The following is a 72,089-nucleotide window of genomic DNA, read 5'->3' as shown; positions in this document are numbered from 1 at the left end:
ATTTATAGAAGATTTCACCGTCTGTTTAGTATGCTAAATGGCAGACAATATTAGAGCTCTACAGAGATTTGGACAAGAGCTGAATTAGTCATAGTCACCTGATAAATACAGGGGGAAATAACTGCTAATCAGTTAATGATATTTCTGCAAAATTGCTACTGGAAACATGTTTATTACATTGGAATTTGGCATAGGTGTGTACGAGAAGCAAGACAGGCTGAACAGGGAAATGATAATTTGCATTTAAAGTAGAGATCTGAGAATAAAGCAAAGTTGCTATAAGTTTTTCACTTCATCACTTCTTCCATTTACATTTTTATAGCATAGTTCACCATAGCTAGGGAAGTAGAAAACTGGAAATATGCAATTATATAATACACAAGCATCCAATATTTCAACTGATAATTAATTTGAGGAGTCAAATTGTCATGTTAAGAATTTTGGTTAAATCCAGCTCCTGGCAAACGTCATTCTAGCCATAACCACTTCATAGTTATAGGCCATTTTCAGATAGTGACTTATGACATTTTCATAGAATCATTCATCCATCACTGGTGATATAATGATGATGGTTGCAGTTGCAGTTATAGTGGTGATGAGGCTTCCATCTTCTATTTACTTTCTTTCCCCAGGTATTAGCTATAGCTTGCCATTTCTATACTAAAAAAAAAAAAAACTTTTAGACTTACGTTTAATTTTTGTTAGTCTTCTATTTACTCTCACACACAGGTGAGGAAAAAGTGATTAAATCCATTCCACCTAATACCAGAGATGATACAACAGAAGAAACTGAAAGACGGAATGCCAAATGGCTTTATTTCCAAGATGGATGTCTTTATACACCAAAGCCATATTATTAGAGAGCCATTTTGCTGTAGTGGTTCAGGTGCTGAACTAGAAACCAGGAGGCTGTGAATTCTAGTCTTGTTTCGGGCATGAAAGGTGGCTGGGTGACTTTGGGCCAGTCACTCTCTCTCAGCCCAACCAGGGTTGTTGTTGTGGGGCAAATAGAGAGGCAGGAGTATTTGGTATGTTTGCTGCCTTGAGTTATAAATAAAAAGTGGGAGATGATGAGGAGGAGGAAGAGGAGGATAGCTGCTGCAAGAAGATTGCACAGACTGATTACAAACAACAGCATGACAAAGTTGCAACAATGGTGCATTCAAATATCTGCAAGAAATACCACTTCCCTGATAGGAAAAACTGGTGGGACCACAAAATAGGCAAAGTAATAGAAAATGAAGAAGCCAAAATGCTCTGGGACATTAAAATTCAAACAGACAAGTACCTGCCACACAACACCCCAGACTTAACAACTGTTGATAAGAAAGACAAAAAAGTCTGGATAGTGGACATTGCAATACCTGGAGACAGCAGAATAGAAGAGAAAGAACTGGAGAAAATCACAAAATACAAAGACCTGTAAGTAGAAGTAGGATGACTGTGGGAAAAGAAAGCAAAGATAGTACCAATGGTAAGAGGCACCTTAGGTGCAATCCCAAAACATCTAGAGCACCACTTGAACACCACTGGCATTGACAAAATCACCATCAGTCAATGGCAAAAGGCAGCTTTACTTGGAATAGTTTCCATCCTGTGACAATACTTTTGATATTATTAAACAACAACATCTGCCTATCCCAAGTCCTTGGGAAGGACTTGATAGTGGGCAAAAATGCCAATTCTAGTCTAAACAACTGGCTTACTGTGTGACCAACCATACTACTACTACTAATAATAATAATAATAATAGTAATAGTAATACACCAATTTATAATATATAACACCAGCACACCAACAGACTTCAGCAAAGGATCGTTACATTGTCATGGTGCTGAAGCTTGAGTACCTCAATGATGCCATGAGTTAAACCGTGAAGGGCCACCCAAGACAGGAAGGTCATGACAGAGAGATCAGACTAAATGCGATCCCTGGGGAAGGTAATGGCAACCCACCCCAGTATTCTTGCCATGAAAACTAAATGGATCAGTACAACCAGAGATATGTCAGTATACCATCGAAAGAAGAGACTCCCATGTCACAAGATGGTCAAAATGCTACTGGGGAGGAACAGAGGATGAGTTCAACTAGCCCCAGACGTGATGACGCAGCTAGCTCAAAGCCAAAAGGATGGCTAGAGGCCGACGCTACTGGTGGTGAACGGCGAATCCGATGATGTAAGGAACAACACGCCATTGGAACCTGGAATATAAGATCTATGAGTCAGGGCAAATTGGATGTGGTTATTGGTGAGATGTCAAGATGAAAGATAGACATTTTGGGTGTCAGTGAACTGAAATGGACTGGAATGGGCCACTTCACATCAAATGACCACCAGATCTACTACTGTGGACAAGAGGACCACAGAAGAAATGGAGTAGCCTTCATAATTAATAGTAAAGTGGCTAAAGCAGCACTTGGATACAATCCAAAAAATGATAGAATGATTTCAATTCAAATTCAGGGCAAGCCATCTAACATCACAGTGATTCAAATATACGCCCCAACCACAGATGCTGAAGAAGCTGAAGTAGAGCAGTTCTATGAGGATCTGCAGCACCTGCTGGACAACACGCCTAAAGGAGACATTATTTTCATCACAGGAGACTGGAATGCTAAGGTGGGCAGTCAGTTGACACCTGGAATTACAGGTAAGCATGGCCTGGGAGAACAAAATGAAGCAGGACATAGGCTGATAGAATTTTGCCAAGACAACTCACTCTGCATAACGAACACTCTCTTCCAACAACCTAAGAGACGGCTTTATACATGGACTTCAGCAGATGGACACCACCAAAATCAGATTGACTACATCCTTTGCAGCCAAAGGTGGCAGACATCTATACAGTCGGTAAAAGCAAGACCTGGAGCTGACTGTAGTTCAGATCATGAACTTCTTCTTGCACAATTTAGGATCAGACCTAAAGAGATTAGGGAAGACCCACAGATCAGGTAGATATGGGCTCTCTAATATTCCTAAGGAATATGCAGTGGAGGTGAAGAATAGATTTAAGGGACTGGACTTAGTAGATAGGGTCCCGGAAGAACTATGGACAGAAGTTTGCAACATTGTTCAGGAGGCGGCAACAAAATACATCCCAAAGAAAGAGAAAACCAAGAAGGCAAAATGGCTGTCTGCTGAGACACTAGAAGTAGCCCAAGAAAGAAGGAAAGCAAAAGGCAACAGTGATAGGGGGAGATATGCCCAATTAAATGCAAAATTCCAGAGATTAGCCAAAAGAGATGAGGAATTATTTTTAAACAAGAACTGCACGGAAGTCAAAGAAGACAATAGAATAGGAAAGACAAGAGACCTCTTCCAGAAAATTAGAAACATCGGAGGTAAATTCCAGGCCAAAATGGGTATGATCAAAAACAAAGATGGCAAGGACATAACAGAAGAAGAGGAGATCAAGAAAAGGTGGCAAGAATATATGGAAGACCTGTATAGGAGGGATAACAATATCAGGGATAGCTTTGACAATGTGGTCAGTGCACTAGAGCCAGACACCCTGAAGGGTGAGGTTGAATGAGCCTTAAGAAGCATTGCTAATAACAAGGCAGCAGGAGACGACGGCATCCCAGCTGAACTGTTCAAAATCTTGCAAGATGATGCTGTCAAGGTAATGCATGCTATATGCCAGCAAATTTGGAAAACACAAGAATGGCCATCAGATTGGAAAAAATAAACTTATATCCCCATACCCAAAAAGGGAAACACTAAAGAATGTTCAAACTATCGAACAGTGGCACTCATTTCACATGTCAGTAAGGTAATGCTCAAGATCCTGCAAGGTAGACTTTAGCAATTCATGGATTGAGAATTGCCAGATGTACAAGCTGGGTTTAGAAAGGCAGAGGAACTAGGGACCAAATTGCCAATATCCACTGGATAATGGAAAAAGCCAGGGAGTTTCAGAAAAACATCTATTTCTGTTTTATTGACTATTCTAAAGCCTTTGACTGTGTGGACCATAACAAATTGTGGCAAGTTCTTAGTGGTATGGGGATACCAAGTCATCCTGTCTGCCTCCTGAAGAATTTGTATAACGACCAAGTAGCAACAGTAAGAACAGATCACGGAACAATGGACTGGTTTCAGATTGGGAAAGGAGTATGGCAGGGCTGTATACTCTCACCCTACCTATTCAACTTGTACACAGAACACATCATGAAACATGCTGGGCTTGAGGAATCCAAGGCTGGAGTTAAAATCGCTGGAAGAAACATTAACAATCTCAGATACCCAGATGATACCACTTTGATGACTGAAAGCAAAGAGGAACTGAGGAGCCTTATGATGAAGGTGAAAGAAGAAAGTGCAAAAGCTGGCTTGCAGCTAAACCTCAAAAAAACCAAGATTATGGCAACCAGCTTGATCGATAACTGGCAAATAGAGGGAGAAAATGTAGAAGCAGTGAAAGACTTTGTATTTCTAGGTGAAAGATGACTGCAGATGCTGACTGCAGTCAGGAAATCAGAAGACATATAATCCTTGGGAAAAGATCAATGACAAATCTCAATAAAATAGTTAAGAGCAGAGACATCACACTGACAACAAAGGTCCGTATAGTTAAAGCAATGGTATTCCCAGTAGTAACATATGGCTGTGAGAGCTGGACCATAAGGAAGGCTGAGAGAAGGAAGATTGATGCTTTGGAACTGTGGTGTTGGAGGAAAATTCTGAGAGTGCCTTGGACTGCAAGAAGATCAAACCAGTCCATACTCCAGGATATAAAGCCCGACTGCTCACTTGAGGGAATATTAAAGGCAAAACTGAAATACTTTGGCCACATAATGAGAAGACAGGACACCCTGGAGAAGATGCTGATGCTAGGGAGAGTGGAAGGCAAAAGGAAGAGGGGCTGACCAAGGGCAAAGTGGATGGATGATATTCTAGAGGTGACGGACTCATTCCTGATGGAGCTGGGGGTGTTGATGACCAACAGGAAGCTCTGGCGTGGGCTGTTCCATGAAGTCATGAAGAGTCAGAAGCAACTAAATGAATAAACAACAACAAATGATTTCTACTCTACAGTAGAAGAGTGGTCAATCAAGTAGACCACAGCCTACTTCTTTGTACTATAGAACAATGTGGGATAGACAGTACCACTACCACATGGATTGGTCCACATGGGCTGGTCCATGAAATCACAAAGAGTCAGAAGAGACTGAATGAATAACAACAACAATACCAACAGAGCCAGTTTGGTGTCATGGTCAAGGCACCAGGCTAGAAACCAAGAGACTGTGAGTTCTAGCCCTGCCTTAGAAATGAAAGCCACCTGGGTGACTCTAGGCGAGTCACTCAGCCTTGCTAGTGTTCCTCTAAGTCTGTTCTTCCCAATCCAGCCTCCCCAGCTCCCAGATGCTGTTACAGAGCCTCCACAGCATCACTTGGTCAACTTAGGACACAGACATAAATTGGGCATCATCAGCATACTGATGTTACTTTACCCTAGGCCATCAAATAACTTCACTCAGCAGCTTCTTATAGATGTAAAACAGGAATGGGGAAATGTTGAACCCTGAGAGACCCTACAAAGATGGAACCATGGGCTAGATCTCCCTGTCCCCCAACAACATTGATTGGAACCAACCCATTTGTTGGAGGATCCATCAGGATCCTCCATACACTGTTTCCCATTAACCATACACTGTTTCCCATTAACCTTTAGTTTCCCTAGCATGCAAGTAGCCAAGCTTACAGTTCCAAGATCCTTCATTAGAACTACTAGGATCAAACTCATCTCAGACTGAGCCTTGTTCACCTCCCTGAGACTTGTTTCAAGCCAGAATCCAACTTGGAGTAAATCTGAGTAACTTTCTCCAACAGATGCCTAGTGTTTTCCTTGTACTACTCTGCAAGTGGACCTCTGGCTCCACCTTCATCAGGAGGGACTGGGTTACTCTAAACAGGACCACCAGACAGCTGTCTGTAAATGCAATAACAATTGAGAAATGCTGGTGTTTCACTTCTCTTACCATCTTAAGGCCTTAATAGTGTTTCTAGCTTGTGCTTGATCAGATAGACCCCTCACTGTCCTCCAGTGGTGATGTAGGTGTCTCCTCTCCTGTTTCATCTCTCTTAGCTTGTCTATAAACAACAGAGACCCCTAGAAACCCCAAGAAGGCAGAGTCCACAAATGAACAATCCAATCCAATCCTCCATCCTCTCATTCTAAGTGATAACTAAGTCTTTGGTCAGACCATGTACCAGACCTCCAAGATTTCTCTGGAACTAAATAGGTTCCATCAGGTGCCTGGGATAGACTGACTGAATCAATCTTGCCTCCTTGTGGAAGGGAGCAACACCAGGCAATTAGAAAGTGATCTGACCATGACAGAGGCATGATAAGAATCTGTCCCAATTCCAGGTCATATTGTCACTGCCATAACCAAACCAGATCCAGTGTATGTCCACCTTGATGACTTGTGTCAGATCAATGGCTATCATGGTGGACATGAGCTCCTGAGCTACCTTAGCCTCTGCTCCCAGGTTGAAGGCAGGTTGAAATTTCTGAAGACCATACCAACTCCACTGACAATCTGGCGACAGAGTCATTGATCTCAGGTGGGGAGATTGCTGTGCAGCAGGGAGACTGGTACTGTAGCAGCAATCCCAATTGATCCCTAAAGCCCAACTTAACAGGGTCTCACATCCAGGTATCTGTAGGGCAGCATCTCTGAATGCTACCAAAGTATCCTAGATGGCCATATCTAATCCACTGATCCTGCTCTGGGATCTATATTATATGGTCTTAAATAATTTGTCCAGGTCTTTACCTTTGCAGTTTTGTCACTAATTCATTTAGAAATGGGATAGACTAAGTTCATTTATTTATTTATCAAATTTATATGGCTACCCATCTTACAAAAAGTTACTCTGGGCAGCTTACAACAAGATATAAAACAATAAATAAATTGCTATAATTTTAGGGTAAGAGCCACTGGGAGATGGGGGCGCCATCATTTCCAAGCTGCACTGTAGCTTTAAAGGGACATTAAAACCAGCCACCCCATTTCTAAATCACCCAATTTTTATCTTTTTAAGTGTATGTACCCTAAGAGAGGTTTTTTTATGGCAAGAAGAAGTGGGCTCTCTTGGTGCTTATCATTATTTCTGCGATTAAATTTTCTTTAAAAAAATATTTTTAAGTTTTGGCTTGTTTCCCTCCAAATATTGAGGAGGATTAGAAGTGAACATTTGTCTCCCTGTTATTATTTCTGTGCTGAATTTGAAGACTTTTATACTCTCCTACATGTTGAATCTGCTGTTTTGAATCTTCAGTTTTCTGCTGCTGTTTTTCTCTGGGGAACTGTCTCTTATCAGCCTTTTACTTATGTAAACAGTTCAGGAAATTTTCCATTACAGCTTCGCTGGTTAAGTACTTAGGGGGCACCATGATCTACTGCATGAGACATGGAAGGTTACAGGCAGAATTTCTCAGAGCTCCATCAAGACCTCGAACAGATTCTTTCTGATTCTTGTCAAGCTATTATGCAAGATGCTTGTGACATTATAGAAAATATCAGCTTTGAAATGTGGCATCTGGCACATGATGTTGTGGAAGGAGTTGAAGATCTTAACAATGATACAAATGTTTCCATTTATTTATTTATTTATTTATTTATAAATTTATTCACCGTCCATCTCCCCCTCATGGGGGACTCTGGGCAGTTTACAATAAAATGCAGTTAACATTTAAAACCATTTCAATACAACAATACAATAAAATAAGAATATAGTAAAATCTAAGTGGCAAGAGATTTTAATCAGTCCACAAGTGTAGGACGCCCCTCAAATTCACTTAGGGTGCTAGTCATCCACAGGTATAACTATTCCCCCTCCCATTCCAAGCCTGCTGACAAAACCAGGTCTTTAGTCTTTTTTGGAAGTCCAGGAGCAAAGGGGCCTGTCAGACCTCTGGGGGAAGGATGTTCCAAGGGGCAGGAGCTACAGCAGTGAAGGCACGCTTCCGAGCCCCCGTTAGATGAAATTCTTTTATAGATGGGGTCCGTAACATGCCCTCCCTGCATGACCAGGTGGGGCAGGTCGATGTAATAGGGATGAGATGGTCCCTCAGATATCCTGGTCCCATGCCATGTAGGGCTTTAAAGGTAATAACCAACACCTTGAATTGGACCCAGAAGCAAACTGGGACCCAGTGCAGCTCACGCAGCAAAGGTGTTACGTGTGCAAATCTTGGAACATTAATAGTGAGACCAATGCTTTTGTTGGAATGCCAGACGTCAGCTGGATGGTTGACCTGAAGAATTTAAAGGGACAGATCAAATTGCAAACTCTCATTGAAGTTGCTGTTCTGATAGAATGTTATGGAAAGGAAGGGGCTGTTATCTATGGGAGGCTTTTTGCTGAGAAGTTGGAGTATTTAAGGGGGGCAGTTGGGCTGTTTGATCTTTTTGTGAAAAATGCCCTGTATTATGGAAATATGTGAATGCTTTGGTTTATTTTGAAGTGGGATAAAGGTTTGAACATGTTTATTTGGATTGCTTTTAAGACTTGTTTAATGTTATTTTTCTTTAATGATTTGGATTAAGATTAATAAGGTAAATAATAAATGTTTGGTTTTAGGTTTAAGCTGATTAAGATTGTAACAACTGTAGTATTATTAATCATAAGAGCTGAAAAATTATATATTTCTGTAGTTTGATTTTTATTATAGTAGAAAGAAATGTATAGAATAGTGGTAGGAAGGAAGGAATTAATTAAGTGTTGTTTTTAGGTGGGGAGGTTGTTTAGGTTCTGTGTGTGTGTGTGTGTGTATATTAGTATAAGGGAAAGGAACACTTATATTTAGTGATCTTTATAATCTGCTAATGGAATGATTTATAGAAATAATGTGATTTTTAATATAGAGTAAGAGATTATGGGAAATTGTTCTATATTCTTGCTGTCAAAAATCAGAAATCACATTTTTATGTAATCTTTTTTTTTTTTCATTTTGTGTTTTTCCACCTTTTTAGTTCTTTTTTTCTTTTTGTTTTTTGCTTTTTGTGGTTTTTATCTTTGCTCTAAAGTTAATAAGATTCTTATAAAATAAATAAATATATGTATATATATAAATAAATAATGTATTCATTAATAAATAAATAAACAAACCTCCAATCATTATTAAAAAGTTTTTAAAAATCATAAGGCATACAGGAGATGAGATGTTAACAGCAAGACTGGAGCCAGCTCATGATCTAACCTTTTCCCTGGGACTGTCCGGCCTGATGACAGCCAGTTCTTGAGGGACTTCTGGAAAATAAGTAGGAATGGTGCTAATCTCACTTGACGGGGGGGGGGGGGGGGGGATGTACCATAAGGTGGACACCATGGCAGAGAAGTATTACCCACCAAGTATAATATCCTAACAGATATCCTTACTCTTCTGTGGGATCTGATGTGATGGGCAGATGTAATCAGGAAGATACAGTCCCTCAAATAACCTGGTTTGATGCCATGAAGGGCTTTAAAGGTCAAAACCAACACCTTGAATTGGATCCAGAAGCAAAGTAGCAATCAATACAGCTCGCAGACCAAAGGTGTAACATGTGCTGTATCATGTGCTGTTCTAGAAGCACACATGCAGCCTGCACTGCTGCATTCTGCACCAGCTGAAGCTTCTAGATACTCTTCAAGGGCAGCCCCATGTAGAGCACATTACAGTAATCCAATCAGGAGGTGATTAGGGCATGAATGACTATGAGCATAGCCCCCCAATCTAGGAATGGTTGCAACTGAGGACCCCCAGATTGCACATATGGTCTGTCTGGGGCAGTGTAACTCCATCCAGCACCAAAGATGGTATAGTGCTAGAAGTGGCAATGCCCCCAAACCCAAAGCCACTCAGTCTTGCCAGGATTCCACTGAAGCCTGTTGTTCCCCATCCGGACCCTCACAGCCTCCAGGCACCAGGATAAGACATTCACGGCATTGCTTGATTTGCCAGGGGCAGAGAGATATAGTTGAGTATCATCAGCATATTGATGATTCCTCACCCTACAGTGACAGATGAGCTCATCCAGTGGCCTCATGTAGATGTTGAATAGGAGTGGAGAGAACACTGAACCCTCCAGCACCCCACATAGCTGGCATTGATCCCAGAAAAAGGAGGCAAACCAGCACAATACAACGTCACCCACTCCCAATCCTTTGAGCCAATCTAGAACGATGCCATGGATGATGGTATCGAAAGCCACAGAGAGGTCAAGTAGGGCAAGGATGGATGCATAACTCCCATCCTGCCCTTGCTAGAGAGTATCCAAAAGCATGACCAATGCCATTTCCATCCCATACTTGAATCTGAATCCCAGCTGAAAGGTATCCAGATAATCCTCTTCATCCAAGGTCCTCTGAAGCTGCTGCATAACCACATTCTCAACCACCTTCCCCAGAAAGGGGAGGTTAGATACTGGACAAAAATTGTCCAGTATAGTGGGATCCAGAGATGGCTTCTTGAGGAGGGGGGAAACTAAGGGATCTTTAAGAGGTAAAGAAACAACCCCCTCACTCAAGGAAGAATTCACCACCACTAGAACCCAATCACACAACATCCCCCAGGCAGCTTTAACAGGCCAGGAGGGGCATAAATCTAAAGAGCAGCTGGCTGAGTTCACAGTCTGAAGGACCCTGTCCACCTCCTCAACAGGTTCAAACCATTCCCAGATAACCAGCCAAGACTCCTTGCCAGGCATCTCCTCTGGACCTGCAACAAGGCCAGTGTCCAACTCTGAGCAAATTCAAGCAACTTTGTCCAAGAAATGCTGAACAAATTCTTCTGCATGCTGCTGCAGGAGGTTCTCCAAGCCCCTACTACCCAAAAGCACATGTGTCACCCAAAACAGGGCCTCAGGATGTGGATGCAATAAGGGCAGAGAAGTACTCGCACTTTGCCGCCCTTATCACCACAAGGCAGGCCTAAATAGTGGCTGTAGCCCATGTTCAATCGAATTTGTCCTTTGCTGAGTGTCAGCTTGTTTTAGTTACTCTTCCCTCAATACATATTTTATATTGAAGTCCTTCCAATAGAAGGTCCTAACTGTTGGAGCCCCAGGCAGGTTTGAATAATAATGCATGTGGAGGAACCTTAGGCAGGTACCCATTCTGCAACCTATACCATTCATAAAATTTAAACAGTGTAGCCATATGTCCCAAATATCTCTTTAAAACTATATCACAGCTTGCTCTTGAAACATCTTTCCAACATTCTTAGGAACACAAATAACTTCTGTCAAGATGATTTTGCTCAACAAAATTCCACTTGTTTTGGAAATAGCAAAATAATGTCATGAAGGGCAAAGTCTCTTGAGATACGCTAATAGTATTTCTTGTCATTCTCAGTTTTGCAGATTACAGTTCTTACCATGTCCTTGTGGATATCCTGAATGATATACCTCAGTAAAATTTTAATTCCCATTTTGGGCCAAGCAGTTCTGAAAAATTCTAAGAACTACAACGTAACACTAGACTTAGCAAACTGGAAGGATCCTTAAAATAAACTTGTTACTCATTCAGAAGTGGAGGGATGGAGAGAAATGCTCAACCACTCCCATTTTCTTTATATTTTGACATGGAAGGGAGAGGAAAATAGCATCTTCATTTTCTGTATCAGAAGAATTAACTGCCTTTCAATTCTGTTCATATAGCTATACATGGAAAATCTACATTCTGTTCCCAGATGGGGTCAGCAGAAACATGTTGCTCAAAATACTGCCGCTGTTGCTGTCGATACCTCACACTACATTCCGAGAGCATGATGGAAAATGCATAATTCAAGATGATGTTTATACTCCTCATATGTACTATAAGACTGGTGATCTCATGATTGGTGGAACTGTCTCTCATATGATTTCAGTTTTGGATCTACTTTCCTTTGAGCAATATCCTACTTGGGATTCTGCCAATCTCTTGTAAGGATTTTCTACCTATGGGCTATGGCACCTCACCCATGGAATATTTTCTACATGGTCTTGCAATTGACACTAATACTGCATTGTTTTAGAACAGTAGGAAACATTTTGTTGGAATTTTAATTTATTTGTCTGACATTTCTTTTTTGTTTCCTGTTCTTACCAAAAAAGTGCAGGATTTCATTGTACTGACTTTTAGTTTGATTAAATGTATGTACTTCTGGCTTGGTATCTGCACAGATGATGCACGATCTTAAAATATTTTGAAAATTAATGCTACTGAACATTAGTTTTGAATGATGTATAGACTGATTTAGAAACACTTGAGAGAACATCATGGCTTTTAAAGCACTTCATTGTTTCTAAAAGTTCTTCCTGACATCTTCCCAATTATTTTTTTATAGAATAGTGACAAAGAATTACCAGCAAGTCTTGGCTTTGGTGTTTGCTGTCAATGAGATCAATGAAAATCCCCAGATCCTACCCAATGTATCCTTGGGAGTCCACATCTCTGAGAGCTATTTCAGTCCAAGGAGAATCTACAATATTGTAATAGAATTTTTTTCTCCACAGTATAAATTTGTCCCCAACTATAAGTGTGGCATTCAGAACAACCTCATTGCAGTCATTGGAGGACTGGGCACTGATAACTCTCGCAATTTGGCAACCATTTTGGATATCTACAAGCTGCCACAGGTAAAATGTGCCTGGAAATCACAGAGGATCATTTTTCAAACTGTCCCATAGTTTTCTGCCCTCTATCCCCTTTTATGAGAATGTTTTATGGGCATTGTAAGAGTGTGGATTTAGAGAAAATGCTTATCATTCTAGTGAGTAACATTAACAAAATATAATCCCAAAACTTATTTTAGTATTTTCATTTCTCCCAGACTTGATGTTTACTGTTTTATTGTCTTCAATGGACAGGAGGGAAAAAGGAATGTTGTGGAAGGAAAGTCTGGGGCTCAAATTATCCTTCTGCTCATTGGAAGTTGAATAATAAGAATGTAGCAACAGAAAATCAAAGTGAGATGAATGAACACTTCATTTTGGCTATCTGAAATGTCAGAACAACTCCAGCAGTTTGAATTGACTGGGAAAGATAGCTTACTAAAAGCCACAAGAAGCTAATCAATACTCAAGATAATTGTTCCTTGATAAGGAAAATTATCAAAGCACATTTACTTGGTTAAAGTCAGGAACTGCAATCAAAGCATGTTCTCACTGTTAACCAACTTTTATGTAGCACTCTAGAATAATACAGGATTACTAATTTGGAAGCAGTCTGGTCATGTTTGTATGTGTGTGCATATTTTTAATAGGCCAGTGTAATGATTGCCACTCAATTGGCCATTAAATCCAATTCATACATGGTAAGTAGTAATCTCTTCAATGATAATGAAATGTGCAGTACAGAGAAAAAGTTGCAAACAGGAGTTTCTGTGCTTTCCAATGACTTCCATCCCCCTTCCTCCCCCTTCTTTGGTATGCAGCCCCCCTTTTCATGCCAGTCCATTCAGTTCTGTGCAGATGTCTCTGCTGGTTGACCTTGGCTGCTAGAGATAGTCCAAGCAAGATGCTTTCACACTCCTGGCTTGTCCCCTTTCCCATTTCTACTGACTTGCAAGTTTCAACCCGGGTTGACTCCATTCATGCATGCGAGTTGGATCAGATGTTCTGGGAACATTTGATCTGTGAGCATGACAGCCAGCTAGTTGGTAGCATCTAGACAATCTTGACTGATTTTAAAAAGCTAAGTTGTACCGGACCTTGTTACAACTTGGAAGACTACCAGAAAGGATAAAAGCTATAGGATAGACAGAAAAGTCAAAAAACATCCCAGAAGAAGACAGTGGCAAGCTACTTTCTCACTGCTGCCAGCAAAACCATATGGATGTGATTGTAAGGTCATCAAGATTTCAATTTAAATGAGACTTCATCTTACCATTTTTGTTCAACAAGACATTTAGTTCCCATTTAAAAGTTTGTGAAAATATCACTCTTGCATGGAAATGGGTATAGCTAGAAAGGTATCTATAGACCTCTTCAAATGATAGTTATAATTTTGAAGACATGAGTTCACTATGAATAATGTCATAAAATATCATAAAATGTAGATTTTTGGAACATTGACTTTATTAATGAAAAATGGAATTGGCTGAGTACTCTACCTCTGAACTACTTTACTTGTTACACATCTTAGAGTTTTAATAGTGCCACAAAAAGCAAAGAGAAAAGAAAAGAAATCAGATAGAATGGTGTTCTGTTTTAGTTATTAAGGGATAATTGACTGCTATTTCTCAAGAAGAGTGTTAAAAATAGGCATTATATCCTATCACACAAGGAGAAGGGGGAAAAGGACATGGACAAGAAAATTCAGATAATGGTAGCTAATGAATTGGAAGAAAATAGCCTGTATAATCAGTACATTTTTTTTTTTTTATTGGAAGATACAAGTTAGCACAGAGCAATGTTTCTAAGTTCAGCCTAAGGCAAAAATACAATGTGTTGAAGAAAACAATGTAGAGTTTATAAAAGGAGAAATCAGTGTTCATTGTTCCAGACAGTATGTCAAGAAAAGGAAGCTAGACTCCAGTAGAACAATCAGTTTGTTTGGAATGCAGAATATTTTAAACAAAATCTTCAGTAACCGTAAAATAATTATCCAAAATCTATAGAGACCATTATTTTTCTAGGCCAATTAAAGTTTGTAAAGAAAGTTACAAGAATTCTTCTTCTAAGAATTTTCTTAGGGAAAAAAAATGGAAGAGATTAAAAAACAACAACAACCCCAATTTACCCAATTAGATGGATCAATGGACAGACCAAATTTTGCAGATCGGCTTTTTTGTCATGCACATAGTTGCATTAGACAGTAATAAGGACTCTCCCAAAGCTTGTGGGAAAAAGAAGGCAATAAATGTTAGCAATTCCTAAAATCTGAAAATATTATAGACATCTGTGATTCTTTTTTCTTTCTCCTTTTAGTTCAGCTATGGTGATTTTGCCCCTATTCTGAGGGATGGATCCCATTTCTTTTCCTTCTATGAGTTAGTTCCAAATGAAATCCATCAATATAAGGGGATTGTCCAGCTACTTTTGCATTTCCGATGGATATGGGTGGGTCTAATGACCATGAATGACGATAGTGGAGAAATTTTTGTGAAGAACTTGCTGCCTATATTTTCTCAGAATGGCATCTGTCCTGCCTTCACTGTCAAAATTTTGACAGTAATCTTTTTTAGTGACATTCCCCGTGTGCTAGAAAGCTGGGGCAAAATATATTTAGATATTATGAACAATACAGCTAATGCAATTGTAGTCCACGGAGAAACAAAGGCCATGCTAACTTTGAGAGGGTTTCTTCAGGAAGGAGAATCTAAGAATGGGAAACTATTTGGTAAAGTGTGGATCATGGCAGCTCAGTTGGATTTTGCTGCATTTATCACACAGAAGGATTTGAAAATAGATCCCTTCCATGGAGCCTTAGCTTTCACTGTCCATTCAAATGACCTTCCAGGATTCCAACATTTTCTTTTGAATTTAAGGCCTCATCTGGCTAAGGACGATGGTTTCATCCAGGCATTTTGGGAGCAGGCATTTGGCTGTTCATTTCCAAACCCCAATACTAAAGAGGACCTTAATAAACCCTGCACTGGAGAAGAAAGGTTGGAGAGCCTTCCTGGGCCTTTATTTGAAATGGGTATGACTGGCCATAGCTACAGTATCTACAATGCAGCATATGCTTTAGCAAATTCTGTCAGTTCTTTATATTCGACCAGATCCAAATCCAGAGGGATGAGAGCCACAATGTATCAAGCGAATAAGCAAATACAGCCATGGCAGGTAATTGTTACTGAAGCACTCTTCTCATTTGTGGTAACCAACAGAATGTCTTAATGCATCTATTGGGGAAAGAGAAATTTATTTGTATTGGTTTTTGTCCCATTTAACTTTTAAATATGAAGTTGAAATTTCTGAAAGCATTTATAGACTATGAAAAATTCTTATAAAATGTGAACAATGACATTGTCACTAATCTGTCCCTGTGAAATTTTATTATATCTACTTCTAACAGAAACAACAGTATTGTTTTACCTGCCTTACAGGTAAAGTCAGGTACAGAGGCTGAGCATAAAGTATTGTTATTAGAACAACATTTAAAATACAGGGATTCAAATATATTCAATATTTAAGATGTATATTAAGAGTGAAAGGTGTCTAGATCAGTGAATCTATCATTTTTGCATTTTCCCAGATCTGATTTTTTTGTAAAAAAAATCACTAATTATTTCTATATCATTTGTGATAAAAAAAATTGTGGATTTTGAAATGTTTTAATCTAAAAATGAAGTAAATAAAATCTCCCAATAAAGGACCCTTGGTTAAAAATCTGAGTAAGGCTATCGGCCGGTGTTTGCAACTGTTTAGAGAGACTCCATGTCTAGAAGCATATAGAAGCTCTCCATCAAAGTTGGCCATCTTTTCATGAGAAGGGTGATGAGACAGTATGTTCCTCCTTCCTCCCTCTGAACACAAATATGTTCTAGCTGATTGTCATAATGACTGAAAATCTTTATTCTCATGTTTAAATCATAAGTTAGAATATTATTTTGAGGGTTGTATTTAAGGTAAGAATATTGTAAACCAGCAATATTTATCTGACATTAATGTAAGCAATTTAGAAGTAATTCAATTTTGGCTAATATCTCTTCTGCATTTCCCCCTCTTTCTATTATATGTAAAACCCAATGGGATATTAGCAATATTGTTTGGGGTGGGGGGATGGAGGTGGGGGATATTGGACATTAGACTGGTCTTGGTCAAAGCCAATTCATTATTTTATTTTATTTTTGTGGGCAGCTTTCTAAAGCTGCAATCATTTAATCCTTCCTTTCTTTTATCCTTGCAACCAGCTCCATTCTATTCTGAGGAACTTCTCTTTCAACAACAGCATAGGAGAAACTGTGCTGTTGAATGAGAATGGGGAATTTACAATGGGTTTTGATGTTACAAATGTGATTACTTTCCCCAATAATTCATTCATTAGAGTGAAAGTTGGAAGGATGAATCCTTGGGGTCTTCCAGGAAAAGAGTTCAACATTGATGAAGACATTATTATGTGGCCCAGGATCTATAACCAGGTAAGATGTTGACTCAGTCTTTTGCTTCCATAAAGATATTTGAGAAGAAGGAATTAATTAATGTAAGTTACATTTTACAATATTCTATAGCCTATAAGGCAACATATTTGTGTTTGCATGGTTATAATTGAATTGTAGGGTCTGTTGTTATACATCTTGACTTTACTGCAAGGTATATAGAAATCTGTTAAAAATACTGAATGATGAAACAACATGGCAGATGCCATCACAAGTTTGCAGCAACTGGAGATGGAGATCTCAGCAATAGAATATATTAGAATCTATTCATATTTCAGGATCTCAGATCCATCTAACCATGACTTCCTATATTTTTCTCTCAACCCAATCACTTTTCCTTCATGTATATCTTCTGTGATTTCATTTTCATTCATTCTTGCTATATGACCAAACAACTTCAATGTGTGTCTTTCTTAGTAGCCACTCACAGCACCGATGTAGTCATGACCTAATCTCTTCTTGCTTAACAGTCTAGATGATGCAAATTCTTGCTTTCTAACAAATCTCTTAGCCTTTCATTTCTAATAAAATTTTCCCTACATACTGTATACTCATCAACACCAGTTCCCTAGGTCAGGCACTTTCAGCCAAAACTATTACATCCTTTGCCTTCCTCTTGGTTTTATTATCACACGGCATTATCTATTTTTCTTTCATTCATGTCATTTGGTAATTCAATTTTTATTCTGCTGACATTCTAAATCACAATCTTATATATGGTTATCACAAAATACATCCATAAATATTTATTTTTACTGCCTGCTGTTGTTTCGAGTAATCATGATCTTAAATAACACTATACTTTTTAGTTGGGTAGATCACATAGCATTCTGCTATGCCATACAAAATAAATAAAGTTGGATAGATAAGGTATACAGAAGAGATTTTAACCTTACTTATACCTGTGCTACATTGCAGTCAATGGCTATGGGAACAACAATACAGGTGCATGCAGGCAAAGTAAATTTTACCCCAAGCATGCTCATACGATTCTATGTAAACCATAATATTTAATCTAGAAACTATCTTGCAAGTCATCATACTGTTTTCTATTTCATACCACCCAGGAGTATATTGACACACATGAGCTTCTGGGGGAGGGACAGGGAGTGAGAAATTATGACACTTGTAAGTGATATAATCAAGCAAATGCTATGATTTATCTACTTGTGTCAGATGTTCTGATGGAAGTGTGTAATCACAGTATTTTTGTAATTCCATCATTGCATATAATTTTGGCATGGTTTGCTGAAGACGTTGTTGCTTATACACATTAAAAACGATTTTTTTGAAAGTAAAATTGTTTCAACAAGTGCAAAAGGAATATCAAAATTCATGTTTCAGAGTAATCTTTATAAAGTTATGCAATTTTCCCATTTGAAAAGAGAGTTCATGTGATTTTATGCATAATCATACATATACCAAGCAGTTGGAGCTGTGGTATCATTACATTAGATGGTATTGATCACTTCTGGCATGTTCTTAAGGGAGGCTGGGTAACCATATATGAAATATGGCTCAGAATCACTTGTTGAGATGGCAGCCATATAAATTAAATAAATAAACAAATAAATAAACAAATAATACCATGTTTCTCATATGTATTTTCATGTGGTAGCTGACATGGGAAAAATATGTTCTCTTCTTAGTTGATTGAAATTGTTCTGTGAATATCATTTTTATGTAATGTAGAAGACACATGTAATTTCACTGTAACCAAATAATTTAAAATTGTATTTAGCACTTATTCTAAGTTTTCTTAACTATTGAATAGGTGATGCCCATTTCTCTCTGCAATGACATTTGCCATCCTGGTTATCAGAAAAAAAAGAAAGACGGGATTCCATTTTGCTGCTATGATTGTACTTCATGTCCAGATGGGAAGGTCTCTGAACAGAGAGGTAGAATATAGATTATGTAAAATAATTAAGTATACTGGGTAGATAGAGAATAACTAGTCAAGAGTAGGTACAGATGGTGAAAATATTTTTTTTGCTGAATTGATTCATCAGATGGTATTTCCTGTTTTCATGATAATCTCCGTGAAATATTCATATTACCAGCATATAAGAGAATGTACATCTGGGATCGCCAAAAGAAAACATAGGGTGAATTAGTTCCTTATTCCTGATTTGAGAAATAAATATATTAGCAAATTCTAAAGGAAATATTGATTTCAAATTGCTCTTTTAAGTTTATTTTTAATACAGGTTTATTTGCTCTTGAACACAATTTGTATTTAGTTGGTAGATCACCATGTCCTTCTGAGAGTCAGCAATAGAAAAACATGTGGCCCATCAGTGAGAGCTTACTTTATGGAATTTGCCAATAAATAAATAAATAAATAAATAAATAAATAAATAAATAAATAAATAAATAAATAAATAAATAAATAACTAACTAACTAACTAACTAACTACAGAGTTGAATAGATGGGCGAAATGAAATTGAACAAGTCCATCATTTCAAATACCTGGGAGTAGTTTTTCACCGTATGGATATCACCATCCACATTGTCCACACCCAGGCCCATGCTGATTATGTCAAGCAAAGATGGCTAAGATTCTCAATGGCTATTAAAAGATATTCCTTCTCCAAAGCTGAGACTTGATCCCAGCATGTTAAAAACTCTTCAAGCAAAACTCTTAGCCCAAAGTCTTTGTGGAGTGCATATGGACACTTACATAAACACAGATGAAATTCTGATGGTGCACACCAAGTTTTTGAAGGGTATTCTTTCTCTTCCTAGATGTGTACTCAATGCTGCATTTAGACTAGAGACTGGATGCCTAAAATAAAAGTGAAGGCTTGGAAACAGACTATTAGTTCCTGCTTTTTCCTTCAAGTTTAGTCCCCTTGGTTTTGGTAGATAAACTTTTACCAAGGTAGAAAGTCAATACCGATAAGAAGTAACAGAGTTTGGCAGCGTTCCTCACCTCTCTGGGATATGACCAGTTTAAACAGATTTTCCTGAAAGAATCAAAGATGTAGAACACCAAAATGAAGACTAAAAATTTTACTTGAGAACCAGAAAACCATTTAACCTTTCTACTCACCTTTACAAAGCTGCAAAGAGAGTGCTTTAAGAGTAGATATAATGTTTGTCCACCCACATTTTAAAAAGGTAAATACTTTACAGTTCTCCTAGACAAGAGAACCTGCCCAGATGAATCCAGGAAATTGAAACAATAAATCACAATTGATTATATTGCTCTTTCTCTAAGGATTTGCATTTGACATACAGTAACCTTTCACTGCTGGATTACCTGGGTAAATTTTATCTCATTCTGTTGCTTTTGGATGTGAACTATAACAACTGGAGTAACAACAGAGTACATCTTCTGTGTAGTTTCTCTGGAAATGCAACAACAGATTATTCATCATGATGCCTTGGATGGGACAGGCTCTTGTTAGAAATGAACAGCGTTTCACAAATTTGTCTTTGAACTTTGACCATAAATAAATTGTTGATTGATTTTTGTTACCACGAGGAATAGACAAGATGGCTGCAAGTGCCAATTAAAACACTTGAATTAGCTCTGAAAATGTATTTCTTTCTCTCCCTCTCTCTGTTTTTCCCCCTCAGATATGGATTCCTGCAATAGCTGCCAAGAAGATCATTATCCAAACAAGAATCAAAATCAGTGCATCCCAAAGATTATAACTTTTCTATCTTATGGAGAACCACTAGGGTTCATCTTCACCATTGTTGCTCTTTCCTTTTCTTTACTAACAGCTTTGGTGCTGCAAATGTTTGTGAAGCATCAAGACACCCCCATTGTCAAAGCCAACAACTGGATGCTCACCTACATTCTCCTAATCAACCTCCTGCTCTGCTTTCTTAGCACCCTACTATTCATTGGCCGTCCTCAGAAGGTGGTATGTCTTCTCCGTCAACCTGCATTCGGCATCATCTTCTCAGTGGCTTTATCTTGTGTGCTAACAAAAACCATCACTGTAGTTCTCGCCTTTATAGCCACCAAGCCAGGAACCTGGATGAGGAAATGGGTGGGGAAAGGCCTGACCAATTCCATTATTTTTGTCTGTTCTTCTGTTCAAATAGGTATTTGTATTGGCTGGCTGGCTACTTCTCCTCCTTTTCCAGATGTGGACATGAAGTCAATGGCTGATGAGATTATACTGGAATGTAATGAGGGATCTGTGGCAATGTTTTATAGTGTCCTAGGCTATATGGGTTTCCTGGCTTTTGTGAGCTTCATTGTGGCTTTCAAGGCTAGAAAATTACCTGACACGTTCAATGAAGCCAAGTTCATCACTTTCAGCATGCTGGTCTTCTGCAGTGTTTGGCTCTCCTTTGTTCCAACCTACTTGAGCACTAAGGGGAAATATCCCGCTGCTGTGGAGATCTTCTCCATCTTAACTTCCAGTGCTGGGCTTCTGGGTTGCATCTTCTTCCCAAAATGCTACATCATTGTGTTGAGGCCAGAACTGAACAAAAAAGATCAGCTAATAAAATGGAAAAATTAAAGGTCTCCCCTCCCCCCCTTGTTTTCCCCTTGTGGACCCTTTGACTTCTATTCACAATTTTTTTATAAATGTTTAAGGATGTGCTATAGGCAAGATGTTTGAATGAGGATTTTCAATATAAAAATAGAATGGAAATGAAATTCATCACATGGACTATTAGATGTCAGAATAATACACAGTGTTCAGAATGTGGGTGGGTAAGAAGGAAAAGCATCCATCCATTTTTCTGCACTGAAAATTGCAGGTTCAGGTTTTGAGGTTCTGGCATTAAGTTCTGGAAGATGAGCTTTGACCAGGGTAGAATATATCTCCATCGCCGCCTTTTTTGGGGTTTGTGTGCATGACATGACCCTTCCTTCCTTCCTTCCTTCCTTCCTTCCTTCCTTCCTTCCTTCCTTCCTTCCTTCCTTCCTTCCTTCCTTCTGTGGTGATACATATTTTTGCATAAGTATGTGTCTTCCATTTTTTTCCCCTAATGTCAAAAAATATTTGGTGTCCCTATAAGTTTTAGAGACCATTAAGTTTATGAAGTAATTAATGGCTCAAAATATTTTCTCCTCCTAAGTTCTTCTCTTTGCAACTTTTTTTAAAGCATCTTTTCCAGATAAATACATTGCCCTGTTCCAGACTTCTGGAATAATATGTTGGCTCCAGACTTCTGTGCTCTCATGCTATATTGTATCTTTGGCAGCTGAGCTGATTTATTTCTCTCATCCCATCTCAGTAGTGAAGCTCTGCCTGCTTCTTGAGGAATTGAGGAATTCTTGCCTCACTCTACCTTTCATTTCCTAGACATTCCTTAAAGTGGAACATTGGTTTGGTGAATTTATACCCCAGTTGCTCAAGGGATGTATGTTGGTATGTAGCAGCATACAGCAACACTTTAGGATTTTGATTTTTGTTGTTTTACAAAGAACCAGTAGGGGGCATCACCTAGCTGACCTTAACTGATCTCAGAAAGGTTATATAAAATTAGAGCTTGGATGGGAGACCATCAGGAATCCCCAAGGCTGAAGCTAAATTTGAAGTGCAAAAGGGATCTTGAAATAAGGTAAATGAGTCGTTAAGAGATTTAAAAAACTGGGAGAGGCTAATTACATATTTTGCATTTCTCATTTATACTGTATATTCTATGGTTCTCAACAAACTCTCTTTGGATCACCTAAATGATACTCTTTGTCCTCCTTTTCTTGACCCCACTGTCTTGTAAAAAAGAGATTTTAAAAACCTCACTGTTGGCATTCAGAACTACAGCTAAAAGTCTGAGCATGTGTGTGCCAAATCTTAATAATCTTTTTTTTTCCCTGTAGAAATGGAATATGGTAAGAAGTTCAAATGTTGCACCACTGGGGATGGCTGTTTTTTAGAGTTTAAGGTTCAGTTTAGGTGTCATCATTAAAACAATTCTATTGATACAACCCTAAGTAGAAAATCTGGATCTAGATGGGACCTATTAGAATCAGGATGCTGCTATGGAAATGCTGCTGTTGATGCTGCCAATATGTGACCTCATGAGTGGTGGGACTTCTTCTCAGATGATAGCATTTCTGAATCAGTACTCTTTCAAAGAATACCCTACTTGGGGTAGTGACATTCCCATATAAGTCTTTTTTTTTTCCTTTTCCCTAATTCTAAAGACTTAATCCTAGCACTATCATATAATTTAAAACTTTTGAACCCCAAACCTTTCCAAGTCAATCTGGAAGGAACTCCTTTTTATATAATGGGACTTATTTAGTAGATTGAGTAATTTAAATTCTGAGATGCATTTTCAGGTTTGTTTGTGCTTCATTATGCCCAGTTTGTTTATGGTGCTTCTTTTCTTGAGCTCATTAAATTTTTATTCCTATTGATTTCATCTTTCAACTCTCATGCATTCCTTCTCCTCTTTTTCATATCTGATGTTTTAAAAAGGACTGTATTACAGTTTCAAAATACAGATTAAATACAAAGCATAGAAAAACGTGAAGAAACAGCTAAAAGAAAAAAGAAAAACTAAAAAAAATGCAGAAATAGCTAGAAAGAAATACAAAGAAAGTGACTTCTGACCTTTTCCGACACAGATATGAATACAATTATTAATACTTTGATCTCTTACTCTTAATTAATCCTTAATAATAATTATTTCTATCAAAAATAACAATTTAATCATCAAAACCCAAAATCAAAACTTCATTTTTTTTCAGTTACAAGCAAATGGTCCAGAAGCTGTTTCCAGATAGAAATAAATCTAGTCACAGTATTTTCTCTTATCAGTGCTGTCAATGCCAACTCCAATAATTTAACCTGAGGTTGTCTTTTTTTTTCTGTTTCCTTTATTATTATCACCTGCTTCATTATGCAAGGTGTCTTCTTTCCTCAGATTTATTTTATGCTATTTTTTTTCTTTCTCTTAGCTTCAGACACCCTCACAATTATTTCATGAAATATATCTTTGATATAAACACTGTTTATATCACATATACACTGTTGGCAGAGTATATGTACTTATGTATTTACATATTTATTAAACATTTAGCCCAATGCAATCTAACAACTCTCAGAGGCTTACATAGCAAATATTGCATCAAAAGTTAATACATCCATGGTACAATTAAAATGACAACAAAAAGCATAATAATCCCTCCCGACCCACCCCGCAACAAAAAGGACTACATAGTGTAAATGAAAAGCGAAATGCAAGGATAAAGAAGTTTTAAAAAAAATGGTGGAGTGCTTCAGTTTAAGAGAATGCCCTTCATTTTTTACATTTCCTGAAGACCAACAAGGAGGGGACTAGCATGAGCTATCCTTAGCATTTTTTCTGGGTATTCCTTTCTTCTTGCCCTGCATTTAGTCACTGGGATGATATTTTTGATGCAAATAATCAATACCTACTTCCAGTAATTTATGTTAATGTGTATAAAAGTATTGTTGTGTAAAGTGACTAGAATGTTTCTAAAGTTAGAGAATTGTGACTGTGAAATTTATAGATAAAATAAAGAGGGAATGACAGCAATGCATCTATCTATCTACCTTCTCTCTCTCTCTCATCTCTCTATTTATCTGGGAAGAGTGGCAACAAAGAATTACCAGCATGTTTTGGCCTTGGTATTTGTAGTCAATGAGATCAATGAAAATCCACAAATGTGGCCCAATGTCTCCTTGGGGTTCCACATCTTTGACAGCTACTTCAGTTTAAGAAGGATCTACATTGCAACAAAATATTTTTCCCCACAACAAAAATGTATTCCCAACTCTAAATGTGACTTTCAAAACAACTTTATAGCAGTCTATAAAGATGGGCACTGAAAACTCCCATAATTTGGCTAATATCTTAGACATCTACAAACTGCTGCAGGGAGAATATATTCAGTTTCCAGACACATGACATGACCCTTCCTTCCTTCCTTCCTTCCTTCCTTCCTTCCTTCCTTCCTTCCTTCCTTCCTTCAATAATCCTTGTTGGATTATTAAAAGTTTAATTTTCCACTTTTAGAATGCATAAACCTATTTAATAACATATAGCGAAAGATACATTGAGCTTGCTCTCATTCTCTCTCTCCCCCTCAGTGTGTGTGTGAGTGTGTGTGTGTGTCTGTGTGTGTGTGTAGTCAGTCAGTCATTTCATTCTGTGGATCTGATGAAATAGAAGCTTTCCAATCCATCAAATTGTATACAGTAAAAAGATGAATTAATCTTTAAGAGTAGTAAACTCATTTTTATTTATATTTCCAGTCATGTATTTGATCACTCAGATAGGTGGTGGGCTTCACTGGACGTTTTCAAGTGAAGACTAGATATTGGTCTGTTAGACATCCCTTAATTTAGGAGCCCCCTTCCATCTCTAGGATTCTGTGATTCGGTCAATAAACATTAAAATTACATTCTGCATTGCATTTTAAATATTCTTAATTTTTTTTTGTAAATTGTATCTATTTTAAGGCACTTCCTTTTTTTTTCTTTTTTATTCTTACATTCTTCACTCCCTTGCCTTACTATTTGCAGCATTTCTTGTTCCATCCCATTTTTTTCTAGTGTCATATCTTTTGCTTGCAATATAAATTACTGTGTTATAGTCATCAAAATCATACTCTTCATTGCAGTCTTACTTAGTTCTTTAGCTTCAAATTCTCATAAAATTACTTTATGTAGTATAGCTCCAACATATGGATTCTTTAGCCTTTTAGTACAATAATGTCTCCAGAAGATTTCATTTCCCTTCCCACCTTCCTGGTGAATACCTTTCCTATGATCCCACAAGGGTCACTTGTGAAAAGTTTTACCTGTTTTATTTGAACTTATTATTTATATCCTGTTCTATTTCAGATATCTCCTATATCACATTTAAAACTTCTAGACATAATCAGTAACATTATGTGCTGTGAATTAAGACAACATGAAGACAGAAGGCAGTTCACAGAACTATCCAATTTCTTTAATTGCTAATACTGGGAATTTCTTCCCTCCCTTCTCCTTTGCATAGTTGTGACAAAGAATTACCAGCATGTGCTAGCCTTGGTATTTACTGTGACTGAGATCAATGAAAATCAACAGTTCTTGCCTAATATCTCCTTGGGATTCCATATCTCAGAGAGCTATTTCAGTGCAAGGAGATACTATCACGTCGCCTTAGATTTTTTCTCAGCAACGCATACATTAATCCCTAATTACAAGTGCAATAATCAGAGCGACCTGATTGCAGTTATCGGGGGACTGGGCACAGATACCTCCCACCATTTGGCTGCCATTTTGAACATCTATAAGTTACCTCAGGTATAATGGGAAAGTGAAATGTCAATTTTTTTAGATTTATCGCCATGTTTTTCTTTTACTTGCCTTTCAGAAAGTAGATTGAATGAAAGTTTCATTATAGAAAAGTTGTTAACAAGCACTCATATTTACTACTACTACTACTACTACTAATAATAATAATAATAATAATAATAATCTAATTCTTTATGAAAAGTACAAAGCAATCCTACTTTCCTTAGTCATTTCTCTGTAAATTGTAGCAGTAAATTCAGGGCCTGAGCTAGATGTGTATCCCGTCCATTTGCACATTCCTCAGCTTTCATGGAAATTAATCTCCTCCTCACCGCTTCAGAGAGAAGCCATGAGTAAAATTGCTGCAAAAGTTTCAAATTTAATAAGATGATAAGTAAATTGGATTCTAAAGTGAAAGAAGTAGAGTTGCTGACATTTCTGTAAACTTATTCCATTCCTTTTCAATAACTCTTGTGAAAGGAAATTGGGGGGAAAATGTTTTTTCATTGAATATTGGCTGCCAAGAGCTTGAAATATATAGGCAGTACAAAAATGTGACAGAAGAGATATATACTCAAAGCAATGTAGTACAAATGCATATTTAAATAACCACAGAAGCTTACCACTGCTGATTGATGAATTTGATTTTTTTAAAATAATTTCCTGTAGTGATTCTTATTTTTAAAAAATAATTTTATTAAAGATTACAATTAGGAAAAAAAAACTAATACAAACTACAAAAAATATAAGAATGAAGAAGAAAAATAGAAAGTGCAGGAAAGAAAGGAAAAAAGAAAAATAGAAGAAAAAGAAAAATAGAAGAAAAAATAAAAATATAAAGAAGTAACTTCCCCTTTCATCACAAGTATAAACAATCACCATCCCTTAAAATACAGCAAATGCTGTCTTCTTCCCATGCCTCATCACTTAACTATAAACAAAATCTGAAAGCCTCATCATTCATTTCTATCTAGCAAAAGTCCATTAACATCTACTGGAGATAACAACATATCTGTTTTAACCAAGACAAGTCAATATTCCTTTCCTGTACTTTTAATTATCTTGGCTTTTAATCCCTTCAAATAATATTCTCAAACTTGGTTCTTTTCATTTTTTCTTTGTCTCTTCTCAGAAAATCCTTCAAAACTTTAAAAGATCTCTTTTGTAATTCCAGTAAAAAAAAGTATCCATATCACTCTTCTGGTTTGATATTTGCATGTTTCTTTTAAATATTAAGACATCAATCGGTTTCATTTGTATATCAAGTATATGCAAATCATTTGTATATCCAGTATATACAAATCTTTTTTTATATAGTGGATATATATCCAGTATACAAATATACAGTATATATCCATATACAAAAATATACATTTTTTCTATATCATTCTTGTAACTTGTCATGCTTAAATCCACATTCAAATCAATTTCAGTCTTATCCAGTATAGCTTCTTCTTCTTCTGTAACATCTTCTGAATACCATCCATCTATGATATTAGACATTCTTAAAATTAATTTCTGAGTCCATTGTTCACAAATCTCCATAAAAAGATCCACTGTTAGCTCCATTCTGTACTAGCATGTCAAAAATGAATATTCTTCTCATTTAATTGTAATCTTTAGTTTCTTCTGGTTCCCTCTAGTGGCCAACATTCAAAGTCCCATTTTATCATGTTTCTCACCCACCCACCCATAAAACCAAAACAACCACAGTTTCCCACAGGAAGGGTTATTATAATTAACTTCAAATTCTTATTTCAAATCCATCTGGACCCTTAGTCTTTTCTTTTAACTTTCCAAAATCAACACTCTAAACACCCTTTTGCTGTTTATTCCCCAAAATAATATTTTTCTAAGTCCTTAAACTTGTATTTAAAGCTTCTTTCATGAAGGAGATGGACTCACCCAGTGAATGCGATAAAAACTTGCCATCCCAAAGGCTCTTAATATTTCAAAAGCAGCAAAAAATAATCCCAAAGGTGATTAAGAAATGAGGCTTGGTTGAGCTTTTTGTCCATAAAGGCTGTGTTATGACTGTGACCTTAGATTGGAATCCCTCAACTCCCAGCCGCTCCACTCATAAGCTGACTGCAAAAACTTCAATTCCTGTGGTCTACTCATGAGAAGTGGCTGTCTGGAGTGCAAGTGGGAGATCTCATGATCTCTCCTTTCTCTGGTGAGATTTTTCTGGCCATAATCCAGCATCCTAGCTCACCATGGCCTCCCCAGAAGTCTCCCTATAGTGATTCTCACATCACAGCTCTACTTTTATTATATGTTAGCTATATGTGTGAGTAAATCATCTGTGAAGACTTAACATATGTGCTTCAAGATCCTCAGGGTCTGGAATAAGGAGAGCTTAAATTATTCTGCAATCTTTACTGAGAAGGGAACAGAGATAATTAAGAAAAAAAAAAATAAGGTTCCAAAATATAACAATATAGATATATCACCTGACTTTCTAATTTGTTGATAAAACAGTGGTTTCATTTTTTTCCTCAATCCCAGTTCAGCTATGGTGATTTTGCTCCCATGATGAGGGATCAGTCCCATTTTGTTTCTCTACACCAGCTGGTTCCAAATGAAATTCATCAGTACAATGGAATTGTCCAGTTACTTCTGCATTTCAGATGGAAATGGATATGCCTAATGATCTTTGATGATGATGGTGGAGAACTTTTTTTGAAGAATCTGATCCCAATACTTTCTCAAAATGGCATCTGTCCTGCCTTCACTGCAAGGATTCCTGCATTAGTTTTTTTTCGATGACTATGCAAATACGCAAAGAAAATGGCACAAGATATTACTAGAAGTAATAAAGAGTGAGGCCAATGCTATTGTTGTCCATGGAGAAACTAGGACTATGTTATCTTTGATGATCATGCTGAATGCAGGAGATTCTGATGATGAGAAACTATTTGGTAAAGTATGGATTATGGCAGCACAGTTAGATTTTGCAGCACTGGTCTTACATAAGGATTTGAATATAGAAATCTTCCATGGTGCTTTAGCTTTCACACCCCATTCACATGAGATACCAGGATTCCAGCTTTTTCTTCAGAGCTTAAATCCCCACCTGGCTAAGAGAGATGGCTTCATCCAGACATTCTGGGAGCAGGCATTTGGCTGTTCCTTTATGAACTCTGATATTCAAGGGAACATTCAGAACAGCTGCACTGGAGAAGAGAGGTTGGAAAGCTTACCAGGGCCCTTCTTTGAAATGAGCATGACTGGCCACAGTTACAGTAGTTACAATGCAGTCTATGCCTTAGCAAATTCTATACGCATCATTAATTCAAGTGTTTTGGCACTCAGAAAAACATTTGCCAGAAGGGGAATAGAAGATGGAATTCTGCAGCCATGGCAGGTAATAGCTGTTAAAAATCTGTGACAAGGTCTAAATTAAGAAGCCATTACAGGTAATTGTCCTTGAAAGTTATTACTCAGATGAGACTCCAAAGATCACATGTTATCGGTGATATGTATCCTGTTTTAAAATTCTGAAGAATGTATTGACATGTAATTCCTCCACAATAATCTTCAGTGCTGTTCATTATTATTTTATCTTGAACTTGTATACAAGTAAATGTACTGTACAATGTTGGAAAATTAAAGTAGTCACCTTCAAAGTGAGCAAAAGAATAATGAGGAACAGTTGGCCAGATTCATTTACACAAACACAAACACTTGAACTTAGATAAATAGCCAAAATGCCTTTCACCAAATTCAGTTATATGCTCCTTGAGAGCAGCTCTTCAAGAGCAGCATTATGTTTACAGCTCTATTTGAAAAGAATTGTGCTGACATCTTGTTCTGTCCATATACCTATGGACAATGGGTATATGTACCCATGGAAAATGTACCCATGGACCCATATGTACCCATGGGCAATGTACATATGCTCATAGACAATACCCATGGACAATGTACTTAGTGCATTGTAAATCAATGGGATTTTTCTTATTGACTTTTGAAACTCTCACTTGGATAATTATTATACAGAGAACATAAACAGATGTTCCAACCTTTCCAAACACCATTTTTCCAAGCGATGTCCATATTATTGCTGAGAGACCACACATGCACATGTCCATGTAGTCATCAGGACTTGTGCTAAGCTCAAGAAAATCTATACATATATTTAAACAACCAATTAATTCTTATAATCTAATAACATTGGATTTTTATTTATTTATTATTAGATTAATACATCTTGTTTTAACCATTATGGAACAGAGTGGCATGCAATATTTAAGTAAGCATATCTAGAATTATGCTGTAAATAACTGAGCCATAAGTAAAATTCTGCTGTCTATATTGGAATTAGCATTCTAAAAACATCATAAATTTTGTCTTCTTAGCTTCATCATATACTAAAGAACTTCTCATTTAACAACACTGTTGGAGAAATCATTCACTTGAATGAGCATGGAGAATTTACTGTTGGATTTTGTGATGAGTACTTTAGACCAAATGAAAGTCTCAGACTCCAAACAAATGTTTAAGTTCTGATTCTTTATTTGGAATAGAGTGCAAACAGAAAGAAAGCTGAGAATGAGAAAAGCACGCCCAAACCCAAACTAAATAGCATCGTTTCATACAGCTCCCCACCCACCCCTACATACAGTACATCCCCACATTCCCAGGTGCACTAACGAGCTCTGCTGATCAACGGGCAAAAGACCTTGACATTCAAGAGATAGACCAAACACATTCCTCTCGGCAGAGCTCACCACAGCTCCTGGTACAAGGCTTATCAGCAGTACCCTCCCAGCCAGAACACACATCCACACTCTGGCATGTGAGCCGTTACGATGACCCAAACATCGCAACGGTGAACATGACATACCGCCCCCCCACACGACAATCAAGCAGAAGTCTTTGAAGGATAAACAGAATGGAAGCGGCGGACCAAATCCGGGGCGTGGACGTCACAGGAAGCGACCCATTCAGGATGGGGAAAGTGCCACCAGCGAACTAAATACTGAAGAGAGCCATGAAGCTTGCAAGAGTCGAGCACTTCCTTGACTTCGAAATGCTGTTGGCCATCAATCATGACGGGAGGAGGAGGAGGGGGACAAGGATACCAATGGGCGGAGTCACGGGCCGGCTTGAGCAAGCTGCAATGAAACACAGGGTGCAAACGCTTCAAATTATGAGGCAAATCCAAACGCATCATGACAGGATTTATAATCTGAGTAATAGGAAAGGGGCCAATAAACTTAGGAGCCAGTTTCCTGGAAGGCTGAGGTGATTTAATAAACTTGGTAGGCAAGTAAACAAGATCCCCAACCCGGAAATGCGGCTGCATAGAGCTTGTAGGAAGCTTGAGCGTCCTGTAGAGGGCTCTTAATGACGGGCCAGGAATCAGCGATCTTAGAGCCCCAATCACAGGCAGCCACCGCCGGAGAGGGGGGCTGCAGAAGTTCGGGAATGGGGACAAAATCCCGACCAGACACAACCCGGAAGGGGGCTTGACCAGTGCTTTGATGCACAGCATTGTTGTATGCGACCTCAGCAAAAGGGAGCAAATCCACCCAGTCATCCTGGTGGTAGTTTACATAGGAGCGGAGGAACTGTTCAAGGGTGGCATTAAGAACCTCAGTCGATCCGTCCATGGAAGGGTGCCAAGCAGTCGACAACGCTTGTTGGGTGCCAATCAACTTCAAAAAAGCCTGCCAAAACCGAGAGGTAAATTGTGTGCCCCTGTTGGTCACCAAATGAGAGGGGCAGCCATGCAGATGGTACACATGTACTAAAAAGAGCTTAGCTAGCTGCTGTGCCAAAGGAATAGAGGCACAAGGAACAAAATGAGCTTGCTTAGAAAAATAATCCTTGATGACCCAAATGACAGTTTTCTTTTGACTGGGAGGCAAGTCAACAATAAAATCCATGGAGTTTTCATCCCAAGGGTGCGAAGGGTCCGCCACGGGCTGCAGGAGCCCTTGGGACTTCCCAGAAGTGCACTTAGACATCGCACACACAGGGCAGGAGGCAACATAGCTTTTCACATCTGTTCTCAGGGAGGGCCACCAGAATTGACAGCGGATCAGATGGAGAGACTTGAGGAACCCAAAATGACCAGATTGCTTACTGTCATGAGAATGAGTCAGGATAGCAGCGCACTGCGAGTCAGGGACATACAAACGCCCCCCCAGCCAAGCAAGGTCTTGCTCAATTGAAACCTTGTCAGGGTTAGCAAGGAGCCAGGGATCAGATTTCAAAGCAGCAACAAAAGCATCCCGTAATCCATCAGGCAATCGAGGTCGCTTGTGGCCCTGAGATGGAGCTGGAGCCATTTGGGGGGGGGATGAGGGAGGCTGCCCCTGAGCGCAGCTCCAGGTGACAGTGACCAATCCCAACTGTGGCTCTGTGAGCACCATGCCAATGACATCAGAGAGAGGCTCTGCGTCCTGGGGCAGCCGGGAAAGGGCATCAGCTAAAAAATTCTTTTTCCCCGGGATAAATTTAAGCTGAAAATTAAAGCGGCTGAAAAACTGAGCCCATTGGATCTGTTTAGGGCTGAGCCACCAGGGCATGCAGAGCGCTTCGAGGTTCTGGTTATCTGTCCAAACCTCAAAAGGGCAAGCAGCCCCTTCCAAAAGGTGGCACCAAGCCTCCAGGGCTGCCTTCACAGCAAAAGCCTCTTTCTCCCAAACATGCCAGCGTCGTTCAGTTTCTGAAAACTTCTGGGAGAGATAAGCACAAGGCTTCAAGACCCCGGCAGCATCCTTTTGCAACAAAATGGCCCTAATGGAAAAATCAGAGGCATCAACCTGAATGACAAAAGGCCGTTCAGGGTCAGGGTGTGACAAAATCAGTTCAGCCGTAAAAAAAACCCTTTAAGTGATCAAACGCAGCCTGACAGGCAGGAGTCCAATTGAGCGCAGCCCCTGGATTTTTCACCTTGCGCATTTCGCCAACACCCTTGGTGCGGAGCAAATCAGTCAAGGGCAGCGCAATCTCTGTGAACCCTTGGATGAAAGATCTATAGAAGTTCGCGAAACCTAGAAAACTTTGGAGTTGCCGCCATGTGCGCGGGCACTCCCAGTTGAGAACAGGCTGTACTTTCCCAGGATCCATCTCGATGCCCTCAGCAGAAATCCGGTAGCCCAATAATCTAGGTGAGACTTATGGAACTCGCACTTAGAAAGCTTAGCATAAAGCTTGGCGTGCCAGAGCTTAGTGAGAACTTGCTTTACCAGACGCACGTGCTCCTTCTCAGTTTTAGAATAAATGAGGACATCATCCAAATAAACCAAGACCCCTTTAAATAAATGGTCCCGTAGAACCTCATTGATCAATTGCATGAAAACCCCAGGAGCACCTGCAAGACCAAAAGGGAGAACCTTATACTGAAAGGAACCCAAGGGGCAGTTAAAAGCCATTTTCCATTCATCCCCCTCCCGAATGCGAATGCAGTAGTATGCTTTGCGGAGGTCAAGTTTGGAAAACACCTTGCCCGTAGACAGATGGGCTAGAAAGTCCTTTACCAAAGGCAAAGGATATTTGTTACACAAAGATACGGAATTTAACCCACGATAGTCTGTACAGAGTCTCAGGGTCCCATCTTTCTTCTCACGAAACAAAACGGGAGCTCCAACCGGCAAATTCGACGGCTCAATAAAACCCCTAGGAAGGTTTTTGTCGATGAAATCTCGCAATGCCGTCAGTTCTTTTTGAGTCATGGCATAAATCTTTGGCTTGGGCAATTGGACGTGAGGAAGCAGTTCAATGGCACAGTCCGTCTTGCGATGAGGGGGCAATTGGTCAGCCTCCTCCTCCCCAAAGACATCCGCAAAGTCTGTGTATGTGTCAGGTAACCCCTCCACGGGGGAAACGGGAATCGGAGAGATGACAACCTCAGCCCTCCCTGCAGCCAAAGTGAGAGACATCCCCTGAACCAGTGATTGGTAGAACCCATCTTCAAAGGTCAAGGAGCGGGTCTTCCGGTGGATGTAAGGATTGTGGCGAGATAGCCAGGGAATCCCCAGGACCATGAGAGGATTGCCGACAGGGGTACCAATGAATTGTATAAGCTCGTGGTGTGTGTCCATTTGCAAGGAAACATCCCCTGTAAACTGGGTGGCTGCCCCCCCCCCCCCACTGCCATGGACCCATCGAGCTGCTGGAAAATCAATGGCTTGGCAAGAGGGAAACAGGGCAAGTCCAGATCAGTGACCAGGCTGGGGTGGATCATATATCACAAACAGCCGGAGTCCACTAAGGCCCATAGTTTGAGTTTTGGAGCAGTAGCCCAATTCGATTTTTACAGCAAGGATGGGGCAATTAGCACTCACCATGTCAGACACGCGCCCATCCTCTTCCACCTGCCCAGTGGCTCTGATTAAGGCAGGTGGAAAGCATTTCCCACTGGCTGCTCCAAGGCGGCAAACGCGTCTCCCATGAGGTAGACATCCTCATCGTCCCCCACAGTCGCCAGCACTCCAGTCAGCCGATGAGGAGGGTTAGGCGGCTTTTGCGGAGCCTTAGGTGTTGTTTTAGATGGACGATCCGGCGCTCGAGCCGCGGCGCAGTTCACCGCGTGGTGACCAGTCTTACCACAATTGATGCATTGGCCACGGGCAAAACAGTGTTGCTTTTTGGCATCCCAGCCTGGGGCAGAATGTGGAGATGGTGTTTTTCCAGGCAAAATAGGCTTGGTCGCCCTAGTAGACTGCATGTAGGTGCGCTGGGCATGTTCACCTTTTCCAGCAAGGCAGATCCAGCCATGAAGAGAGTCCAGATCATCCCTATAGAGCGCCCAACGCAATACGTCATGATTGAGGCCATCCTTAAACCAATTGATTAGGGTAGCCTCGGACCACTCAGGAACCTTCCCAGCCAAAACCTTAAACTCCAGGGCATAATCAGCAACCAACTTTTGCCCCTGAACAAGTTCTTTCACAGCGGTTTTAGCCCTCTCCTTAGCTAGGGGATCCTCAAAGTACTGCCACAAGGCGGCCAAGAAAGCCTGGAAAGAAGTCAGGGCTGGGGCCCCAGACTGAGACAATTGGATGTACCAGTCCACAGCTCTGCCCTTTAGTCTAGTGGCAACAGCTGAGATCTTAGCCCCTTCCAAGGCGAAACAATGTCTATATTGTTGCATGTAATTGGCAGCGTTGGTTAGGAAGAAAGACAAATTCGTGGGGTCGCCATCGAACTTCACAGAAAAGTCTCTAGGGGACCCCCCCCTGGAGGAGCCCCAACCGGTGGATGAGGGGGGCAACCACCCCCGGAGTAGAACCACTGAGCCCCAGGGCAAAGTCACAGGGCTGGCCCCGTCCTCTCGCCCCTGATGATGGAGTGAGTGGGATGCTGAGACCCCCCCCCACAGCTGGAGGAGGCTGAAACCTCATCAGGTCGCCCAGCTGGAGTGAGATGTAGTGCAGCATATGTTCTATGGATTCGATCTTGGATTCCATAACCCTGATCCTTGCAGGTGTGACAGAGTCGACGACCTTCGGTGCTGCAGTCTGCAGGCGCGCTGATGGTCCCGTAAAATCTCCCTCGGGAATTAGTGGGTATCGCAGCTTCCAAGTGTCTTGGGAAGCCGCTGGCTGGAGATCCGCCATGGCATCCTCACCCATCGGGACCTCCAGCTCTGGGTTGGAGCCTGTCGCCCCAGATAGGAGCGCGGGAAGGGTTGGGAGGGGGCTGGTGTCCCTGCTTGGGATCGCTGATTGTAGGAGCTGTTTGGTCGATTCCTCAACCCCTGTAGAGTCTGCCATTTCTTCCATCGCTGCTGTTTCTTTTGCAAAAAAAAAATTGTTTTGGTAAAGACGAGCGAGGTGTGTTCTTGAAATGATTCTCAGCTTTATGTGATGAGTGCCTTAGACCAAATGAAAGTCTCAGACTCCAAACGAACATTTAAGTTCTGATTCTTTATTTAGAATAGAGTGCAAACAGAAAGAAAGCTGAGAATGAGAAAAGCACGCCCAAACCCAAACTAAATAGCATCGTTTCATACCGCTCCCCACCCACCCCCTACATACAGTACATCCCCACATTCCCAGGTGCACTAACGAGCTCTGCTGATCAACGGGCAAAAAGACCTTGACATTCAAGAGATAGACCAAACACATTCCTCTCGGCAGAGCTCACCACAGCTCCTGGTACAAGGCTTATCAGCAGTACCCTCCCAGCCAGAACACGCATCCACACTCTGGCATGTGAGCTGTTACGATGACCCAAACATTGCAACGGTGAACATGACAGGTTTGATATTACAAATGTAATAACTTTTCCTAATAAATCCTTTGCTAGAATAAAAGTTGGAAAAATGAATCCTTGGTTGGGTCAAGGCACAGAATTCAGTGTCAGTGGGGATTCTATCATCTGGCCCAGCAACTTTAATCAGGTGGGAGTTTCTTAAAGATTTCCACTGTTTCTAAAAGTGACTTTATTATACAATTTTTGCACATTTATTAGCTAACTAATCCTACCTAATGAATGGAAAGTCATCAGGTGCGAGTAAGATTTATAGCAACCATGAAAATAGTGGATCCATTGGCAATATTAATTAAACTTGATTGTCTTACACAACTCACTGAGCATACTTTAAATCACTACATGTAGCTTTGGCTACTGTCTTGAATTCATAAGTTTAAGGAAAGTACAACGGAAAACATAATGCTTCCAAAAATTCTATTCTTCTCAAATCCAAAAAAAACAGCATTCAGGAAAGTGATGTTTTCATGTGCTGGGAGACCTTGTTTATTTTCTTTAAAACCAAACATTCTGAAAATGATTTATTTCTCAACAGTATTATCTTCATCCCATTCAAACAGGTAATGCCCGTTTCTCTCTGCAATTGTGTTTGTCCTCCTGGTTGTCATAAGAAAAAGAAGGAAGGGAAGCCATTTTGCTGCTATGACTGTGTTCCATGTCCAGAAGGAAAAGTTGCTCCCCAGACAGGTATAATGTTGATAGTCCATAGTATTATCAAGCCTTCTGCATAGATCAGTTCTGATAAAAGAGAAATGAGATAAAGTAACACTTCACCCGTAAATTCCCTCTTTTCACTGGCATATGTTAAAATAGTACCTGGTCAATTCATTCAGAACTATCACACTCCATTGTTCTGAACATCATTCACTTTACTCTGGAATTTTGCTTCAGCACGCTTTGCTGGAGTCTCTTAGAATTCTTGTCTTAATTCTTAACTTCCCACTTGACACCCCACCCCCATGACGTTTGGGGGATATAAGTCTGGGATTCCCCATGGTTCTTCAGTTTGGTAGGATTTTCTGTCTACATTAGCATTAATAACACTAGAGACTAATTCCTCATCTCAGCATGGTTTCTGCTTGTCAGGACAGCACCAGCAACCTCTTCACTATACCACAAAGTGGACAGAATGTAGTGGGGATTCTCCTCAACCAAATACCAACAGAAAAATCTGATGACCCTTTAGACATTTCCTCTGCTTATTCTGATTTTCTTGATGTATTTGATGAAAAAGAACATGACCAACTACCTCCTCACAGAAAAACTGATTGTGCTATTGAAATTGATCCAACAGCTAAACTACCCAAACCAAAAATGTATGCTATCACAGAAACTGAGAAAAAGGTTCTTAGGGATTTCATAGAGAAAAAAAAAAAAAACTTAGAGAGAGGTTTCATTGAGCCTGCCAGCTCACCCTTAGCAGCTCCAGTACTTTTCCAGGCAAAGAAAGATGGTTCCCTTAGACTCTGTACCGATTACCATGGAATCAATGCAATCTCAGTAAACAACCAGTACCCTCTGCCCTTAATGAAGGACATTTTAGCACACCTATCGAAAGGAAAGGTGTTCACCAAATTCAATCTCAGAGAAGCATACTTTTGAATTCAAATCAGGGAGGGGGATGGATGGAAAACTGCATTTAACTGCCATTTGGGTTCCTACCAATACAAAGTGCTCCCATTTGGATTGACTGGGGCCCCTGGAGTATTTATGCAATACATTAATGAAGTCCTTCATGAACATTTGTATAAGGGAGTCTTGGTCTATTTAGATGACATTTTAATCTGTTCTGACAGCTTAAAGCAACACATTCCTCTGGTTAAAAAAGTCCTGCAAAAACTCAGAAATGCAAAACTATACCCTAAGCTCTCTAAATCTGAGTTCCACAAGTCCCAATTAGACTATCTGGGCTATCATATTTCAGCAGATGGCATTGAAATGGACCCTGCTAAAATACAGGACATATTGGGGTAGGAACCCCTTCATATGAGGAGACAACTTCAAAGCTTCCTGGGCTTCGCAAATTTCTATATAAATTTTATTCCCCATTTGCACAAATCGCTTTGCTCCTTACTTATTTGCTGAAAACTAGAGGATGAGAGGAAACATGAACAGTTACCTCCCCGGGGGCTAAGCTTGCTTGGATTCCTAATTGTCAAGCTGCTTTCGACAAATTAAAGCTTCTTTTTACCAGAGAACCCATCCTCGCCCACCTAGACCCAAACTGCCCCTTTATTGTCCAGGCTGATGCCTCTGACTCAGCTGTTGGGGCTGTCTTGGTTCAAAAGGACAAAACCAGCTTTCCCCGGCCATGCACATACCTCTTCTACAAGTTCTCAGATTCTGAGTGCAACTGGACGATGTGGGAAAAGGAAGCTTTTGCTGTTAAAACAGCTTTCACACATTGGAGATATTTGCTAGAGGATGCTGAAAATCCCTTTGAGGTTTGGACCGATCATAAAAACTTCCAAGCTTTACAAACCCCCAGAAAGCTGAATGGCAAACAAATTCGCTGGGCTCAATTTTTTAGCCGCTTTAACTTTACTCTTAATTTCCTCCCTGGAAAGAGGAATTTTCCGGCTGGTGCACTTTATTGCCTCCTGCAATATAATACTACCCAAACTGAAATTGTAGACACTTGTGTCATGTTCGCCGTTTCAATGTCTTTGATACATCGTAACGTTTCGCATGTCATTAGCAGGATGCATGTTTCATCTTTCTCGGGAGGATGGGAGTACTTATCTTTTGGCTTTGCTCTGGAATGTATTTGCATTATCTACTGCGCTCAAGGTTACTTTCCCAGGCTAGCAACTCTGACGATTGCTAGCACCTGTGCCGGGCGGGGCTGTTATGAGGGAGGCGGGATACGTTTGCACCAAGGGTTTAAGTTTATATTTGGCGCGCTTTTGCTCATTCTCAGCTTTCTCTGTATTTGCCTTTAGTTCCTTAATAAATCAGATTTCATATAGCAGCCTCTTGTGAGTCTGAGTATTTGGGCTAGGGCAATCATTACATAAAGCTGAGAATCTAAGATCCCAACTCCGCTGGCCCCTGTCCAGGAAAAGACAAGTTGTCTAACCCTGTGAGGGAGAGCGCCAGCGATGACCGAACCCGACATCGTGATGATGGAAGAAGGGGAACCGGACTCGACCGTGAGGCGGCCCGACCAACCGTCCCAGGGGGGGGAGCTGTCAGCCATCCTAGAAGAGGCGAGCTCCGAGTCGGAGGGTGAAGCCGAGGGTCTGAAAACCGCCCCGGAGACTACCGTAAATTCTCCGGGCGAGCTGGTCACCTGGGATGAAACCCAAGGGGATGTCACGGTGGCAGGGGGCCCATCCTGGAGGCAGAGATACCCATTATCCCCCACCGTGGTACAGGTGCAGCCAACGGAGGGCTCCCCCCACCCCGGATCGTATCCGAGTACTGGAGTCAAAAATGGACTCGTTAGAAACTATACTGAAGCAGCTGAGCCTAGATGTGACCTCGTTGAGAGAAACCCGGGAAGGATCAAGCCAGCGGCATTCAACCCCTTCATCCCATGGGCGGTCCCCGGAGCAATGGCGGCCGGCGCGGAGGCGCGAGGGGGACCAGTCGGTCCAAATGGAAATCGCAGCATCGCCGGTGCGGCCACCCCCGGGCCCCGCACCGCCACGAGCCCAGGAGGTACCAACCCCTGCAGCCCCGGTGGCGGGGTGCAGCCCGGCGGGGGGCGGGATGAGAGACTTCCCTGTCAAGTTTGATGGGGACCCAACCAAACTCTCATTTTTCCTGACGAATGCTAAAGCCTACATGGAGGAATGGGGGTCGCTTTTTCAATTGGAAAAGGCAAAGATCATCACCATTGCCACCAAGCTGAAAGGGAGGGCGGCAGACTGGTATGTCCAGATGTGCCAGTCGGAAGCGCCTGAACTGGAGAAATTCGATGAGTTCCTCTGGGCATTGAGACAACACTTCGAGGATCCCTTGGCGAAAGAGAGGGCAAAGCGAGCTCTGAAGGAACTCAAGCAGGGGTCAAGATCCGTGGCTGATTATGCACTGGAGTTTAAAGCGCTTGCGGGGAAGGTGGATGACTGGTCCCAAACCACCATTATCGAGCTATTCAAGGATGGCCTGAATACAGAGGTGCTGCGCTGGTCCTTGGGGAGGGACGACCCATATACGCTTTACGAATGGATCCAACTGGCGGGGAGGGCTGAGCATGCCCATGAGATCTTCGCCCATCGAAAGACCGCCAAATCGGGGCGGGAGGTGAAGCCCAGCCGCCCATCGAGCACCGGGGGGAGACCAGGACAACGACCCTGGGATGAGGAGCGAGAGAAGCGGTATGCAAAAGGCCTGTGTCTGAGATGTGGTAAAGAGGGGCATCGAGTGGCGGCGTGCCCGAAGGCAAAGGGAGAGAAACGGCTCGGCAAGCCGCCGACAAAGTCCCCTGCCCTGCCGAGGAAGCAGAAAGCCATGGTGGCTGAAACCGTGGGAGACGATGCGATGTTCTACGAGGAGGAGGGTGAGCCTGAAATCCTGCAGCCGGCGGGAAACGCCAGCCACCTGCTTTAAAGGGCGCCGCAGGGCAGGTGGTGGAAGAAGGGCGCGAGCCTTCATCGGTGAGTGGCAGTTACCGCATTCTCACGGTGAAGTTGAAGTTGGGCTCCCAATCCAAGACTGTAGAAGTATGGGCCATGATTGATTCGGGGTGTTCCTGGTGTCTAATGCACCCTGATGTGGTAGCGGCTCTGGAGCTACCCACTTTCCCTTTACAGCGACCCATCGCCTTTACACAGCTGGATGGGTCCATGGCAGGGGGCAAACCGGTCACCCATTTCACAGGGCGGGTATCCTTGCAGCTGGGCAGCCATCGGGAAGGTTTGTCTTTTGTCGTGGCTCCAGTAGGAGGTCCCTTGGTGGTGTTGGGGGTGCCTTGGTTGGTTCAGCAAAATCCCCAAATAAACTGGGTTTACCGGACTATCACGTTTAGGGATGGGTTCTACCAAGCGACTGAGGGGAAGGGTGCCCCAGAGGAGATGGTGGGGGTTGCGGCAGCTGCGACTCTGCGTGTCCCGGCCCCTCCTCTGGAAGGCTTGCCAGCAGAGTACAGGATGTTTGCTGATGTGTTTGGCGAAAAGGAAGCCGACCAATTACCCCCCCATAGAAAGACGGACTGTGCCATTGAACTGGTGCCCAACACCCAATTGCCCAAGCCAAAGATTTATTCCATGACACAAAAGGAACTGACTCTGTTGCAAGACTTTGTGGACAAAAATTTGGCGCGCGGATTCATCGAGCCGGCGAATTCACCGGTGGGGGCGCCGGTTCTCTTTCGCCCAAAAAAGGATGGGACATTGAGACTTTGTACCGATTTCCATGGATTAAATGCCGTCTCAATTTCCAATAAATATCCCTTGCCATTGATCAAGGACATGTTGTCACATCTGGCTAAGGGAAAGATCTTCTCCAAACTTGATTTAAGAGAAGCCTACTATCGTGTACGAATCAAGGAGGGCGATGAGTGGAAAACTGCCTTCAATTGCCCGTTGGGAGCTTTCCAGTATAAGGTGTTACCTTTTGGTTTGGCTGGGGCCCCTGGGGTATTTATGCAACTGATCAATGAAGTACTGCATGAACATCTGTTTAAAGGGGTATTGGTGTATTTGGATGATGTATTGATTTATACTGAAACCATGGAAGAGCATGTGTCTCTGGTAAAAAAAGTGCTGAGTAAACTCAGATCAGCAGAATTGTATGCCAAACTGTCTAAATGTGCATTTCACCAGACACAAATTGACTATTTGGGGTATAGAATTTCAGATAAAGGCATAGAAATGGACCCTCCCAAGGTACAGGCTATCATGGACTGGGAAAGCCCACGCACCCGCAGGCAACTTCAAAGTTTCCTGGGGTTCAGCAACTACTACAGATTGTTCATAAGGGGATTTGCTGAAATTGCCTTGCCACTAACAGAACTGCTCCGAACCAAGGGGGTGGGAGATACTCGGAAAGTAAAGAATCCAGGGGCGCTGTTGCGCTGGACGCCTGCTTGTCAAACGCGTTTGAGCGGCTGAAAGCAGCTTTTATCAAAGAGCACATTTTGCAACATCCTGATCCCTCCAAACCTTTTGTGGTGCAGGCGGATGCCTCCGATTATTCCATTGGGGCATTGTTGATGCAACAAGACGGGACAGGATGCCTCAAGCCATGTGCCTACTTGTCCCGCAAGTTCTCCGAGACTGAGCGACGTTGGCATGTATGGGAAAAGGAGGCATTCGCAGTAAAAGCCGCGTTGGAAGCTTGGCGGCATCTGTTAGAAGGGGCGAATCACCCCTTTGAGGTGTGGACTGACCATAAAAATTTGGAGGCTCTTAGCACCCCTCGAAAACTGAGCCCGAAACAAGTCCGTTGGGCTCAATTTTTTAATCGGTTCAATTTTCATTTGAAGTTTATTCCGGGGAAAAAGAATTTCCTGGCTGATGCGTTGTCAAGGCAACCTCAGGACTCGGGGGCAGCGCCAGAAGTGGTTAGCACCCTGTGGACAGCGCCCCAATTGGGTATGCAGGCTGTGACGCGTAGCCAAACGCGCGCGCAGCAGCCACCCGCTGTGGACGCCGCCCAGCCAAGCGCTTTGTCAATTCCTTCCCAGTTGCAACAAAAGTTTCTAAAAGAACTGAAAACAGATACTTGGTTGCTGGCAAATAAAAACAATGTTACTTTTGACCGAGGCTTCGCTTGGAAATCCGACCGCCTCTATGTCCCTGAAACCCTCAGAAAAGAGGTGTTACTACGTTCACACGATGACAAACTGGCAGGTCACTTCGGGTTTGTAAAAACCTTACACCTTGTTAGGAGGCAGTTCTGGTGGCCCACATTACGTAAGGATGTCAAAGACTATATTGCCTCCTGCACTGTTTGTGCGATGTCTAAGCGCAAGGTGGGGAAGCCCCAAGGACTGCTGCAGCCGGTGGCTGCCCCTTCTTGCCCCTGGGATGAAATCTCCATGGACTTTATTGTTGAATTACCACCCAGTCAACGCAAAACTGTCATTTGGGTGGTCAAAGACTATTTCTCAAAACAAGCCCACTTCATTCCTTGCGTGTCCATTCCGTCGGCACGTCAATTGGCCCGCCTGTTTCTAGTACACGTGTACAGGCTACACGGATGTCCTTCCCGCTTAATTTCGGACAGGGGCACACAATTTACCTCACAATTTTGGCGGGCGTTCCTCAAATTGTTGGGAACGAAACAAGCCCTGTCCACGGCTTGGCACCCCCAGACGGATGGGGCCACAGAGGCTTTAAATTCTACTCTGGAGCAATACCTTCGAGCTTTTGTGAATTACCAGCAGGACAATTGGGTAGACCTCCTCCCTTTTGCCGAAGTGGCTTACAACAATGCAGTGCATCAAAGCACCGGCCAAACCCCATTTCGGGTGGCCCAAGGCAAAGACTTTGTACCTCTCCCTGATCTGCCGCAGCCTTCAGGCGGATCGGCCACTCCGGGTGATTGGGCGTCGCAACTGGCAGACTCCTGGCCAATGATTCAAAAAGCACTAGCTGAGGCACAATTGGATTACAAACAGTATGCTGATCGGAAGCGTGCTCCTCAGCCGGCGTTTCAAGTAGGGGACTCGGTTTACCTTTCCACCAAGTTCATAAAGTCCTCACAACCTTCCAAGAAGCTGGCTCCTAAATTTGTGGGTCCTTTCCCAATTACCGCTCAAATTAACCCTGTGACTTTTAAACTTGACTTGCCTCATAACCTCAAACGCTTACACCCTGTTTTTCATTGCAGTTTGCTCAAACCGACTATTCCTTCTGACCGCTGGCATCGCCAACCTCCACCTCCAACCCCCATCATGATTGACGGTCAGCAACACTTTGAAGTTAAAGAAATTTTGGACTCTAGACGCCTTCGCAATACTCTGCAATACTTAGTTCGTTGGAAACATTTCCCTCATCCAGAGTGGGTCGCTGCACCAGATGTGGCTTCCCCTGTCTTAGTTGCCCATTTCCACTCTGCTTATCCCACTAAGCCGGGTCCCTAGGGATATTTTTAGGGGGGCGGTATGTCATGTTCGCCGTTTCAATGTCTTTGATACATCGTAACGTTTCGCATGTCATTAGCAGGATGCGTGTTTCATCTTTCTCGGGAGGATGGGAGTACTTATCTTTTGGCTTTGCTCTGGAATGTATTTGCATTATCTACTGCGCTCAAGGTTACTTTCCCAGGCTAGCAACTCTGACGATTGCTAGCACCTGTGCCGGGCGGGGCTGTTACGAGGGAGGCGGGATACATTTGCACCAAGGGTTTAAGTTTGTATTTGGCGCGCTTTTGCTCATTCTCAGCTTTCTCTGTATTTGCCTTTAGTTCCTTAATAAATCAGATTTCATATAGCAGCCTCTTGTGAGTCTGAGTATTTGGGCTAGGGCAATCATTACACTTGTTATTGTTTATTCGTTTAGTCGCTTCCGACTCTTCGTGACTTCATGGGCCAGCCCACGCCAGAGATTCCTGTCGGTCATCAACAGCCCCAGCTCCCCCAGGAATGAGTCTGTCACCTCTAGAATATCATCCATCCACCTTGCCCTTGGTCGGCCCCTCTTCCTTTTGCCCTCCACTCTCCCTAGCATCAGCACCTTCTCCAGGGTGTCCTGTCTTCTCATTATGTGGCCAAAGTATTTCAGTTTTGCCTTTAATATCATTCCCTCAAGTGAGCAGTCTGGCTTGATTTCCTGGAGTATGGACTGGTTTGATCTTCTTGCAGTCCAAGGCACTCTCAGAATTTTCCTCCAACACCACAGTTCAAAAGCATCGATCTTCCTTCTCTCAGCCTTCCTTATGGTCCAGCTCTTGCAGCCATATGTTACTACAGGGAACACCATTGCTTTAACTATGCGGACCTTTGTTGTCAGTGTGATGTCTCTGCTCTTAACTATTTTATCGAGATTTCTCATTGCTCTTCTCCCAAGGATTAAGCGTCTTCTGATTTCCTGACTGCAGTCAGCATCTGAGTAATCTTTGCACCTAGAAATACAAAGTCTTTCACAGCTTCTACATTTTCTCCCTCTATTTGCCAGTGATCAATCAAGCTGGTTGCCATAATCATGGTTTTTTTGAGGTTTAGCTGCAAGCCAGCTTTTGCACTTTCTTCTTTCACCTTCATCATAAGGCTCCTCAGTTCCTCTTTGCTTTCAGCCATCAAAGTGGTATCATCTGCATATCTGAGATTGTTAATGTTTCTTCCAGAGATTTTAACTCCAGCCTTGGATTCCTCAAGGCCAGCTTGTCGCATGATGTGTTCTGCATACAAGTTGAATAGGTAGGGTGAGAGTATACAGCCCTGCCATACTCCTTTCCCAATCTTAAACCAGTCTGTTGTTCCATGGTCTGTTCTTACTGTTGCTACTTGGTCGTTATACAGATTCTTCAGGAGGCATACAAGATGACTTGGTATCCCCATACCACTAAGAACTTGCCACAATTTGTTATGGTCCACACAGTCAAAGGCTTTAGAATAGTCAATAAAACAGAAATAGATGTTTTTCTGAAACTCCCTGGCTTTTTCCATTATCCAGCGGATATTGGCAATTTGGTCTCTAGTTCCTCTGCCTTTTCTAAACCCAGCTTGTACGTCTGGCAATTCTCGCTCCATGAACTGCTGAAGTCTACCTTGCAGGATCTTGAGCATTACCTTACTTGCATGTGAAATGAGTGCCACTGTTCGATAGTTTGAACATTCTTTAGTGTTTCCCTTTTTGGGTATGGGGATATAAGTTGATTTTTTCCGGTCTGATGGCCATTCTTGTGTTTTCCAAATTTGCTGGCATATAGCATGCATTACCTTGACAGCATCATCTTGCAAGATTTTGAACAGTTCAGCCGTCGTCTCCTGTTGCCTTGTTATTAGCAATGCTTCTTAAGGCCCACTCAACCTCACTCTTCAGGATGTCTGGCTCTAGCTCACCGACCACACTGTCAAAGCTATCCCCGATATTGTTATCCTTCCTATACAGGTCTTCTGTATATTCTTGCCACCTTTTCTTGATCTCTTCTTCTTCTGTTAGGTCCTTGCCATCTTTGTTTTTGATCATACCCATTTTTGCCTGGAATTTACCTCCAATGTTTCTAATTTTCTGGAAGAGGTCTCTTGTCCTTCCTATTCTATTGTCTTCTTCCACTTCCGCGCATTGCTTGTTTAAAAATAATTCCTTATCTCTTCTGGCTAACCTCTGGAATTTTGCATTTAATTGGGCATATCTCCCCCTATCACTGTTGCCTTTTGCTTTCCTTCTTTCTTGGGCTACTTCTAGTGTCTCAGCAGACAGCCATTTTGCCTTCTTGGTTTTCTCTTTCTTTGGGATGTATTTTGTTGCCGCCTCCTGAATAATGCTGCCAACATCTGTCCAGAGTTCTTCCGGGACCCTATCTACTAAGTCCAGTCCCTTAAATCTATTCTTCACCTCCACTGCATATTCCTTAGGAATATTCGTGAGCTCATATCTAGCTGATCTGTGGGTCTTCCCTAATCTCTTTAGTCTGATCCTAAATTGTGCAAGAAGAAGTTCGTGATCTGAACTACAGTCAGCTCCAGGCCTTGTTTTTACCGACTGTACAGATGTCCGCCACCTTTGGCTGCAAAGGATGTAATCAATCTGATTTCGGTGTTGTCCATCTGGTGAAGTCCATGTATAAAGCCGTCTCTTAGGTTGTTGGAAGAGAGTGTTTGTTATGCAGAGTGAATTGTCTTGGCAAAATTCTATCAGCCTGTGTCCTGCTTCATTTTGTTCTCCCAGGCCATACTTACCTGTAATTCGAGGTGTCATTTGACTGCCCACCTTAGCATTCCAGTCTCCTGTGATGAAAATAACATCTCTTTTAGGCGTGTTGTCCAGTAGGTGCTGCAGATCCTCATAGAACTGCTCTACTTCAGCTTCTTCAGCATTTGTGAAGAAATTTTCACCAAGTGGAAATTTCTTATCCTACCACACAGAAAATCTCTGTTTATCTGTAAACTAATTACATCCAAAAGTGTTTAAGAAATGAGGCTCATGCAGAACTTGTCTACATATAGGCTGCATTACGACTGTGAGCTTGATTGAAATCCCTCAACTCCCAGCCACTCAACTCATGAGCTGACTGCCAAAACCTCAGTTCCTGCAGTCTACTCATGATGAGAGGCTGTCTGGAGTGCAAGTGGGAGATCTCACCATCTCTCCTTTATCTGGAAAGACTGTGCCGGCCAGCGTTCACCGTCTAGCTGCCAATCTCCATTACAGTGCCATCCCCCACCCCATCCTTCAAGGACTTCCAGCTTGCTATGAAGCCTCACCAGAAGCCCCCTTTTCTACTCTCCATGATAAATAAGCTAAATAAACCTTATCAATAGAATTGGAAAAAAAATATCTTGAGAATGAGATGGAAAATTGCAAGCTTTTACCATGGATGAAAGAAATCTTTGAAACATTGCTAGGCTGATTTTGATACAGCCTAGCAATTAAAATTAAAACAAATATTGTCATTTCATTTGCATGTTAACTGTTCCCCACTATTATCACCAAATCTTTTTATGGTCTTATGATTTCATGATAAGAAGAGCCATCAGGTTTGTTTTGTTTTTTAATGGATAGGTACTTCCTGAAGCTAGGTGTAATGACAATTGCCATCCAGGATACAGTCGAAAAAAGAAGGAAGGGAAGCCATTTTGCTGTTATGACTGTGTTCCATGTCCAGAAGGAAAAGTTGCTCCCCAGACAGGTATAATGTTGATAGTCCATAGTATTATCAGGCCTTCTGCATAGATCAGTTCTGATAAAAGAGAAATGAGATAAAGTAACACTTCTCCCGTAAATTCCCTCTTTTCACTGGCATATGTTAAAATAGTACCTGGTCAATTCATTCAGAACTATCACACTCCATTGTTCTGAACATCATTCACTTTACTCTGGAATTTTGCTTCAGCACGCTTTGCTGGAGTCTCTTAGAATTCTTGTCTTAATTCTTAACTTCCCACTTGAAGGCATCACAAGGTATCTATCTGCTTTTAAAACACTCCCATTCCTCCTGGCTCTGTGGGCAAAGTACAAGGGAATTGTACATGAGCAACATGTGCAGGGTGGGGGGGAGGAAAGGGGGTATTATTCAATTTGTTAAGGCATCAACACACATAGATAACCATACCAGTTTGGATTCTGATCCCTCAAAGAAGATCAAGGACATACCTTGGCAGATAGTCTGCAGCTGAAAAATGGAACATGTAAATCCGTTCTGACCGTTCAACTTTTCTTTCCTCTAGACATGGATTCCTGTAACACCTGCCAAGAAGATCATTATCCAAACAAGGAACAAAGTCAATGCATTCCTAAGGGGTTTTCCTTCTTGTCTTATGAGGAACCTTTGGGGATGGGCTTAGCCATTTCTGCATGTTTCTGTTTTTTCATCGCAGTTTGGATCTTACAGATTTTTATCAAGTATCACAACACTCCTATCATCAAAGCCAATAACAGGAGCCTCACTTACACCCTCCTTGTCTTCCTTCTGCTCTGCTTCCTGACTTCATTGCTCTTCATTGGCTGACCTCAGAATCTGACTTGTCTCTTATGGCAAACAGCTTTTGGGATCATATTTTCGGTGGCTGTTTCATGCGTGCTGGCAAAAAACGTTACCGTGATTGTGGCTTTCCTGGCCACCCAGCCAGGATCTCAAATGAGAAAGTGGATGGGGAAAAAACTAGCCAATGCTATCATTCTTTTCTGCTCTTCTATTCAAGCAGGTATATGTCTTCTCTGGCTAGCTACTTCTCCCCCATTTCCTGATTTGGATATGCATTCAATGGGTGAAGAAATTGTGTTGGAGTGTAACGAAGGCTCGGCTGCCATGTTCTATTGTGTCCTGGGCTACATGGGCTTCCTGGCTCTTGTGAGCTTCCTTGTGGCTTTCTTTGCCAGGAAGTTACCTGACAGTTTCAATGAAGCCACGTTCATCACCTTCAGCATGTTGGCCTTTTGCAGTGTTTGGTTATCCTTTATTCCTACATACCTGAGGACCAAGGGAAAATACATGGTGGTGGTGGAGATCTTCTCTATCTTGGCTTCCAGCACTGGACTGCTGGCTTGCATCTTTTTCCCCAAATGCTACATTATTTTGTTGAGGCCAGAATTGAACAAAAGAGATGAAATAATCAAAAGAAAGAGATAAAAGAAACTATTTCTGGACTTTCCCTAATTGTTGGTATCTGTTTCTAATGTTGCAGGTAAGAAAGCATAACACACTGCACCATTCCCTGAGAACATGACTTGGAACATAGTAATTACATCAGATTAATACATTTTACCCTTCCTCTGCCTGTCCCATGGGCATTTTCTCAAGCCAGTGAATACCTTCAGTTGCAATATCTGAAAGTTTATATAAAATATTATGGTTCACTTAAAAGTTAAAAAAAAGGCTAAAATGAAGTCAGTCTGATATATTACTTTATCAGAATAACTGAGTATTTTTATATCTGATGACTAAGGAGTTTGAGAATTTCTTTGGATCTAAAATTTTGTAATGAACTAATCTAATTTGCCTTTCTCAGCCCAATATATGATAATAAACTGCTTATTTGGGTGACACACCCTGACTTTTATATTGCACTTCTGCACTCAAAAAGCATAGCTATTTTATTTTATTTTATTTATTATTTACCTTGGAAAGAATGCAACCATAACAAATATTTTAGGGAAAATCCATACATTTAGAGAGAAATCCAAAGGGAAAAAAATCTTTTTTCATTAAAAATGTGGGTTGATTGAAATATGATTTTATCCATCCTTTTAAAATGCACTGCCTAATGCACATTGAACACTGGCAAAACAGGTGAAGTCAAGAAACAGACAGAGCTGTGTTCAGTGTCTTAAAGCAAAGCATGGCATGGAAAGGTAATTCTGCTGCAGTGTCTCCTTTGGCAAGTGCCCCACCCTGTCCTAACTAAATTCAAGGGACATGATACCATCTGCTCTATGGGTGACCCCTTCCCATATGAGCATTGCAAAATGGAATATAATAATTGGAGGGATTGCTGCCTAGTTTGACTGCCTGTTGGAAATACGCAACTTTGAGGAACACCTCAAAGTGGTAGATGAACTCATGTCAGGAAATCTTCCAGCTGGAGGTACCAGTAACTGAAAGTGGGGAATTAAGTACCCAAGTAAAAACTGGCACCATTCCAAATGATCTAGTACAAAAAAAAAATGCCTGAAAAAGAGTTTTTGAAAACGTTTTTTATTGTTAGTCTTACAGAATTAATTGTTAATTCACTTCCATCTACATTATGCTTCTATATGGTGCCAATTCTGTTTTTTTTCAATCTCTTGATCATTCATTAGCCCACTCTTTGTTATCCCATATAATGATAAGAGTTACAGTGCACAACAATGTATCATGCCTCCTTTAAGCAAACTGAAAGCTATTCATTGTAATAGGGGCAATTTAATTAATTGCTTCACCTTTCTGTTTGGAAAAAAAAAAGTAATAAAGACCACAAGTTGCATCTGTCTTCCCCAAACTCAAAAAAGAACATTGAACGTTGGATCCCCACCCTTCCATTTTTGAGTCTATCTCCTTCCAGGGTTGGGAGGATCTACCATCTATCTCCATCCAGGGTTGGGAGCAGAGAGAGAAAGAGAGAGAAAACTCATCACCATTTCTTCCATCCTGACTACCAAACCCCTGCAGAGCATGACTTCTGTTGGAGGCTTTGATGACTGGAGCAATAGAAATATTCTGCCCATGTGCTTAATTATGACAAATTTATGGCCCTTGAGTTTATTATTAAAAAGATATGATACTAATGGTTGGTTTCCGTATGGTTCCATGCACGTCTTCATATCTTCTGGGGAAGCTCTGCTGGGATGTAGATTGTTTTCGTGGTTATAGAGCCCAAGTGATGGAACTTCCTGCTTCTCTTTGCATGTATGGTATTCATATCTAACCCTGAGAAGAGCTGTGATAGCTGATTAGAGAGAACAGCTGGCTCACAGGGTCACTCATTCACTCACACACAGGGTGGAAAGAGACAGAAATGAGATTTCCAAGCATTTAGTGCATTGCCTTTTACTGAAATCAATAAAAGATATAATCCAGGAATAACGGGAATAACTTAAGAGTGATATGGCCAAAGTGGAGGAAGGCACTAAAATCAGGAAAACTGGCTTCATTTTCAACCAGTTTATGCGTGGGAGCCAAGCCCAAAGTGAAGAAAGCATGGCCAGTTCTTAAACCAGTTTATATTTACTTAAGTGATATTCTTTTGATAAGAGGAATCTAAGCTTTCTTAGAATAATTTTTATTTGCCATCATTGATTATCTTGGTGTTTGGACATACCTGATTCATAGTGATGTATATGAGTTTTGCTCAGAGCCGCAGCTAGGGTCTGTGTCACCCGGGGCAAACATGGATTCCGCGCTCATTTTGACGCCCCCCCCAGCACTCATTTTGGCACCCCACCAGCACGGCGCCCAGGGCACATGCCCCACTCCCCCCCCCCCCCGTTGCAGCCCTGGTTTTACTAATACTGTTGCACTGATTTCATTCTTTTTTTGAAAAATAAGGTAAAGAAGAATCACAAGCTCTTCACAAACTTGACTTCATAAGTTTGAACTCCTGCAGATTTTCTACTAAGCACTACTGTGCATGTTGTGGTGGCTTTTTATTGTTGTTGTTGTTGTTGTTCTGAAGTGAACTGCAACAGTCTTGAAGCTTCTTGCAGTGTTTGTGAGAGTCCTCTTATCCTTCCTCCCTCTTGCTACAAATGAAAAGATGACTTTTCAGAACACTCTAAAACAGCCCTTCTCAACTTTTTGACCTTGGAGGAACCCTGGGAATATTTTTCAGGCCATGGGGAATCGCTACACATTCAGGCTCAAATATAAGCCAAAGGTTACAAAATTGCTATATTTGTTTCATGTGTAGGCCTGTATATAGGCATTAACAGTGTTCTTCAACTAAAACTAAAGAATGAAACTTACCTCTTTAATGTGAAGTTGCCCAAATTTGAAATAAATTTATTTTTTAAATAAATCATGATCTCCCAGGGAACCCCTAGTGACCCTACGCAGAACCCTAGGGTTCCATGGAACCCTGGTTGAGAAATGCTGCTCTAAAACTTCTATTGAGATGGAAAAGGATTGTTTATTACAAATTCAGTTGTAATAAACTAAATAATCCAATTCCTGTAAGTGGAGGACATGATTCTGACCTTTCATTTCATATGGCTCCTATCTTCGGAAACTAAAAACTTCCATGGGTATGGTCTCTGAGAGGGTCCTTATTGTTACTGCTTTTCTTCAGTCATTCAATCACTTCTAACCCCATGCTCTAATAAGATCATTCCACCAGGGTTCTCTGTCAGTAAGTTACTACTTCCTGGCATTTCATTTCTTTCAAACTCTTTGCTTTCCGTTTTCCAAGGCCTCAGCATATTTTCCAGTGCCTTCACATAATGTATCCAATGCATTGAAGTTTTACCTTTGTTATTAGTGCTTTAAATGAGCACTAAGGGTTTCTTTAAGTAGAGTATTGTATTATTTCATGTGGTGCAAGCTGTTCTAAATAATATTCCCCAGCACCACAGTTCAAAGGCATCATTTTATATTATTTAATCCACTCTCATTGTCAGACTTTTATGGCCATATATTACAACTGAGGACAGTCACAGCCTCAACATTATGTAACATTATTGTGAGTACAGTCTTCATCCCCATGAATTTCTGAGCTGAGGAAGATTAAATTTCTTGCCTCTTCAAACTCTTAGATTTTTTTATTAAGATGTTTTCTTAATATCAACTTTTTAATATTTAGCAGCAGACAACTTGCACTCTCTTCTCTCATCTTCAGCACAAAATTCCCTAAGTGTTCTATACTTCCAGTCACCAAAGTGATATCATCAGCATAACTGGGGCTGTTGAAATTTCTCCCAGCTCCGATATAAATTTCCTCTAGTCAAGCATATTTTTTTTTAATATGATCAGATAATAAAGTAAAAGGGAGGGAGACGATAGTACACAAGTTGACACTCTCCTTTCCTGGCTTTGAACTGTTGCTGTTCAATATTCTATTCTAACTGTTGCTTCCTAATCATCATACAAGTTACTGAATAGACAGATGGGGTGCGTCAATACACCCCTGTTTTTAAAGGCAAATTAAAAATTGTGGGGGGTCCACAGAGTCAAAAACCTTTGTGAAATCAATAAAGCAAGAACAGATCACTTTTTGGAACTCCTTTGCTTTTTCCTTTATATAGTTTATCTGATATTGTCATGATATGACAATATCAAATATACTATATTGATGATTTTGGGTACTCCTGGCTCATCTGAATCCAGCTTATACATCTGGCAACTCTCATTTCATGAACTGTTGAAGTCTGAATTCCAATAACTCAAGCATTATTTCAGGAGCATGTGAGTTAAGTGAATTTTTTTTCTACTTTGAGCAATGGGGAATTCTTTTAGATTGGCCTTGATAATCTTCATGCCAAATCATAAAACCAAAAACCTTCAGGAAGTACCATTGTGGAAACCAACAATTGCTTCTGGAAACATGTTTTCTAAAGTGTTACATGAGGCCTTGTCTGCTACTTCAGAATCTAAGTACACACACTGGGGCAAAACAAGTTGTCTGTGCTATCACATAGATACGTACATTTTAATAACAACAATAATAAATATAACAATAGGTTGAATCAAAAAGAATAAAGCCACGAAATCGAACCTATAAAGATCTGGATGTCCAGTATGTGGAAACAAAAATTGGCTGCCATCTAGTGATCATGTAGACTTTTTTTTCAGCCAAGGTACAGTACATTGAAGAAAGATGTTTTTAAACAGTTGTATTTGTGTTAGAGTCATTTGCTATATTTCTATATTGGTTTTTTTTTCTTGGTTGTGTAGTCACAGTCCAGGTATTTCTTGTTGTTGTGCATGATGCACTCTGTATTTTAATGGATAATCAGAAATAACAGAAAACCCCTCCCTCCAACTGGTATTACAGCTATGGCATGAATGAGGTTGACAAAGAAGTAGAAAATGGGCATTTAAAAAAAAAAAAAAGAATAATGGGGTAAAGTTAGCAAGGAGCACTAGTAGAAAACTATTTAATCTGACCATCTCTAGCTGCCCATTCAGAAATATATATGATTCCTGAAAAATTTCTACCATTCTAGATGATTAATCTTAATTTTTCATTCTGGAACATGTTGGAGAACATATGACAACCAAACCCCAGGATTTCCTCAATATTCCTGATTTCCATTTTATTCTAGACAAATTGTTCACCTTGAAGGATCATCAGTGGTGGAAACTGTAATGGAATAATATGTATTTGCTAATTATGCAGACCTTTGAGCAGCTCTCAGTCCTATTGACCACAGTATCATGAAATTTCTGGAACAAGTTGACTGAGAGTGCTGTCATCAATATGCTAATGACACTCTGTCATTCCTTTTAAAATGAGTATGGACTGCCCTGAACCACAATACATACTGTAAATCATGCTTTATTGCTGAGATGCAAAACACTTTAGTTCTTTTCTGCACAAACTCCATGTATATCCAGGAAGTTCATATTATAAACTCTTCTGAAGATCAGAATGACTAAAGTTTCCTTCTGGTCCATGCTGTCACCCATTTCAACAATTTTCTCAGAAAAAATCTTCAGCCATTACCTCCAGGGTTCAACATTATTTTCAGATAGTACTATTCTTTATAGAAATCAGCCGAGGATTAAATTATTAGGAATGCCTAAAAAATTGGGGGGAGGGGGAAGGTAGCAATTTCCATTCAGGAACATTATAATGATTTTATTTTATTCTAGATAATTACAGATTGAAATTTCTGCTTAAATGGTTCTCTTTATCAACTGTTCCTTGATGTTCAGTTCAGGCCTCAGGATAATGAGGTAACATTTAGGGAAAAAGATACAGCTTAATAATCCAGCCCCAGATGCCAAGATAGAGAAGATCTCCACAGCCACCATATATTCTCCTTTAGTGCCCTGATATGAGGGAATGAAGGACAGCCATACACTGCAAAACACCAGCATGCTGAAAGTGATGAACTTGGCTTCATTGAAACTATCTGGCAACTTCCTGGCTAGGAAAGCCACTGTGAAGCTGACAATAGCCAAAAATCCCAAGTAGCCCAGGACACAATAAAACATGCCAACTGATCCTTCATTGCAGCACACTCGAATTGCTCCAGGGAGTGAGTGCATATCAAAATCAGGGAATGGAGGAGCTGTACATAGCCATACAGCACAAAAACTGACCTGAACAAAGGAGCAGCCAAACAGGATGAGGGTGGCCAATCTTCTCCCAACCCATTTCCTCATCCTAGATCCTGGCTTGGTGGCCATAAAAGCTAGGACTACAGTGATTGTTTTTGCTAATATACAAGAAACAGCCACTGTGAAGATGATACCAAAAGTAACTTGTCGTAAATAGCAAGTCACTATTTGTGGCTGGCCAATAAATAGCAAGGAGCAGAGAAAACAAAGCAATAAGGAGATCAGCAGAGAATAGGTGAGGTCCCGGTTGTTGGCTCTGACAATGGGGGTGTTCTGGTTCTTGATGAAAACTCCTAGTATCAGGATTGTGAGTAGAACAAACAAGAGAGCCAAAAATGCTAAAGTAATCCCCAAAGGATGCAGGAAAGAGAGAAAATGCAATCTCTTGGCAATACATTGATTTCTGCTCTCATTTGGAAATTGATCTTCAGGACACTGGAAACAATTGTCCATGTCTAAAACACAAAAAACAAAACAAAACAAAACAGATACATAATGTAATGAACTGAATGGCCCTTTCTGCCAAGTTTTACATAGAATTTATTTCAACTCTGTACAAAAATTAACAAGAAAGAGAAATTAAGTGTGAAATGGTAGAATATTAAGCATAGCTGATTCACTCCTCATTCTGAACTGGTGGGACAGTAATACCTGTGTCAGACTATTCTTCTTCACCCCTAACTATAGAATAGAGATGACATCAAAGACCAATAAGTGTTCTGCATTCTAAACTTACTGCAGTCAAAGTTTCACTAGCATCACTAGAGATTTCGATTTATGGGTTATAATAATTTGTTCTATTGAGGTAAAGGTAAAGGTTTCCCTTGACGTAAAGTCCAGTCGAATCCAACTCTAGGGGGCGGTGCTCATCTCCGTTTCTAAGCCTTGGAGCCGGCGTTGTCATAGACACTTCCAGGTCATGTGGCCAGCATGACGACTCGGAACGCCGTTACCTTCCCGCCGAAGCGGTACCTATTGATCTACTCACATTTGCATGTTTTCGAACTGCTAGGTGAGCAGGAGCTGGGACTAGCAACGGGAGCTCACCCCGCCGCGCGGTTTCGAACCGCCGACCTTCCAATCGACAGCTCAGCGGTTTAACCCGCAGCGCCACCGCGTCCCTCTGTTCTATTGAACCCAATTCTAAATCAAAGGAAAAAATGCATGCTTAAAAGAGGGATGCAATTAAGTTCTTTTCACAACTTAATAGAAACTAGCTATACATTCACAAAAGTTGCAAACACTCCCTATGGTATTTCATATGTATGTTGATATTTAGGTAATGGGAAACGTTGCCATTGCCAAATGCTGCAAAGGCTGTACAGAGAAAGAAGTAATCGAGACCTCATCCTTGATATTTAAACTTGTAAATAGTTCTTCCTAAGTGATAGATGTATTGTATTGGAGAAGGAGAAAGATCCCTGTCTTATGTAAATATTAATACATGTATTATCATATTTCTAACATAAGCAGCATTTTGACATTGCCACCATAGCTTTCTACTGGAAGAAGAAATTATTAGTTTCTGCCACCAAATAGAAATTATGTGGTCTGTTAGCTATTAGGCCCAGGTAAGAATGTGCCAGAGGGAGGGAAAGTTTTCTTTTTGTCTTGGGATATCTATCTATCTATCTTTCTATCATCTACCTATCTACCTATCAATCATCTACCTACCTACCTACCTACCTACGTATTAATCTATCTTCTGAGTGATGGTGGTGCCTTGTTTTGGAGGTTTATCAACATACCCTGATAAATATTTTCTTTTCTTCAGATTCTGGAGAATGAAGACATGCTTTAACTGTTGGTGTGATTTGCTTACCATGAGAGATTATGGTATTGACTGTAGTACTGGTAAGGAAATTGTTGTGTTTTCTTTTTCCTACCAGTGTCCATTCAATTTGTAATTCCTAATATTGAATATTACGTCTCCTACCCTTCTGGTCTGAAATCTTCCCAACTGGACATGGAACACAACTGTAGCAGCAGAATGGCTCCCCTTCTTTCCTTTTTCTCCTGTAACCTGGATGGCATTTCTCATTACACAGAGCAATGGGCAGGTTCTATCCACAGGATAAAGAAATGAATAAACATGTCCTTGAAAACATAGTAGTCTAGTTACTACAGAATCTTTTTTTTTTTTAATCTGGGGAACATTTCTCAGAACTAAGTGGAAAGGATAAGCATCGAGGTGTGTCTGGAAAGTCAACATTATGTCAATGACTACAGCTCCTGAATCAGATATTAATAAGAGCTAATGGTGCCAGGATTATTTCTCCACTCTTTAAGTCTCCAAAATATTAAGTTCTATACTAGAGACATAACTATTAAAAAACATAGAAAGCCTTCCAAATTCCCCTTTAGCCAGCCCTTGACTACTCTATATAAATAACGTAGCCCCTCAGACCCCACACTAAATAGTATGAGCAGCCCTTGGCTATTAAAAGATTAAACACTCAAGCCCCAAATGAATCTGATTTCATATTGCATGTCAAAGGAAGTGAGAAAGGAATGCATTCTATGCATTCTAAAACAATTTCATGTTGTTGGGAAGGATTTAAAAAAAAACAATCAAGAGAATAGGTTTTTTTTCTTCTTCTTGCCTCTTCCTTGCCAGTCTATAGCTGCCTTTGATTTAGAGTTAGAAGGTAGTTTTTTTAAAATGATAGCTTGTTAGTATAAGAAAATACTTATTTATTTACCTCTAAGCTCTACTGGCTACAAATCATTTATGAATTGCAAAGACTGGGGCACTTTCCCATTTAGCTTTTCATACTTGAAATTATATTTGTACTTCACCTGATTAAATGAACTGTGCCATGTGATGGCCTCTTCATGAAGAGTTAATTTATGACCACGTAAAATCTGTGGATCCAACCATCCAACTTTCACACGAAGAAGGGATTTGTTTGGGAAAGTGACCCAGTTGATAACATCAAATCCAGCCACCAATTCTCCATTCTCATCAAAAGATACAGTGTCTCCAGCACTATTGTTAAATGAGATGGTCCTCAGAAAACGGTGAAGCTAAAGAGAGAAAGGCAAGCAATGATAAAACATTGTAAGTAGAGAAGAACTGTGTGTTTGGATAATGTTGTTTATATAATTTACAAACTGGAGAAGCCTCCAGCTTTCATTTTAATAAGTGCTTTCTCTCAATATTGTTCAATATGTGCAAAATGAGAATATAAAAAAGCTCTACTATATGAATCCAAACTCATCAGTCTAAACTGATTCAGATCATGTGGCAGGCAACTAGCAGGAAAAACATGAGTGTAACAGCACCTGCATTTTCATATCCCCAATAATTGGTCATTGGCATCCACAGAAGCAGGGCAAGGAGTACAAATGACAAAATGAGGTCCTAATGCAAACTCCTCCCCTTACATACTTGTATGCAACATCATGATGCTAGTATGAAAAGATGGAAAGTGCATCATGTCACAATGCCTGTTTCATCGTTTTGGCATCATTATGGCTAGCTAAAGATGCCTTCAGAGTTAATACTGAGCAATCCAACAATCCCTACTATTGTTGTGAGAGGCCGCCATTTGTGATATCCATTTTTGTGTTAGAATGCAATTATTATCTATAATATAGTTCATTTAATATTATTCTTCAGTTAGTTTTCAGGTGTATTTGAACATCTTATCTTCGAAAAAATAAGGAATAGAATACAATTCCACCACATCCCAGCATATTTATTTATTTATTTTATTTAAATTTATATCACTGCCCATCTCCCGCCAATGGGGGACTCTGGGTGGTTTACAAAAAAGTATAATAAAAACATATAGACCTAAAATTACAATCTAAAAATATAAATGAGATAATAAATGTACTATCTGTTCTTGCATGAAGAACAGATTTAATGCAAGTTCAAATGTCAGATGAGAACCAAAGTTTATCATTTTGGTATGGTTGGTAGGATATTTATTTATATATTCCTCAAATTTGTCACCACCCATCTCCTCTCACCAGAGGGACTCTGGGCAGTTTACAATAAATGTAGTCTATTAAAACAATAGGCATAAAATATAAATACAGTATATAAAGTGTAATTACAATTAACAAATAAGAATAAGAATAAAATCAAAGTGGGAAAAGGTCTCATTCAGTCCATGTCTGTGAGGAATGCTCTAAGGCACTAGCCGTCCCCAAGCGTAACTACTCCTGTCCCCGCCCCAAGCAAGCTGACAGAGCCAAGTCTTCAGGTCCCTCCAGAAGGCCAGGGGCGATGGGGCTAACCTCACCTCTGGGGGCAGGATGTTCCATAGGGCAGGAGCTACTGCAGAGAAGGCCCACTTCCTGGACCCCACCAAACGGAATTCTCTTACTGACGGGGTCCGCAACATAAATTTTCCTTTTAAATATGACTGTGTGTTGGTTGATAGCTGTAATGTTATTTCCTTCATTTTTTTCTTTCTTTCTTGATTGTATGGTTTTAGTAAATAACATTATTGCTTTACTATTGCTTATTTTTGATGTTGTACAGATATGTTGAGAGCTCTTCAACCGAAGTCAAATTCCTTGTATGTTTGATCATACTTGGCCAATAAAGTATTCTATTTATCTATCATCTGTACCCTTTCTGCATGATCGGGTGGGCCAGTTTGATGTAATGGGGAAGAGGCAGTTCCTCAGGTAACCTGGCCGCATGTAGGGGTTTAAAGGTGATAAGCAACGCCTTGAATTGGACCTGGAAGCAAACTGGTACCCAATGCAGCTCGTGTAGTAAGGGTGTTATATGTGCCAATCTAGTGGCACCAAAGATAGCCTGTGTGGCTGCATTCTGGACCAGCTGTAGCTTCTGGATACTCTTCAAGGGTAGCCCCATGTAGAGCACATTGCAATAGTCTATATGGGAGATAACAAGGGCATGAGTGACTGGTTGGGGGGCTTCCCGATCCAGCAAAGTGTGTACCTGGCGCACAACACAAAGCCATTTATGCTACTAAACATGGAACGCATTATATTACCTCTGTCCAAATGAAGCCTGGTTATGCTTGATATGAAATCTACTGGATACCTTAAATTCTGATCTTTCCCATTAGTCTAAAAGATGACAGTCAGGTCATTTTGTGTAGAAATGTAGGAAAGCTGAATATGAGAACGTCCCTGGGACCAGTTCTCTGGTTTTCATGTGATACTGAACTAAGAATGCAAATATGGATTCAACAGTTGAAATGAAATAAAAATACTGTTTGTAATGGACATAATAATTCAAGTACCCCATTTACTGTGCCCTTTATTTTTCCAATTCCTTTCTTGTTTTCTTTACCTAGACTAAAGTTTACATTGTAAGCCTTCAGAGCCAGAATTTATTTTCTTATATTCCATGAACTTACAGTACAACTTTTTCTAGGCTGAAATTTACGACATCCAGGCTAAAATTTATGGCATACCAAGGCACATATTCCACAAACTGGTGGATGAAGCCAAGAAAAAAACTAAATTCAATTTCTATGCTGCTCTGATAATTTGAGAACACCAGTTCAAGAGCAACAAGTTCTCATGTCAGAACTGTCCCATGACAACAGTGACAAAACGTTCTGAAACATGTTTTTGTCCAACATTCCTGAAGAGGCTCAAAATAGACCCACATAAACTTCTCTTTCTGATTTATAGAAATAGAAAACAAGAGAAAAGAACATTTTAGCTTTCATCAAGAGACAAAGATTTAATGTACCTTGCTAAAAGATTTGGACTATGATGGCTAGTGTGCTGTCCAGAGTCATTGAGAGTTTAATTTATTATTACTGTTATTATTATTATTATTATTATTATTATTATTTAGATAAAGATAGATGATAGAAGAAAAAAGGAAGAGGAAGAGAAGGAGAAGGAGAAGGAGAAGGAGAAGGAGAAAGAGATATATTGGATTAGTCCCATGAACCAGAACAGAGCTTAATTGCTTCTATGTTGCTTGTGATGCCTGACCGAGAAAGGTATCTGTTTCATCACAGGCAAGATGCAAAGTTGAAAACATAACATTGTAAAGAAATACAAACATCTTGATAGCCTCTCAGAAGCAATAGCTCTGACATATTGGATTAACCATAATAAAGAGAATTATCTGTTTGAAAAGCATTACCTCCCAAGGTAACAGATTTGGGGGATCTAACCTACTGGTGGAAGATAAGAACATCTTATGGAAAGCATTTGCTATGGCATGGACTGCATTGTAGATGCTGTAGCTTTGACTAGTCATGCTCATTTCAAAGAGAATTCCAGGGAGATTTTCCAAGTTCTCTTCACCAGTACAAGAATTATTATTCTCTTTGTCCACATTAGGATCAGGAAATAGGCAGTTGAATGCTTGTTCCCAGAAGATCCTGATAAACCCATCTCCTTTTGACGAGGTAGGATGGAGAGAATGCAAGAATTCTGTAAACCCCAGCACTTCATTTGAGTGACTTGCCAAAGACAAGGCACCATGGAAAACTTGTACATCAAAATCCCGGTGAAACGTCTCTGATGAGAAATCCCACTGGGCTGTCATAATCCACACCTTGCCTATAGTTAGTTGTGTTGAGCTTTCTATGCTCCCATAAATGTATAGCAGCCATTTCAAGAATGCCACAGCTTGGGGATCTGCATTTACAATATAGACTTTGATGCTGGGTGAGGATAATGAAACAGCCATGGCAAGAAGGGGTTCAAATGACTCAAAATTCTCTAAAACACCAGAAAGGGATAGTGTTCTTTCAATGATTGCTGCACAGATTGCATACTGGGAAAGCAGGGGTAACAATGCCTGCACAAATTTTTCTCCTTTATCACCATCCGGTGAAATAATCCCAATCCATTTCCACTGGAAATAAAGAAGCAGCTGAATAACTCCCATGTACTGATTTGTTTCACTGGGGATCATCCGGTAGAAAAAAGGGAGCTGGGTGTTACTGTTCATTACTGGAGCAAACACACAGCAAGCAATCTATGCAAAAGATGTTAAAAGAAAGAAAGAAGGGTAGAATTACAAAAAATATCCAGGAAGTATCTCAATTATTTCCTGTGATGACATCACACTTCTGAAGAACATTGTCTTTTTTAGGAAAGCACTGACCCTAAGATTCTGAAGCATATTGTCTTCCTACAATAGGCAAAAGGTTAGGTCTGAAGAAGCAGTCCTGATAAAACATTTGTAGGCAAGAACCACATTGTTTTGGCAAACCAACATGGAAAGAGAGAATTTGAGACTGCATCTATTTGCAAATGTGAACCTGCCCACAGCATTTTACACTTGTTGAAAACTGAGTTACTAACCCCTTGCATGATTGAGTTAAAGTTAAAAATATTCTCCTGAAGTCTCTTTCTTCTTCCGGAAAAGAATAAAGGTGAAGGAACAAAGAGGAATCGTTTCTAAAACCCATTTGAGGACATAATTGCATTAGGACAACTCAAGATTACATAATGGTGCAAACATTTTCAAGGGTTAAGAACTCTTCAAAGCTAAGTTGGTTTTTAAAAACCACAGAAATAAAAGGGGTGAGAATAATAAATGCGGCTGGTCACATCTTATAATCTTAGGTGGAATGTGGAGCTAGACAGGAGATCTGAAACCTGGCTTCATCAGGCAAAGTGCTGTTCTTCAATGACCTTCCTGGGCTATTTCAACTGTCACTGTGAACTTTCCTGAGAGATTAATATAGCAGCATTGTGAATTTCATGGCCTACCTTCACGTACCTGTGGAATTTTATAGATGCCTAAGACAGTAGCCATATGAAGGGAGACTTTGGCATCAAGTCCCCCAATGACAGCTATCAAATTACTTTGCTTCCCGCAGTTGTAATTTGGAGCGGTCCTCCTCTGGGCAGACAGAAGTTTCAGGGTGTTGTGATAAGACATCTTCGCGTTATTGTAGCTGTCATAAATGTGAAACCCTATGCTGAGATTGGATAATATTTTGGGATTCTCATTGATCTGCTTCACAGCAAATATTAATGAAAGGACATGCTGGTAATTCTTTAACATTACCCTGAGGGAAGATTTATATAATATATGAGATAACTATCACACAGACTTTGCATGGACTTCATTGTATCTACCAACAAAGTTAAATATTTGAGCTGTCGCAAATACATATTCTTATTTAGATATGACTCTTCATCGACACCATTTAAACACTTTTTGACAAATACATTATTTCTTTGTCCTTGTGGATAAATTTCAAGTTGAAGTTATATATCTTCCCAGCCATGTTGAATAAGAAAAAGACTCTCTCAGGTTAAGCATGACACCCAGGATTTGAAAGAACACACCCATAGTTTCCTGGCAGCATCATGGAACTGAGTTGCCACTGCTTTCAGTGATTGTTCTCAAGAGTCTAATCAATGGGACTTATAGATTCCTATCCTAGCAATAAGCAGATCTGACAATGCTTAGCCTTTGTTGGGATCTGCTAAGGATGGATAGGTGCCTAAATATTAACTGTAAAATCAAACGTCAAGGCTAATTTATTTCACATACAACTGTTTTACTTAAAAGCAATGAAAAGTATGGATTACAGATTGCCTTTAAACATGTCAAGAAAAGCTTTAAATCCCAACTGGTTACAGTGTGCCCTGCCAAAAACAGTTTCTAATTTATGCCAGCACATCCTGGATCCTATTTAAATTCCTTTAAATAGATTAACAGATGAGTTGAACCATAACAGATTATAAAAAATCTATATAAATTTGAACAATCAAGATGATAATATGATCTGTTGAAAAAAGGAAAGTGAACTACAAGAGCTCAGAACAAAGAAAATAGAAATGCTACTGCTATTTGGTAGGAAGAAGATGAAATCAGAAAGAAGTAGCAATAAGCATGAATATAAAATAGGAGGAAGTGATGGGATAATGAATGGTCATTCTAAGGGATAGAAAAGCGACACTTGGCACCATAGAGAAATATAATGTAGAAGAAAGTGAATTAAAAATTAATTCTGTAAGACTGTAGCAATCCGTAACAATAAAAAGCATTTTTCAAAAAGTCTTTTTTCAGGCTTTTTTATGAACTAGATCATTCAGAATAATCCCAGTTCTTGGCTTGGGTATATAACTTCCTCCTTCCAGTCACTGGTACCTCCAGTAGAAATATTTCCTTACATGAGTTCATCTACCACCTTTGTTTCAGGGTGTTCCACAAAGTTGCTTATTTCCAAAAGGCAGTCAAACTGGGCAGCAATCCCTCCAATTATTAGATCCCCTGTTTTACAGTATTCATATGGGAACTGGAAGGGGTCAGTCATAGAGCAGATGGTATCATATGCCTTGAATTTAGTTAGGGCAGGGTGGAGGAGTTGCCAAAGGAGAAGCTGCAGCAGAAATACCCTTTCCATGCCATGCATTGCTTCAAGAAACTGTCCAGCACTAGATTTCTTGATTCTACATGTTTTGCCAGTGTTCAGTCTGCATTAGGCTGTGAATTAAAAAGGATGGAGAAAAGCATATTTCAATCAATCCACATTATTAATGAAAAAAATATTTTCCCTCTTTGGATTTCTCTCTGAATGTATGCAGGTGCCCTAAAATACACATTTTATATACATTTCCTGCAGATATAAATTTTCTGCAAACAATACAGATTTTCTCTTTATTCTTTCCTTTTAAAATTTTGCAATGCTTTTTGAGTGCAGAACTGCAACAGGAAAGACAGAGTGCATGATCCAAATAAGAATATTATTATCAAAAAATTAGGCTGAGAAAGGCAACTTAGATTAGTTCATTACACAATTTTACGTCCAACCAAATTCTGAAGGTCCTTAGTCACCAGATATAACAGTACTGGATTCTTCTGATAAAGTGAAATATCAGACTGATTGGGTCCTGCCAATTTTCTTGACCTTATTTTTTAGCTTGAAATGCACCACAATATTTTACAGTATATAAGCATTCATAGGTTATTACTGAAGTTGTTCACTGGCTTGAGAAAATGCACATGGGTTTGGCAGAGGAAGGATGAAATGTTGTCATCTCACATAATTATAATGTTCAAGACTTGTCCACAGGGAACGGTGCAGTGTGTTATATTTTACTATGGGCAACTTTAGGGGAAACAAAACAAAACAAAACTTAATGGTGAGATTTCCTGTCTGTTCCTTGAAGGAAGTGAAGGAAAATTCAGAATTTTTATAGCCCATGGTGAGAAAATTGCAAAACTCTTCAGATACAGTTGATTTCTTTCATCAAAAAAGAGGACAGCTCACCTCCCTCACATCTAGGGAAGGAGACCCAATCTAAGACTTTGGAAAGGAATCAGAATAGAAAAGGCCAAGGTCAGATACCTGGAACTGCTCAAGATGAAAAGGTTACCCAGAATGGGATCTCTAAATAAAAAATCATGCCCGGGAAAAGCATAAGAAGAGGCATCTGTGGGATTATGTTAGCAGAGGCTACCCCATCCCCACCAGTCAGGGGCTGCATTAAAAATAATCAGCCTTCTAAATGAATGAATGAGATCTGGCACAGGAAGAGATTATTGTAAATTAGAAGGGAATGATATGAATAAAAAAGGGAAGTCTATTTGGAATGATAACATTGATTGTTGTTGCCATAATCATGGTCAGAAGGCCCTCCTCACAGCTACTCATGACCTAGTGACCTCTAGATTCAACTACTGTAATGTGTCCTACATGGGGTTGCCCTTGAAGATCATTCAGAAGCTTCAGCTGCAGGATGTAGTGACATAGGCAGTTAGCAGTGCCTGTGTTTTACTGACTTGGGAAATTTTCTCTACCTTGGCATCTGGTGTTGGATTATTAAGCTGTATCTTTTTCCATCCAGTGTTATGCATAGTGACATACTCTTCAAGAGGTCCTTTATTACATATCATCATAACCATAACCTTTTATTATTCATCTGGGTAATAAGACTATGTGTTAAATATATTGCAATTTTTTCTATAGAGCAACCCCAAAAAGTAACCAGCATGTCCTGGCCTTCATATTTGCTGTGAAGGAGATCAATGAGAATTTGAAGACCCTGCCCAACATCACACTGAGTTTCCACATCTTTGACAGTTACTTGAGTGCCAGAATGACCCATCAAACACTCTGCAACTTCTCTCTACCAGGGAAAGAATTGTCCCCAATTTCCATTGTGACCAGCATAAGAAGCTGATGGCTGTCATTGGGTCCCTTGACTCTGAAATCTCACTTCAAATGGCCATTTTATTACATATCTACAAGATCGCACAGGTAGAATTGAGTTTCTGGACTATGAAATTCAGCTGGGTTTTTAAAAACTGAGAATTGGGAAAGGATTATCATTTCAGGATCACGTAAAACAAAGAGAGACAAAGAAATTCTTAAGATAGATAAGGAACCTCTTCTTCATTTTACATGCCTGTTACTTCCTAACTACCTACCTATCTTTGGTTGAGGGAGTATTATCTTAAATTCAGGGTTCCCTCTCCCTCCCTCCCTCCCCCATAAATAATTGTTAAATAATTCAATGTTAAATAATTGAATCTATATTGAATTCTCCTTCCTTTTCACATACTAGTTGAGGAATGGAAATTGAAATATATATGTCTTGACAGTGTGCGTCTCAAACCCTTTATTCAACTCCCCCTTCCAGGATATTTTAAAAGGCAGAGAAACAAATAAATGCCCTTAAGGTTCTTATATCATGAAAGACCTAACAGTTAAAGATGTACAGAATTCCTGAATGGATTGGAGTTAACAAATGTGTGCCTTCTTATGCAACCCTAAATTTGCACCTCCAGGATATTCTAACATGTTCATTTACTTGATTAAGCTAAGTCTTTCAAGCAAATATTACTACTCCTGCTGCTGCTACTTCTGCTTCTTTTCCTTTCTCCCTCCTTCCAATTACCCAGAACACTGTTTAAAAGAGAAAGTAACTCCTACCAAATATAACTTTTTAAAAAGTATTTCCTGGCACTTGGCTGAAAAGAAAATGCTATATGACAGCTATTATTATTATTATTATTATTATTATTATTATTGCCACATATTAGTCACCAAACAAATAAATGCCCAGAGGCTCTGAGTGTCAGCTGGCATACAATAATTTAATAAATCATTATAATGTAGCTCTATTCTTTCTGATATTACCCATGTGAAAGCATATATGACTTCTCTTCCTTCAGGGTTCATCCAAATACATTTTTAGTGTATATCATAACAAACTGATGTGCATTCTGTGTCCCACTAAAATGTATATATATATATGTGTGTGTTTGTTTAGATAGCATACTGCTCATTAGCACCAGGAAGGAACATTAGAAGCCATCTCACTTCCTTCTACCGGATGTTGCCTAATGAAGAATATCAGTATTTAGGGCTTGTCCAGCTCCTTCACCATTTTCAATGGACATGGATCGGAATTGTTACAGCCAATGATGACAAAGGAGAAAACTTTGTGCAGAGTCTGGTGCCATTGCTTTATAGGCAGGGCATCTGTACAGCCAGCATTATAAAAACACCAATCCTGTCTGATGTTTTAGAGACATTTCAGTCACTAGAACCCTTACTGAGCATGACTTTTTCATTAACCAATTCCAACATCACAGTTTTTGTTGTGAATGCTGATTCTCAGACTGCCACATGTTTAAAATGGTTGCTCTATTACGGAAAACTTGTAGGCATGACAGAGGCATCCATCACTAAGATGTGGATTATGACAGCCAGCTGGGATTTCTCATCCCAGACAGTACAGAAAGATTTGGATATCCACGTCTTCCACGGTATGCTGTCATTCACAATCCACACAAATGAACTGCTGGGTTTTCAACATTTTCTTCAGAACCTACATTTGAACTCACTGAATGGAGATGGGTTTATCAGGATCTTCTGGGAAGCCGCCTTTGGTTGCTTATTTTTCACTTCAAATGAACTTGGTAGCACAGACATATGCACTGGACATGAGAAACTGGAAAATCTCCCTGGTGTTCTTTTTGAGACAACCATGACTGGCCAAAGCTATAGCATCTATAATGCAGTCCATGCCATAGCACATGCTTTACATAAAATGCTTTCATTGAAATCAGCACCAAAATTGATCAAGGGTAGAAGTAGACTGGATCATCAAGATGTGCATCCATGGAAGGTAGTGTTTTAAATATGATTTTGTCATGGCTGTTCTACTGATGATTCTTGGTTCAGGAGAGATGCATTACCTGACTCAATGTCTATTGTTCCTATATTCAGAGAGATGCTCTTCTGAAGTTAGGGGTACAGTGATATAGCATTTTCATTTGCTGCCTGCTAGTCAGCAGAGATGTCATCTCTTCCATGTCCATAGATGAAACAAATATTTGAAAAATTGTTAGGCTGATTTTGATATAGCCAAGCAATTAAAATTAAAAGAAATTGTGTTATTTCATATACATGTTAACTGTTCCCCATTGTTATCACCAAATCTTCTTATGGTCTCGTGATTTCATGATAGGAAGAGCCATCAGGTTTGTTCTGTTTTTTAATGCATAGGTCCTTCCTGAAGCTAGGTGTAATGACAATTGCCATCCAGAATACAGTCAAAAAAAGAAGGAGGGAAAAGCATTTTGTTGCTATGACTGTGTTCCATGTCCAGATGGGAAGATTTCAAATCAGGAAAGTCAGAAATATAATGTATAATATAATAATGTTATATAATGCTATATAATTATTTTATGTCTATCATTCCTTCTGAATGAACTATGATATTCTATTTCCAGTTTCCTCAGTTTGGTTCCCAGTGGTGCCAATGTCCCTGTTTACATTATCTATCTTTAACCTTGGATGGGGTTTTAATTCACAATTCAAGTGTGGTCTGCAATCTGGGGGTCTTCTTAGACTCATAGTTCCTGTTCAGTGAGCACATGGCACCTGTGGCCAAGCTTTCACAGCTTCATGTGGTGTGCCAGTTGCAACCTTTTCTAGATTGGGGGGCCCTAGTCACTCATGCCCTAGTCACCTCACAGCTCAACTTCTGCAAAGTACTCTTTATGGGGCTACCTTTGAAGACCACTCAGAAGCTTCAAGTGGTCCAGAATGTAGCAAGGTCTATTGTTGCATTGTGGGAAGTGATGGATATGCCTCAGCATGTCCATGTGACACCTTTGCTCTATGAGGTGCACTGATTGCCAGTGTGCTTCTGGGTGTAATTCAAGGTGCTGGCTATGACCTATAAGATATAGGTGGCATGGGGCCTGGTTATTTGAGGGACCACCTTTCTCCCATGGTGTCTGCCTGGCCAGTACAAACTGACAGGGTTGGTGGACTCTGGGCCTCTTCAATTAGACAGTGTTATCTTTTGGGATCTAGGAAGTGTGCCTTTTCTGTTGTGGCACCTGTCCTCTGGAATGAAGTTCTTCCTGAAATCCATGTGGCTTCCACCCTGATAGAATTCCAGAAGGCCTTAAAGACCATGCAGTTCTCTGAAGCCTTGTGCTAGGGTGGACAGACCCCTTTTGGGGATGATTTTTGTGTATCGTTACCAGACTGCCATCTTGATTTTGATTTTGTTCTTGGTTTCGTTGTCCTTTATTTATTTGTTTTTTATTATTCATATGATATTTAATTGTTGTTATATTGTGAGCTTCCCAGAGTCATCTGAAGTTGGGTATTGCCTAAACTGAATAAATTAATTAAACATTACAGGTAGCCCTCACTTAACAACCACAATTGAGCCCAGATTTTTGGTTGTAAGTCATAACAATTGTTAAGTGAGTCTAGACTCATTTTATGACCTTTTTATGATAATCTTTAAGTTAGTCACAGTGGTCATTAAGTGAATCAAGATCAGGGCTTGTGGCTTCCTTTGGTTGTTAAGTGAACAGCACAGTTGTTAAGCGAATCAGGAGTTACTTTGTAGTATTGTGGGGTGGAGTGTGATAGTCATATGTTTTCCACCAAAACATGACTATAGAAATGCTTCTGTGGCTACAGTAGTATTATTTTCAGTTAATATTACTGTTATTTTCAATTAATATTACTGGCTGATTATTAAAAACCCATTGCACTGCAGATCCTGAAAGGAGGCTTATGACAAAACCTACTTTATGGTGATTGGAGGGAAAGTCCTCAGAACGGAGGCTCAAGTACAGTTGGCATTGCATTATGAAAGTCAACAAATTCTTCAGGGTTACTTCAGGGTTACCAAGTTACTACTGGACATTTATGGCAAGGTGCAATGGCTGCCATGGCAGCAGGCTGCTGGTTCTGAAGCTGGTTTGCTTGGTCAGTTAGCAAGGCAACTTGTTGCACCAACTGTGCGTTGTCCATTGCTAATTGCTCCATCTGGCTGGAGACAATCTGTCCTATTCAGACTATGAGATGGCCAGACAGATTATAAAAGGGAATTCTTTGTTTACAACTAACTACTTACAGCAAATAAGAGTCTTTAGTTAGGCAATACAGTTCAATCAAGTCCACCCAGGTAGCAGAGGGAAATGAGGCAAGGCTGCAGGATCAGGAGTAGAGGGAGTTCTTGGCAACACAGCAAGCCAAAACTTGGCTAATCCTCGCAATGAAGCATCAAGACCAGGTGTAGCTAGAGCATGTGGCAAGAATGAAGCTTGAGGTTCAACTGCAGGTTGAAGGCTGCTCCCAAGGCAAGACTGCTGGAACGACAAGATGAGGTCTGACTGCGGAGGCAAAGCAGGACTTGACTAAGGCGGCAAGGCAAGGCTTGGTGTGGAGACAGGGCAAGAACAAGCTGGCATGGCATGACAGTGCTTGATTCTGGAGGCAAGACTAGACTCTGGTGGAGTGGCAAAACAAGACTCGGATCTGGAGGCAAGGCTAGGCTCAGATCTGGAGGCAAGGCGGAACTTGGCTGGAATGGCAATACAAGGCTTGGAACTGAAGGCAAGGCTGGACTCGGCTGGAGTGCTAGGACAAGTCTTGACTGCGGAGGCAAGACAGGACTCAGCTGGTACAGAATGCAGAGGAGGTAGGTCCACAGTGATGGAAGGAGCTAGCACTGATTCCATGTCAGCTACAGGCAAGGCTCCAGATTCCAATGAGGGCTTTCCTGAAGAAGCAGTTAGCTCAGTGGATTGGTTGTCTCTGGAGGTTTGCTCCTTGCACCGGTGCCTTTTTATCTGATCCTTTTTGTGTCGTCTCTCCTCTGTAGCCAATCGGGCCACCTTTTGCTTTGCTTGCTTCTCAGCTCTCGTCCCACAAGCACTGATTGGAGGATTTGAAACTCCCTCTGGTTTCTGCCCAATCAGCTGCTCAGGATTTTCCTGCTTTGCTGAGTCACTCCTGGTTTCAATTTCCCCAATTCCTTCCAGATAGCTTT

At 40.4% G+C, this 72,089-nt stretch overlaps 2 protein-coding genes and 1 pseudogene across 2 annotated transcripts; 2 read left to right on the top strand and 1 right to left on the bottom strand.

Annotated features, from left to right (window-relative positions):
* Positions 1 to 11,704: 11,704 nt before the first annotated feature.
* LOC134496689 (vomeronasal type-2 receptor 26-like) lies at positions 11,705 to 21,569 on the top strand. The gene is made up of 6 exons (XM_063302398.1): positions 11,705 to 11,919; positions 12,324 to 12,615; positions 14,908 to 15,765; positions 16,836 to 17,063; positions 18,856 to 18,982; positions 20,668 to 21,569. Exons 1-6 carry the CDS (start codon positions 11,705 to 11,707, stop codon positions 21,567 to 21,569), a joined length of 2,622 nt encoding a protein of 873 aa, XP_063158468.1.
* Positions 21,570 to 37,108: 15,539 nt separating this feature from the next.
* LOC134496688 (vomeronasal type-2 receptor 26-like) lies at positions 37,109 to 49,727 on the top strand (annotated as a pseudogene).
* A 5,679-nt stretch (positions 49,728 to 55,406) lies between these two features.
* Positions 55,407 to 63,702, bottom strand: LOC134496687 (vomeronasal type-2 receptor 26-like). The gene is made up of 5 exons (XM_063302397.1): positions 63,541 to 63,702; positions 61,948 to 62,790; positions 58,653 to 58,880; positions 57,790 to 57,916; positions 55,407 to 56,308 (listed from the first exon to the last, which is right to left on the bottom strand). The coding sequence occupies exons 1-5, from the start codon at positions 63,700 to 63,702 to the stop codon at positions 55,407 to 55,409; spliced, it is 2,262 nt and encodes a 753-aa protein (XP_063158467.1).
* Between the last annotated feature and the right edge of the window lie 8,387 nt (positions 63,703 to 72,089).

This window comes from Candoia aspera, chromosome 4, assembly GCF_035149785.1.
Source record: "Candoia aspera isolate rCanAsp1 chromosome 4, rCanAsp1.hap2, whole genome shotgun sequence".
NCBI classification, from domain to species: domain Eukaryota; kingdom Metazoa; phylum Chordata; class Lepidosauria; order Squamata; family Boidae; genus Candoia; species Candoia aspera.
This window is presented reverse-complemented; position numbering and strand designations above follow the sequence as displayed.

What these genes read in the sequence shown, in the direction of transcription:
- LOC134496687 (XM_063302397.1), bottom strand. Translation starts at nt 63,702, where the DNA reads ATGTCTTATCACAACACCCTGAAACTTCTGTCTGCCCAGAGGAGGACC. An exon ending in GCATCTATAAAATTCCACAG is followed by an intron (nt 62,791 to 63,540) that starts GTACGTGAAGGT and finishes TCTTTTGCATAG; the next exon opens with ATTGCTTGCTGTGTGTTTGC. An exon ending in GGCACAGTTCATTTAATCAG is followed by an intron (nt 57,917 to 58,652) that starts GTGAAGTACAAA and finishes TCCTGTGGATAG; the next exon opens with AACCTGCCCATTGCTCTGTG.
- LOC134496689 (XM_063302398.1), top strand. Translation starts at nt 11,705, where the DNA reads ATGTTGCTCAAAATACTGCCGCTGTTGCTGTCGATACCTCACACTACA. An exon ending in ATATCTACAAGCTGCCACAG is followed by an intron (nt 12,616 to 14,907) that starts GTAAAATGTGCC and finishes TTCTCCTTTTAG; the next exon opens with TTCAGCTATGGTGATTTTGC. An exon ending in AGCAAATACAGCCATGGCAG is followed by an intron (nt 15,766 to 16,835) that starts GTAATTGTTACT and finishes CCTTGCAACCAG; the next exon opens with CTCCATTCTATTCTGAGGAA.